The sequence below is a fragment of the Musca domestica genome, unplaced genomic scaffold (genome assembly GCF_030504385.1).
Source record: "Musca domestica strain aabys unplaced genomic scaffold, Musca_domestica.polishedcontigs.V.1.1 131, whole genome shotgun sequence".
In the NCBI taxonomy this organism is placed as follows: Eukaryota; Metazoa; Arthropoda; class Insecta; order Diptera; family Muscidae; genus Musca; species Musca domestica.
The window spans coordinates 1,556,990-1,629,078 of record NW_026712174.1 but is presented as its reverse complement, the minus strand read 5'-3'; the positions used below and the strand labels follow the sequence as shown (position 1 = coordinate 1,629,078).

The 72,089-nt window shown below is 34.6% G+C and overlaps 1 protein-coding gene across 3 annotated transcripts; it reads right to left on the bottom strand.

Annotated features, from left to right (window-relative positions):
* Positions 1-15,601: 15,601 nt before the first annotated feature.
* LOC131800937 (calcyphosin-like protein) lies at positions 15,602-63,097 on the bottom strand. Of its 3 annotated transcripts, none has more exons than XM_059118809.1 (4): positions 63,008-63,097; positions 16,444-16,595; positions 16,213-16,390; positions 15,602-16,087 (listed from the first exon to the last, which is right to left on the bottom strand). In XM_059118809.1, exons 1-4 carry the CDS (start codon positions 63,080-63,082, stop codon positions 15,773-15,775), a joined length of 720 nt encoding a protein of 239 aa, XP_058974792.1. In that variant the 5' UTR covers positions 63,083-63,097; the 3' UTR covers positions 15,602-15,772. The 3 variants fall into 3 exon arrangements, with proteins under 3 accessions (XP_058974792.1, XP_058974793.1, XP_058974794.1); XM_059118810.1 differs by lacking the exon at positions 63,008-63,097 and adding an exon at positions 20,575-20,704; XM_059118811.1 differs by lacking the exon at positions 63,008-63,097 and adding an exon at positions 16,658-16,667.
* Positions 63,098-72,089: the final 8,992 nt, after the last annotated feature.

The following is a 72,089-nucleotide window of genomic DNA, read 5'->3' as shown; positions in this document are numbered from 1 at the left end:
CTTTTAAAATTATTTCGAAATTTGATTGGACCAAAAAAATAATGTAACACCTCGAAATATTGGTTTCCCATATAGGATCTTCCTATCTCGCCGAGCTGAGTCGATCTAGCTATCTATGTCCGTCCGTCTGTCTGTCTGTCCATGTTAATTTCTAATCACTTACAGGGCACAATTATGGCCCGATCTTCACAAAATTTAGAATGGAGGTGGGGCTAGGGCTAAAGTAGAAATCTATTGTTTTTGGAGATGATCGCATAATATTTGGGGGTGGAAATGGACCAGAAACTGAAGATTATTACGAAGTTAATACCGATTTTGTAGAATTTTGTAACATTTTTTAATTTTTTCATATTTTTTATCGCATGCGATTTTTTCAATTTGACTTCTAATATTGAAGTGCATATTTTCTATTTTTTTTTTCACCTTACAACACAGGTTAAGGTCGTCTGATCCCCAAGAAAATTTTCACAAGGGTAGAGTTAGGCTCAGAAAAGCAAGGCCTATTGGTTTAAAAGATATCTAGGGTTGAGAGATGTTTCGAGGTTGAACTGGATCAACAACTAAAAATGTTCCTGATTTTGCAATAAATACCAGCATTACTTACAGGCAATATCCGAAATACACAAAAGGCGAACTTCTGACTTTTTTATGCCGATTTCGTTGACGAATATAGCCAAATATCGTAGACAAGCAATCATATAGATGATATAATATAATATATGAGCAGTGCTATGTAATAACATAATTACGAAAGCGAAATCTTCCAAAATGGATTTGGACATAAGGGCGCTTTTAACATATTATAGTGTTGTAGGGTATCACATGGTCGGCCCCGCACGACTATATCATAGCACGACTTGTTTTAAAGTTGTGCGTTTTATACCCACCTCCACAGTATGAAATCAAAATAGAGTGCATAATTTGTAATAAATATCACTTCTTGTGTAGTTGTGTCAAACTATTATGGTGTATTCTAAAAAGTGGTAACAACTATTGGATTAATAAACAATAAGAACAATCATCAGGTAAAGAAAACATTTATGAGTAGAAGTTTCTAGACTCAATATTCAAACGTGTTTCGTTAGCTGTCAAAACCACTGAGGTCGGCTGAAGAATGCAATTCCAATATGATTGTTATTTATTCGCGTTCTATATAACAAATGTTATTAAAAATGTGGCTAGAAATGTCAAAATACGTAATATCAAGTTATGGAATATTTGGAAGTTCCGTTATTTGGGAATAAGAAAAGAATAAAGAAATGAAAAGTAATACATTTTCGTTCATTGAAATTATTATCATCCAGATAGGAGTGCTGTGAAATGAGGTAGGGGGGATGGAGTAGTTTAAGCCCTGGAGGAGTGTCAAATATAACTCTGGCGTCATAGCCAGGTTAGCAATTTGAAAAATAAAAGTGCCATTATAGGTGTTCAATCATTTCTGCCTCTTCGTCATCTTCGCATACCTGCAGTATTCTATATAGGAGATATTCCATTTGTATCTCCTTGATTGTTAATTCGCAATGCCAATTTGTTTCTACTTAGGAGAATTTGCGTTTTTCGTAGTGAAAAAAAAACTGCAACAAAGTCAAACGCCATAATTTTTACATTTTTTTTTTAATTTTATTGAATGAAAGCAAACTAGTTAAAAAGCAGTAAGTTCGGCCGGGCCGTTCTTTGAGTACCTCCACCATTTGGAACGAATTTGGAAATTTTCAAAAAATAGCTAAAATCATCAAAATATCGTATATAGGGAGGAACCGTAGCATCCATTACCAAGACGACATCTCAAGCAATTTCGGTGGGTATTGTACCTTAACTCCTCAAAATACCGAATATAGGGAGGTACTGATATAGGGAATATACGAAGTCCTGGACCTGCAAAGACAATTTTCTGTCACAGACTGTAGATCCCATTACGAATTGTAAATACTTAATTTGAAAATAATTCCGGTTTTAAATGTCGCTAAAATCATCAGAATACCGAATATTGGGGGGCTACCGTTATATAGGGGCTATACGAAGACGTGAACCTGCAAGGTAAATTTTCTGTCTTAGGCTGTACTATCCCTTTGAAACTTCAAACACCAAATTTGAAACAATTCCGCAGAATAATGTCCCTTATATCATGAAAATATCGAATAAAGGGGGTGCCGTTATATGTAGGGTATACAAAGTCGTGAAATTCCATAGAAAATTTTCAGTCAAAGATTATATTATCCATTACGAACTTCAAATACGAAATTTGAAACAATTCCGGTAAATTATGTCGCTAAAATCATCAAAATACCGAACATCGGGAAGTACCGTTATATAGGGGTTATACGAAGACGTGAACCTGCTCAAAATTTTTTCTGTCTTAAGCTGTACTATCCCTTTGGAACATCAAATATCAAATTTGAAACAATTCCGGTGAATAATGTCGCTCAAATCATTAACCGAATATCGGGATGTACCATTATATGGGGGCCATATGAAGACGTATACCTGCACAGGCAATTTTTTGTCTTAGGCTGTAGTATTCCCTTCGAACTTCAAATGCCAAAATTTGAAACGATTCCGGTTAATAATGTCGTTAAAATCATCAAAATACCGAATATCGGGAAGTACCGTTATATGGGGGCTATACGAAGACGTTGACCTGCACAGACAATTTTATTTTATAGGCTGTAGTATCCATTACGAACTTCAAATATCAAATTTGAAACAATTCCGGTGAATAATGTCGCTAAAATCATAAAAATACCGAATATCGGGAGGTACCGTTATATGGGGGCTATGCGAAGACGTGGACGAAAGATAGCGTGATTAAGAAATATAGACGGGCAGACAGACAGACGGACTTCGCTAAATCGACTTAGAATTTACGCTGATGAAGAATAAATATACTTTGTTTGGTCTAACTTGAGTATTTCGAGGAGTTACAAACGCAATGACAAAGTTAATATAACCTCCATAGTATGGTGGAGGGTACAAAGATGTCGGAAAGAGCATCAAATTTTTCAATAAAGTTTGACTTGTTCGAATTGGTCTCCTTTGGCACGAGTTATGGCCTTCAAACGGCCAATGAACCGTCACACGCTGTCCGAATGTTGCTCTGTGGTAGTTTGGCCTATTCCGGCGAAGCGCTTGCTTGAGGTGATCGACACTTTGGTATTTTTAGTGCCAACCTTGTTTCCAAAATTTAAATGGAATAATAGTAATTTTCAATGTACATTTTATACCCTCCACCATTCTATGGAGGGTATATTTTGTCATTCCGTTTGTTACTCCTCGAAATATTCATAATAGACCCTACAAAGTATATATATTCTGGATTAGCGTAAAAATCTAAGACGATCTTGCGATGTCCGTTGGTCTGCCTGTCTGTTGTAATCACGCTATCTTTCGAACGAATTGAGATAGAAGGCTAAAATTTTGCATGCATGCAGAGTTTACCAGAAGGCAGGTTAAGTTCGTAAACGGGCTATGTCGGTGAACGTTTTCTTATAGCCCCGATATAGCGGTACCTCCGGATATTCGGTTTTTTGATGATTTCAGCAGCATTATTCACCGAAATCGTTTCAAATTTCGTACTGGAAGATCCTAATGGGTACTACAGACAAGTCCAAGTCTTCCTATAACTCCCATATAACGGTACCTCCCGATATTCCGTATTTTCATGATTTCACCGTAATTGTAACAAATCTGGTATTTGAAGTTCGTAATGGGCACTACCATGGTACAATAAGGAGGTAGAACAGCTTCGTAAAACTACATAAATACAGCCCTGAGGCTATGCCCGCTTCCTCTCAGAATAATTCAAAATTATATCCAACAAGTTGTTTTCATTTATTTGATATTTTTTGTTCATTTTTAAAATGAGTCAAATAGCTCGAAAGATAAATACTCTCTCCAAAATATGATCCTAAGTTTTCAATCTTTCAATTCCGTTGCAAATCTGGTTAATATCATTAGTGAGCGCTCCGCAATTTAAGCTTCTTCCATTCATTGATTTTGAAAATATTTTGTTTTTATTTTTCAAAACAATAAATACCTACACAAAATTGGCATAAGTCGGGCACACTTAGAAAAAAAAATTGTAATCAGCTGGTAGCTCTACCTTACCTTTTTATTGTACCATGGGCACTACAACCCATAACAAAAAATTTCGTATACAGGTCTACGTCTTCGTATAGTCCTCTTATAACGGTTTACATTTAAGTGGTAGTTTTCCGATTTTTATACCCAAGGTCAGGGTATTATGTCTTTGTGCATTTGTTTGCAACAGGCAAAAGGAAACGATATAGACCATTAGTTCCTTTTGATGATCTGCATAGAATCACTTTCTGAGTTTCCTTTTTATTGTGCACCAAACGTGTAATATCAGCCCGAATAGTATGAAATTTTACACATGCAACCAAATTAGGCCTGCAAAAAAGTATGCCAAATTTGATCGAAATCGGTTCAGATATAGCTATAGCCCCCATATATATTGTTCATCCGATTTGCTATTTTTGTCCTCCGCAGCCGTAATATGCACTCTTTAACAACAGAATTTGGGGAAATATATCAAATGCAGCTCAGAAATACCTTTGCTAAATTTTATCGAGATCGGTTCAGATTTGAATATAGCTCCCATATATAACTTCGTCCGATTTACTTTTTATTGTGCACCAAACGTCTAATATTTGCCCAAATGGAAATTTGGCACATATGACCAAATTGAGTCTAGAAGGTAGTATGCCAAATTTGGTGAAGATCGGCTCGGATATAGCTATAGCTCCCATAATTATTGTTCATCCGATTTGTGGCATTTGTTACCCACAGCTGTAATATGCGCTCCGTAACAACGATATTCAGGGAAATATATCATATACAGCTCAGAAATATCTTTGCCAAATTTTATCGAGATCGGTTCAGATAGCTCCCATATATATCTTTATCTGATATCAAATTAATTTTACACCAAATGGGCAATACAAGTCCGAATTTAAAAGATACATGCTTCGGCATATTAAGTCCGTAGAAATTTAAATTACAATCATAGAGTGTATGATTGAATTCTCCCAAAAAAACTTTTAATTGTTATGTGGAGCTCAACTAAATTAGCAAAGTGGTGTAGGGTATCATAAAATATGCCCCGCCCGACTTTAGGACTTTCTTTACTGGTTTACTTGTTAAGTCTGCTTTCATATTCTGCTAAGTTTTTCCGATAATTATATCTTCTGTTTCACAGTGTTATTATTATACTCTCTACCATACAAAGTATAGAGGGTATATCACGTTCGTTATTCCGTTTGTAACTCGAAATAATTATTTAAGACCCAAAAGTATATACATTCTTGATCAAGGTAAAATACTAAGACATCCGTCTGTCCGCCTGTTGAAACAACGCTAGAGTCAAAACGAATTATAGGAAGCTAAAATCTTGCACAGATCGGTATCCGCCGATATTCGTCATTTTGATGATTTTAGCCACACAATGAAATTGTTTGAATTCACACAAGTTCCTTCTGAGTACTTAACCCTCTGGATGAGATTTGTCGATAGAGGTCCATATCTTCGTATAGGCCCCAAATTACGGTACCTCCTGATGTATTTTGATGATTTTAGGGAGATTATTTACCGCAATTGTTTCAAATTTCGTATTTGAAACTCGCAATGTTTACTAAAAAATTGTCTACGTAGGACCACGTCTTCATATAGCCCACATATAACAGGACCTCCATTCACCGGTATATTTTCCACTTTGGTGATATTCATGAAATTTTTACTTGAATTGTTTCAAGTTTCATATTTAAAGTTCGTAATAGGTATGGCAGCCTATGACAAAAAATTACTTATGCAGGACCACGTCTTCGTATAGACCCAATAAAACGGTTTTCGTTTGACGACATTTTTGGAAATTTTCAAGTTCCTTCAAAAAAGTTGGATGGTATTAAATGTTCGAGCCGGCCGAACTTAGCTCCTTTTTTCCTTTTTAATTAATTATTTTTCCATGAACTTTCTCTAAATCTCATGAGTAGCCTTAAATTTAGGATATCTAATCAAAGTATTGATTTAATGTTTGGAAACATCACATAATCCAAATTGATAATAAGGGCAACTTATGATTTTTACACATAGATGGAACATACCACCGAATGTAATAGAAATTACATTTTCAAAATTTATTGAAAAAAAAAAAAAAAAAACAAAGATATAATTCCGGCTACGAAAGTGCTTCTGTATAATATCCGTTAAATTTATTGGAAATTGTCAGTAAAAAATATTTACACTAAATATTTGTGCGTGTGTCCGCATGTTTACATTATTGAGATTTGCACAAATATTTTTATAGCAATATTTTCAAAAAATAATTCATATTTGAATTTATTTCCCATCCAACTAATGGTATCTACATGTTTTGCTAATATGTGAGTGTATGTGTGCGTGTGTGTGTGTTTCTGTTTATACATATGGTTAATATTGTAGTTTGTATTGCATGTACAACATGCTACATGTACTCACAAAACACCACGGGCGCGTACGTAGCTCGCCAGTGTGCGCGTATATGAGTTCTGTGTGTGTGTGTGTGTGTGCACCATTATTTGTATGCATGTACAAAAGTTATGCTCCAAATACGTTTGCTAAGTAACGGATATTCTTTAAAATGCTTTTAAAATTGAACATGCAACGGAAGTTAACCATAATACAAGAACGAGTCTTACGAATCCCTTCGCCATACTCATCACAAAATCTACACATACAGACAGACACACGTACATACATAAGAAAAACACACTCGCGAAAACATGGAAACGAATCGTATAAAATATCAGTTACAATATCTGCATTACAGAAGATGGACCCGATGAAGAGCCACATCGATGGTGAGGGGTGAGGTGGGGGGACAACGATGGCCAACAACCTAAAAAAATGAAAACTTCAACAAACTTAAACATAAAACAGAAATAATATAACAACAAAGTGCGCGTATAGAGCAAACAAAGACCAGCAACAACAACATCAACGACAATGCCTTATGTTCCTGCTGCCATTGCTGCGAAGTGAAAAGAATGTTTAGAAACTGCCAAATAATGTAAAGGATGTTGTTGCCATTGCCGCTGGATGTTCCAGTTGTTCAGCAGTTGTAGTTGTGGATGTCGGTCGGGTTGTTTGTTCAAAATTTACTATAAATTCACATAACTGAAATTTTTGTTAGAACCGTTTAAATAACCCCAAACAACATTTACCACATCCGTATCTGCACATTTGCTTTTGGCGTTTTTTTTATTTTCCTTTTCTTAGCTTGCAGTAGTTTTCTGTTTGCAGTTGTATCCATGTGATGTGAACAAACACATGGACTAACCAGCAAAAAGAGAACTTGCATACAAATATTGTAGAGTCCATTGAATTGGATCTTCAGGAAAAACAAAAATAGATCCATAAAATTACATACGCATGGGTTTTTAAAAAATAAAAAATAAAAAGAGGAAAAACTAGGAAATTGACAAAGTTATTGTCTATCAATATTTCATATTTCTTTCCTCTAAAATAGGTAGTCAACTGATTTTTATGAAAACTACCTCAGTTACATCAATCATTTTAATTTTATTGCAATTAGAATATACTTTTTATACCCTACACCACAAGGTGGTCAGGGTATTATGTCTTTGTGCATTTGTTTGTAACAGGCAAAAGGAAACGAGATAGGCCCATAGTTCCTTTTGATGATCTGCATAGAATCACATTCTGAGTCGATTTATGCATGTTCGTCCGTCCGTCGGTCCATGTGTTTTTGTAAACAAAGTACAGTTCGCATTTATTGCTCTATCCAGATGAAATTTTGCACAAATCATTTGTTTGATCCAAGGACGAACCCTATCGAAATTGGAGATAATCGGTCAAAGTTTAGATATAGCTCCCATATATATCTTCGTCCGATTTGCTTTTTATTGTGACCAACGTGTAATATCAGTCCGAATAGTATGGAATTTTGCACGTACGATCAGATTGGACCTAAAAATAGACTTTTTTTCTTTTTTTTTTTTTTGTTTTTCCTACAGGAGCGTAGACAAACAAATCGCTCGGTCTACAAACGCGTGAGCATGCCAGCTACCAAAAGCAGGAACATGCCGAATTTCGTCCGCATACACGAAGAGTTTGTAATTGGGATTTATTAATTGTCGTAGTACATGCAAGTCGTACAGGAAACTGCATTATTTAAAAGTTGAAAGACATCTTTGTTGCTATTAGGGGGATTCGAGGTAGAAATTTGAAATACATAGCGAGTTTGGTGCATCAAGTACACGAATCGGCCGAAAATATGTATGGAAGCTGTATCCAATCCTCAACCGATTTCGATTTAGTTTGGAAAATACATTTTTGTACCGAATTACGTGCCAAATTCCGTAACAGATTTAAAATTTCATTAAAATTCAAATACACGAAATCGGCCCAATATGTATATATATATATATATATATATATATATATATATATATATATATATATATATATAAGCTATATATACAGATTCTACCTTAGAAAGGAGGGTATATTGTAAAACCTCGTCGTAAAGTATATATATATATATATATATATATATATATATATATATATATATATATATATATGTAGTCATGACCAGCATAAAATTTTAAGTCGATTTAACAATTTCCGTTCGTCTGTCTGTGCGTCTTATACAGCCCACATTATTTGACGTAGAGATTTGACATTTATCACAATAGTTTTTATTGTGTCTAGGATGGTTGGTATTAAAAATAAGATTTTTCGGTCAAGTTTGGTACTCCACTCCAAATTTCAATGTAATCAAACACACATATGGTGTTATAATTGGACGAAAATACATGGGAACTATATTCAAATCTGTACCGATTTAAATATATTCTTTTTTAATTAACGTGTTTAATGCATCAACTACACGATATTGGCAAAAATATATATGGAAGCAAATCTGAACCGATTTCAATATAATTTGACAAATTTATTTGCAAACTAAATTCCACATTCCAAATTTCATTGAAATTGCAGATACATAGAGAGTTTGGTCTATGAAATATGTGATATCGGTCGAAAATATATGTAGGAACTATATCAAAATCTGAACCGAATAAAATAAAATTTTGTTCCAAATTCCGTTACACATTCCAAATTTGAAGACTGTATCTGTAATCGATCACTAGATATGTGCATGCAAAATCTAATTTTTTGGAGTTACCTCTGATTTTGATGCTAAATACCAGTTCCAAGTAGAATTTCAAAAATATATAGCCTATGTTACTTTCAGGCAATCCTATAGTATATATTGAAGATCTTTCGACTATCGTCAGCAGTCATCTCCAGCAAGAACGAGTCATACAGGTCGTTTTAGTTTTTGTCGCCAATAGAAAAAACTCTTGACTCAAAAATGAGCTACCTACTCAATTTTTCGTAACTGGAACTTCTCACCAACCTACTAATACATTACTTTATTAAGGGCATATCACTTGAAATTAGTAGTTATTATTTAGCCACTGAATGTCGGCAAATCATAAGAAAAGAAGTAAAACAAGTAAAAAAGCTTTAACATCGGCCGGGCCGATCTTTTACCCTCGACCATTTGGAACGAATTCGGCAATTTTCAAAAAAAAAAAAAAAAATAAATAAATAAATAAATAAAATCCGTTAACCAATCTGTTAAAATCTTAAAAACACCGAATGTAGCCGTTATATTAGGGTCTATACGACGACGTGGACGAACCTCAAATACCAAAATTGAAACAATTCTGTTGAATAAAGTCACTAAATTCATCAAAATACCAAATATTGGGAGGTACCGTTATATGGGGGTTATACGAAGACGTGAACCTGCACAGACAATTTTCTGTCTTAGGCTGTAGTATCTATTACGAACTCTAATGCTAAATTTGAAACGATTTCACCAAAATACTGAATATCGTGCCATGGATCTGCGCAGATACTTTTTTGTGTTAGGTTCTAGAATCCGTTACGAACTTCAAATACCAAATTTGAAACAATTCCGGTGAATAAAGTTGCTAAAATCATCAAAATACCGAATATCGGGAGGTACCGTTATATGGGGGCTATACCAAAACGTGGACCTACATGGCCCATTTTCAATACCAAAAGTCCTGCAGATATAATTTCGTTCGGAAGCTAAAGTGATTTTCACAGACGGACGGACATCGCTAAATCGACATAGAATTTTATGCTGATCAAGAATATTTATACTTTGTGGGGTCTAAAATGTGTATTTCGAGGTGTTACAAACAGAATGACAAACTTTATGTGTATAAAAATAGATAAATCTAAAAAATGAACGTTTGTTTTGTCCGCTGCTGGTATTGAACTCTCGGTCTTCAGATACCCAATGCGCCACTGTTATGAACTCAATGTGTTGTTTCAAGTCTTGCATCTACCCGAACAATTCATCGATCCTCGTACTCACAACCTTCGGTTGTTATTCCATTATTTGGTGATGTGGAAATAGAGTTATTTGGTGTTGTTAGTGTTCTAAGTATAAATCGTTATTTTCATCCTAATTGTAATACAGATAGTAGGTTGTATAAATTACTTTGTAACACATCTTCCAATATTTTGCTTGTTATTCAACATCTCTAGGGTAAAAAGTTTTGTACGTCCGTATTACCCAAATACGCTAAGTCCATATCTTAAAATTTACCATCTAATAAAATTGTAAAAATTTATCATTTTTTAGAATTCACATAACGGTATCTCCCAATATTCTGAATTTTGATGTTTTTGCGACATTATTCACCGGAATTGTTTCTAGTTTCGTATTCGAATATTGTAGTGGCCTATGACAAAAATTGTCTATGCAGGCCCATGTCTTCGTATAGGGCCCAATATAACGGTAACTGTATTATCTGTATTTTTCAAAGGACTTTTTGGACACTTGCACATTACTTCGAAATTGCTTTTGCTTACATCTTTTTTTACTTGTTTTGTTTTATTCACATCTCTTTTCACCATAACAAGGAAGAAATTGTTCAATAGTCAATGTTGAAATTGTTCAACTTTTAAAATTTCGTACGCTCGATGTATTTAGCCTAACATACCAATATGGCTTGAGAATAATATTACAATAAGCTTATAAACATAAGCCTTAAGCTTGGGAAAATGTTGAGAAAACATTGAAAAATGTTTGTGTAACAAGTATAGAATAATCGAAATTGAATCCTTATTTATAAGCTTATGCTTGCAATTGTAGAATAAGCTGACGAAACAAATATTATATAAAGCTTATTTTTGTGATATAATAAAATATTTATTTTAATTTTATTGCAATTAGAATATACTTTTTATACCCTACACCACAAGGTGGTCAGGGTATTATGTCTTTGTGCATTTGTTTGTAACAGGCAAAAGGAAACGAGATAGGCCCATAGTTCCTTTGATGATCTGCATAGAATCACATTCTGAGTCGATTTATGCATGTTCGTCCGTCCGTCGGTCCATGTGTTTTTGTAAACAAAGTACAGTTCGCATTTATTGCTCTATCCAGATGAAATTTTGCACAAATCATTTGTTTGATCCAAGGACGAACCCTATCGAAATTGGAGATAATCGGTCAAAGTTTAGATATAGCTCCCATATATATCTTCGTCCGATTTGCTTTTTATTGTGACCAAACGTGTAATATCAGTCCGAATAGTATGGAATTTTGCACGTACGATCAGATTGGACCTAAAAATAGACTTTTTTTCTTTTTTTTTTTTTTGTTTTTCCTACAGGAGCGTAGACAAACAAATCGCTCGGTCTACAAACGCGTGAGCATGCCAGCTACCAAAAGCAGGAACATGCCGAATTTCGTCCGCATACACGAAGAGTTTGTAATTGGGATTTATTAATTGTCGTAGTACATGCAAGTCGTACAGGAAACTGCATTATTTAAAAGTTGAAAGACATCTTTGTTGCTATTAGGGGGATTCGAGGTAGAAATTTGAAATACATAGCGAGTTTGGTGCATCAAGTACACGAAATCGGCCGAAAATATGTATGGAAGCTGTATCCAATCCTCAACCGATTTCGATTTAGTTTGGAAAATACATTTTTGTACCGAATTACGTGCCAAATTCCGTAACAGATTTAAAATTTCATTAAAATTCAAATACACGAAATCGGCCCAATATGTATATATATATATATATATATATATATATATATATATATATATATATATAAGCTATATATACAGATTCTACCTTAGAAAGGAGGGTATATTGTAAAACCTCGTCGTAAAGTATATATATATATATATATATATATATATATATATATATATATATATATATATATATATATGTAGTCATGACCAGCATAAAATTTTAAGTCGATTTAACAATTTCCGTTCGTCTGTCTGTGCGTCTTATACAGCCCACATTATTTGACGTAGAGATTTGACATTTATCACAATAGTTTTTATTGTGTCTAGGATGGTTGGTATTAAAAATAAGATTTTTCGGTCAAGTTTGGTACTCCACTCCAAATTTCAATGTAATCAAACACACATATGGTGTTATAATTGGACGAAAATACATGGGAACTATATTCAAATCTGTACCGATTTAAATATATTCTTTTTAATTAACGTGTTTAATGCATCAACTACACGATATTGGCAAAAATATATATGGAAGCAAATCTGAACCGATTTCAATATAATTTGACAAATTTATTTGCAAACTAAATTCCACATTCCAAATTTCATTGAAATTGCAGATACATAGAGAGTTTGGTCTATGAAATATGTGATATCGGTCGAAAATATATGTAGGAACTATATCAAAATCTGAACCGAATAAAATAAAATTTTGTTCCAAATTCCGTTACACATTCCAAATTTGAAGACTGTATCTGTAATCGATCACTAGATATGTGCATGCAAAATCTAATTTTTTGGAGTTACCTCTGATTTTGATGCTAAATACCAGTTCCAAGTAGAATTTCAAAAATATATAGCCTATGTTACTTTCAGGCAATCCTATAGTATATATTGAAGATCTTTCGACTATCGTCAGCAGTCATCTCCAGCAAGAACGAGTCATACAGGTCGTTTTAGTTTTTGTCGCCAATAGAAAAAACTCTTGACTCAAAAATGAGCTACCTACTCAATTTTTCGTAACTGGAACTTCTCACCAACCTACTAATACATTACTTTATTAAGGGCATATCACTTGAAATTAGTAGTTATTATTTAGCCACTGAATGTCGGCAAATCATAAGAAAAGAAGTAAAACAAGTAAAAAAGCTTTAACATCGGCCGGGCCGATCTTTTACCCTCGACCATTTGGAACGAATTCGGCAATTTTCAAAAAAAAAAAAAAAAATAAATAAATAAATAAATAAAATCCGTTAACCAATCTGTTAAAATCTTAAAAACACCGAATGTAGCCGTTATATTAGGGTCTATACGACGACGTGGACGAACCTCAAATACCAAAATTGAAACAATTCTGTTGAATAAAGTCACTAAATTCATCAAAATACCAAATATTGGGAGGTACCGTTATATGGGGGTTATACGAAGACGTGAACCTGCACAGACAATTTTCTGTCTTAGGCTGTAGTATCTATTACGAACTCTAATGCTAAATTTGAAACGATTTCACCAAAATACTGAATATCGTGCCATGGATCTGCGCAGATACTTTTTTGTGTTAGGTTCTAGAATCCGTTACGAACTTCAAATACCAAATTTGAAACAATTCCGGTGAATAAAGTTGCTAAAATCATCAAAATACCGAATATCGGGAGGTACCGTTATATGGGGGCTATACCAAAACGTGGACCTACATGGCCCATTTTCAATACCAAAAGTCCTGCAGATATAATTTCGTTCGGAAGCTAAAGTGATTTTCACAGACGGACGGACATCGCTAAATCGACATAGAATTTTATGCTGATCAAGAATATTTATACTTTGTGGGGTCTAAAATGTGTATTTCGAGGTGTTACAAACAGAATGACAAACTTTATGTGTATAAAAATAGATAAATCTAAAAAATGAACGTTTGTTTTGTCCGCTGCTGGTATTGAACTCTCGGTCTTCAGATACCCAATGCGCCACTGTTATGAACTCAATGTGTTGTTTCAAGTCTTGCATCTACCCGAACAATTCATCGATCCTCGTACTCACAACCTTCGGTTGTTATTCCATTATTTGGTGATGTGGAAATAGAGTTATTTGGTGTTGTTAGTGTTCTAAGTATAAATCGTTATTTTCATCCTAATTGTAATACAGATAGTAGGTTGTATAAATTACTTTGTAACACATCTTCCAATATTTTGCTTGTTATTCAACATCTCTAGGGTAAAAAGTTTTGTACGTCCGTATTACCCAAATACGCTAAGTCCATATCTTAAAATTTACCATCTAATAAAATTGTAAAAATTTATCATTTTTAGAATTCACATAACGGTATCTCCCAATATTCTGAATTTTGATGTTTTTGCGACATTATTCACCGGAATTGTTTCTAGTTTCGTATTCGAATATTGTAGTGGCCTATGACAAAAATTGTCTATGCAGGCCCATGTCTTCGTATAGGGCCCAATATAACGGTAACTGTATTATCTGTATTTTTCAAAGGACTTTTTTGGACACTTGCACATTACTTCGAAATTGCTTTTGCTTACATCTTTTTTACTTGTTTTGTTTTATTCACATCTCTTTTCACCATAACAAGGAAGAAATTGTTCAATAGTCAATGTTGAAATTGTTCAACTTTTAAAATTTCGTACGCTCGATGTATTTAGCCTAACATACCAATATGGCTTGAGAATAATATTACAATAAGCTTATAAACATAAGCCTTAAGCTTGGGAAAATGTTGAGAAAACATTGAAAAATGTTTGTGTAACAAGTATAGAATAATCGAAATTGAATCCTTATTTATAAGCTTATGCTTGCAATTGTAGAATAAGCTGACGAAACAAATATTATATAAAGCTTATTTTTGTGATATAATAAAATATTTATTTTTTAATAATTTTACACATTATTTTCATCGATGGACATCCCAGCTGCCTCTGCCACTGCCTCTTGTAACTTTGATACCCTGAAGCTTTCTTCTCCTTTATTTGAGCTCCTGCATCTTTTCCACTAAGACTACACTTCTATTGAATTCCTTCAACTTTTTGAATGTCTTTTATCTGAAATGATATTGAAAACATAATACCACAGATTCCCTGATTTATTATTCATCATTACCTTAAGAATTCGGTCCGGAAATAGGTCCTTAATTCGCGTGATTTTGCTTTTTACCAAAGAAATTAATTTTTACGAGACAATTTTCTTAAAAAACCAAAACAAATTTGTCAAAAAAGGGCAGATTTGGGAAAAGTTTGTGCAACATAAGTATTTCTCAAGCATTGTTGAAAAATTCCTTTGACAAATTATTTTAAAAATATTATTCTCAAGCTGTGTTGTATGTAAATACATGCGTTTTACTTGTCGAATTTTAAAATATCAAAATTTTTCAACCCATATTTTTTTATTTTTCAAGAAAGTTTTCTATTTCTACTTCATTTCGCTCGGAAACTACAGTGTTTTCCACAGACGGATTTAGCCAAATCGACATAAAATATTTGCTGATTGATCAAGAATTTATTATTATTTTTATTTTGTTTTATTAATATTTTTCTGACTTATTGCAAACAAATTGAGTCTATCTTAAGTGTAATAGCATTTTTAAAAATTTGCTGTGCCATATTTTTTATATAATTCAAAAAATGAAACGAACAATTTTTAACATTGTCAAAAAAATTAAAGTTTATAGGCTCGACGCATGACCAAGTCAAAGTAAGCATCGTTATCAATTGAAGCACTGACACCTGCATAGTAATTAAGGAAATCTTCCTTGGGAATTTTTGCATTCAAGTTGCCAGTGTTGCCATCAAAATTACTAAGAAATTCAGAAAGTATTTGTTTTTCCGTCACTTCCCCACTCAGATACTTGGGATGGTCCTTAACATTGTAGAGATTTTTCAAATCGTTTACAGTTATGACTCCGTTGCCGGAGTGATCGGCCTTTGCAAATGCCTTTTCAATTACATCCAAACGAGAACGGATCATAGGAGGCTATTTAAAAAGAATAAAGCTAAGTTAGGTAATTCTTAGATTATATAGTTCAAAATAACAAACAAAGTTCATGATCTTGACATGTGTTCCTGACAAACATTAACAAATCGTCTTCAGGTCCTTACCCTTAATTTTGATACAAACTCCTTAGTGTTGATATGACCACAATTATCACCATCAAAACAAGCGAAGATATCCTTTACTTCGTCATCGGTACAATCTATTCCACTTTGTTTTATTGCCGCTTTAAAATCATCAAAATTGACTGATTTACTTTCACCATTTTCCATATTTCGAAGGGACCTAGTTTCGAAAAATAAAGATGAAATGGAACTGCTCGGATTACAACAAATTACCTGCACAAACTAAGGATACCAGCGGATCCGCGAGTGAAGCACTTCAATCTCAGTTTGTCGATCGGTTGTTTTTCCAGTCCATTGGCCAATTCTCGTCTTGCCCGATTTATAAGCGTTGCTTCCTTTGAATAGAAATCGTCGCGAAAACTCATCTAAAATTACAAGAAAAATATATAAAACAACCAAGAAGATTAGTAAGAATAAACTTATTTACATTTAATAAATTGATATGGATAAAACCACAGCACTCCCCAAGATAATAATCATTACAAATCGGACTACCAACTCATTATTTCATGAAGGAGTATCGCTCGAAAAAAGTGGCCACGAATAATCTTCTTCTTCTATATATATAAAAATCAATTGTTGTTCGTTGGTAATGGAATCAGTTGAAAACGGCTGGACCGATTTGCACAATTTTTTGTACAAACATTCGTCATACCCCGAGTTAGGTTTTTAAAGAAAAAAATATTGACCACGCCTCCTTTTACGCCCACTATTTCGATTTATCTAAAATCATTATATTTCCCAAATAATGAAGATATTGGTTTAAACATTTGTACACGAGATACTGTTGACCTTCCCTCCAACTCTAAGTATTTGTTTGGGGGCTGAGGAACTGACCACGCCTACTTTTTAATCTATCTATACATCTATCTATATATATAAAAGAAAGTTGTGTTAGTTACTACACTTATAACTTAAGAACCGCTAAACTGATTTTAATGATTCATTCAAATTCTGAATTGTCTCCTATCCGAAAAGGATAATATCCAAACAAAACGCGTAAAAATGTGATATATTAACATTTCCATTTTGACTTTTGAAATGTACAATAGTATTGTTTTATTTTGCATAATTTTTTTCCATTTTGACTTACTTTTTTTCTAATGTACATTTGTAGTGTTTTTTATATTTTATTTTTGAATTCGAATATTAATACCAATTTATTTAATTGACTTGATTTCTTGAGAACTGAAATTGATGGCGGGTTACATGGAAGTGTAGTACCGAATTATGTGGTGGCGAAACGGAATAGATGATATCGAAATAATTTAACGCGATCACACCAAAGTTAAAAGATAATTACTTTTTCAAAATCGCTAAAAATCACGAAAAAGAGATCTCATTGAAAAATTCTCAAATCGGGAAAATATTGAAAAAAAATTTCAATGGAATTGAATTTTAAAATAAAAGTACATTCTATTGACAAACTTTGTAAAGATCTTTAAACAGTTGCTGTAAAAAATCAGCGAACAAATGGAAGATTTTTTCAATTTATTTTTCTTCTTTTGTCATTTTTTTCAATTTGTATTATCATATTGAATTCAGTGGATTTTTTTGTGAACAAAATAAAGAATAATTTTTCACACTATGAAATAAGTGCGAAATACGATGTTAACTGACATTTACCTTTCAACTCCAGGACCTACATCGTGGAAAATGCGAACACATTTAAACAAACAAAAATAACCGAAAAAAACTTAATGGGGCTCATTTCAAAGCGTGGACCTACTTCTTTCATGTGACAATAATCCGTCCAATGGGAGCTGAAATTTTTTGGAGTACAATCAGTAAAATACCAAATATAAAGGGTGCAAAATAGTAGAGCGAATGGGACTTTTAGTAAGAAAAGGATTTCTATCCTTCCAGAAATTCTTCCCGAATATTCAAGATGCCTTAAATCGCTTTTGCAGGTCATGATATCGATCATATATAACCATCGTATGATTTAAGCTATATTTGAGGTCTTCGCCACTTTTTCCTATTTTTGGTCCTTATTCGGCATCTTTGTTTCTAAGGGGGTAGAGAACCTCTTCGCATAAAATTTCCGGAGTAGGGCCCATATTGGCCTTGACCACATTCATCAATTGATTTTGCTAAAAAAAAGTTTATTTATGGTACCCTGGGGTAGGGAACCATCATACAGATAATTGCCACATAGGAATTCATTTAAGTAAAGTCCCCACATTGGAGTATCCCCAAGTCCACTTTCACATCTAATGTGTGGTCAGAAAAGAAAATTTTGTATTCTATTGAATTTGTAACCCCCAAGAGAATATTGGTTGGGAACGTAGATTTGGGATGTACATCTATATGAAATAAATTGTGAAATAAATTGAATTATAATATGATGAAAAATATGGACTTTATGGGGTCTCCAATTTACAATTTAAATGACAAATAAAATTAGTTCCCATCTTCCGGTAATGGGTGTAAAATAGTATTTATATTTGACTATTCTGAATCAGTCTGCCCTCAATTATGAGGTGGATAAAACTAATTTTACTTATTTAAGTCACGAGAGAATTTTTTTTTTTTTTCAGTGTGACATGCTATGTTTCCCTGCTATATTTTTGATTTGGCCTCTATTTGTCATCTTGGATTATAAGGGGTGAATAAAGTTTCAATGTAGGTCGATGTTTCGCAGTAGTGGCCATATAGAGGTACTTCCTGATTTTGGATTTTCTTATGACTTATGAGGACTCTAATGCACAATCTGAGGTGCTAATGGGATTAAAAAAGTAATTAACTTTGGCTATTCTTAAATCATTCAGCCTTCAATTATGAGGTGTACAAAATACAGTAAATTCCAAATTACTGCTCATTTGACTTAATATTAAAAATTAATCGACCAGTACTTGAACACTTATAACAGTCATATCTGTGAATTATTATGCTTTGACAAATATGCATAATAGACAAAAACTACGGACCGGCAACGCGGACCGGGCCAGCTAGTATTCAATATATATTGTACTTAGAGATCTGCGCCGTATTTTTGTGCCCATTAAACTTTGCAATAGTTACTGGGAAAATCCAGAAGAGTATGAAAGTACAGAAAAACACTTCTAAATCGTTTATATTTTTAACAGTGTTCAATTAAAAATGTTTACATGGTGAGATGAAAAAACTGCAACCAACTTCAGACTGCTATCATATCTAAGCCACTCGTCCGACAGCTGTTAAAATAATTCCGGTGACAGCTCATTATATTGCATACAAGCGTAAAAATGCATTTCGGTGAGAATTTTCCAGAAAACAATTATTCTTGGTTTAATTCAAGCGTGATAGTGTGATTTCTTTATACTTGGCTGGAAAATCACAAGTATCTATCGTTAGAGCACTCCAGTATTTGAATGTGAATAAATCTTTTGTGTCTCGTACCATCGCTCGCATCGTAAAGAAGCAACTTGATCGAAAAAATGGCTCGTGAGCTGAACATATCGCAATATTCAATTCGACAAATATTGAAAAATGAGCTCGGGGTAAAGCCATTGAAATTCCAAAAAGTGCCAGAACTTACACCGCAACCGAAAGAAGATAGAGTCAAAAGCGCTAAAGACTTGCTTCGCTTGGCCGAAAGTGGTGATCTACCGAATTTGGTTTTCTACGATGAGAAAACATTCATTGTCCAGCAGTTTATAAACAAACAAAATTATCGTGTTTACTTGCCAAAGAGGTCGGCATTCCAACAGGATCAGCACAATCGCACTCAACACGCGCCACCCAAGAATGTTTTCAAAATTAGATTTCTTGCTTCATTTCCAGCGCACAATGGCCACCAAAAACTCCGGATACCAATCCGTTGGACTATTGTGTCCGGAGTATTTTGGAAAGCAAGGTTGGTACTACAAAATAACAATACAACAATATCGATCACCTCAAGCAAACGCTTCTTCGGGAATGGGCCAAAATACTGCAGAGCAACATTCGGATAGCGTGTGACGGTTTCATTGGCCGCTAGAAGGCCACAATTCGTATCAAAGGTGGCCAATTCGAACAAATAAAAAGTTATTCTAAAATTAGATGCTTTTTCCGACATTAGCGCTTGACTTTGTTGTAGTTTTTTTTTTATCTCACCCTATAGATGCACAATTTACTATTTACTTCCTTACTACTCTTCATCTTCTGACAACAAAAGTTTGTAATTCATCCAAAATTTTGGGGTCTACATAATATTTTCTTGCGACCCACATTTACGTTGATATTCCAGTAGAGTCAAATTAGCTTTGCTGCGCTCGTTATAAAGCAAAGCAAAAGAGCATAGATTGTATTGTGTCACAATTTCATATATCCACATTGGGTAGTTCAATATCCTAGATTTCGGAGATAACAAGGATAACTTACTTCTTATAAATTTTAAAAAAATGTTTTATCACAAAATGTTAATTTTATTAAGAATCCGAAAAGAAGATTTGCGTGCAACACTGTCAAATATGATATCGATACTGTTCTTCAAAATCAAATGCTCTTACACATTTTGAACACAAAAGCCTTAGAAGAAGATCTAGTTGCCGAACAAACGAATATAATAATATGGTTCGTAAAGAACCAATAACAATTAAAATTAATGCCATAACATCGACAAATATCCGCTGGCAACGAGCGGCAAGAGCTTGTATGTCAATATTTCCCTTCTGGCAAATAAAGCATGTAACTACGTTTAAGATACTTTTATGGAAGCGGATGTTGTTCTGAGACATCTGCATAATACTTGGAATACTTTAATGGGCGTGGTACTCAAATAAATATAACTCGATGTTATGTGAGATGTTTTTGTTGGGTGCAGTAAATTCACATATATAACGATGGCCCTAATTTGGAAAATATTGAGATTTAAACAAATTTTCCAAATAATATTCCTGAGCATCAATGTAGTTTCCCTCGTTAACAATAGTTGAAACCCCACTTCTTCTTACATTGCCATTGCGTCAAGCTCGAAATTTACTTTGTTTGCCCAAAAGTTGTTGTACCTCACAAAAATCATATCATGTCTCAATTCATAACTCATAAAATATTGGGATTTCATTAAAAATAAGAAACTTGATTATGTTAACCCAACAAATTAAACACTTTCCCCATTGAATGCTGTCTTATAGTTTAACTTGGCTCTTAAAGTGTTAACCTTTACGATTTACTTACTTATACTTTATGACGTGTGCAACAACTACATGAGATTCATTAAAAATGTTCACTTTATTACGGGTAAATGCGACCGGGCTTCACAATGCTTAATCGAGCGTAAAATCAAAACTGAGAAAAAAGTAGACAACATTTATGTTCTTTTGTTTTTATCTTCGGTAATCGTAAATGTTTTCATACTTTTAATTAAGTTGGGCAACGAACACGATATTGTCAACCATAAATGGCAAAACGTGATTGATATCAATTCGAGTTTCTTGTGTGTGCGTGTGTGTTTCTGTCTGTTTTTGTCATTTTTCCACAAATAGTGACTGGCACACAGTAATGGCAGAACCGAACGGAGCAAAGAAGAACATATTGTATTTTCCCCCTAAATCTCGTAATAATTAAAAATCGTATGAACAACAACATTGTGTTTTTCTAAGTACGGGTAAGGTAACGTTTGGTGTATCTACAATTTTAATTTTAGTCTACCAATTCTCTGTGTTGCTCTGTGGCTGCTGCAGTTTTTTTTTTCAATTCGCTAAATGAAAAGATAACCTCATTTAATTATAGGTACCGAAAAAACACTGCGGAATAAATGGATAGTACCACATTTGGGGCTGGTAGAGAAACTCATATATGAGAGACCCTGAACAAATATTTTTTATAACAATAAATTTTCTTTTCGTAAACAATTTTTAAAATTCCAATAGATTCGTAAGAAACGTATTAGCCATTAAAAAAACTGGATTTCGTATAAAAATTGAGAAACCAGTTTTCACTATACTGAGTTCTTGAGGAGTCAAAAGTTATCGATTTAAAATCACAAATAAAGGTAATACATACATGATTGGTACATTGCACTATGGGGCCAAAGGCATGTTTTTGAGGGAAAAAATTACAGGGAATAGGGAGAACTTCTAAATTTCGTTTTTAGGTCCTAGTTAGAATGAGAACAACAAGAACATTAACAAGAATATAGATATAGCTCCAGCGATATTCGGTACGAGGTATGAGATACAGTTAAGAAATACTTTTGACAAATTTGGTCGAAATCGGTTCAGATTTACATATAGCTCCCATATATATTCCCTTCAACATTTTTCGTAAATAATACACCAACCGTGCTATTTTTGTCTAATTAGGTTGTGCCTTGGATCATACGATGAAATTCCGTTAAGATTAAAGTCTGCCATATTTGAACCAAACCAATCCTATTATAACTATAGCACTCATATACAGAGTGAAAAGTAAAAACTGCAACAATTTCAGACTTCTGTCATTTCTAAGCCACTCGTCCTACAACTGTTAAAATTATTCCAGTGACAGCTCATTATTTTGTTTACAAGCGTACAAACGCATTTTGGTGAGAATTTTCCAGAAAAAAAAGTTATTCGTGATAGAATTCAAGCGTGATAGTGTAATTTTTTATATTTGTCAAGTGGCTATCGTTAGAGCACTCTAGCATTTAAATGTGAATAAATCTTTTGTGTCTGGTAGCGTAGCCCGACGTCAAGGAAGAGGACGGAAGCAAACAGCAACGCAAGCAGAAATTCGAAAAGTATAGAAGCAACTTGATCGAAACCCGCGTCGTAGTGGCCGAAGAATGGTTGAACATATCATAATATTCCATTTGGCAAATATTGAAAAATGAGCTGGGGGTAAAACCATTGAAATTCAAAAAAAGTGCAAGAACTTGCGCCACAGCAGAAAGAAAATAAACTTAAATGACTTAAAGTGTTGCTTCGCTTGGCCGAAAGTGGTGAACTACCGAATTTAGTTTTCTCCGATGAGGAAACATTCGTTGTTCAGCAGTTTGTAAACAAACAAAATGATCGTGTTTACTTGACAAAGAGGTCAGTTGAAAATGTGCACCTTCGTTTGGACACTAGAACTCTTGCGCCGGCCATGGTTATGGTTTGGGCCGCCACCCAAGAATGATTACAAAATGAGGTTCCTCGCTTCATTTCCACCGCACAATCGCCACCAAAATCTTCGGATACCAATACATTGGACTATTGTGTCTGGAGTATTTGAAGGGCAAGGTTGGCACTAAAAAGTTCCAAAGTGTTGATCACCTCAAGCAAGCGCTTCGCAGGGAATAGGCCAAAATACCGCAGAGCAACATTCGGGCAGCGTGTGACGGTTTCATTGGCCGTTTGCAGGCCATAATTCGTGCCAAAGGTGACCAATTCTAACAAATCTTAACTTATTCTTAAATTTGATGCTATATTCGCAATTTTTTGAATTCATTCAATAAAATTTAAATAAATTTAAATTTCACAAAATTTTCTGAGGTGAAAAGGCTATTAGTTTTTAGGAATTCAAAGGGCACGTTCTACTTCCCATGCGTCCTTTAAAAAAACGTTTTTTTTATATTTATTCAAGAATTGTTATACGATATTGTGAAACTTTCAGAATCAATCGTATCTTTCATTTTTGCGTGATCCAACCGACCACGCGCAACTACTCAAATATTTAAAGTTTAGAAACTATTGATGATATGGTGTTAAACTTGGTAGGGGCAACATCAAAATAATTTACTAAATATTAATCGGTTTGGCTTATAATAAACAATTGGACATATTGACGGTGTGCGGAGGAGCCGCCATATTCCACTCACATTATTTAGAGTCAGTCTACCATTCATACCACATTTATGTGATTTATTGATTGCTATTTAGAAATCTTTCAAAAGAGCGAATTTTAGACATTTTCTACCAAAACTTTGACTAAAATCATCAAAATAACAATACATGTATTTTCTGTAATAGTAAGTGGTACTCATTTCGAACTCCTTGCAGTCCTATGTAATACCCGACGAACATCTTCATACTTCTATAAATAGGTTGACCATATGAATGTTACCGAAATACGTCGAGCGTAATTTAATTTACCTTGTCAAATTTTACTGTCAAGAAAACAGTTTCCTATCTCTGATATTTATAAATAGAAATTTTGACAAAAATCTTTAACATATGATGACTTTACTTCCCTTATTCCACTTTTACTTCCCTTATTCCGCGATTGCGTTGAAAATTGTGATTTAAACATCAAATTACCAAAAATTCGAACACCCTAACTAGAATATACAATGTTCTTCAAGAGAGGGCGGTATCTAATGTTAAGTCCAAATTCTGTCCAAGAATGTAGCTAAAACTATAAAAAAGCCAAATAGCGGGAGGTACAATTTTATGGGATCTATAATAAAACATGAGACTTACTAGGACATTGCCACTGGAATACATACTGCTGATTTCAAGTAGTTACAAATGAAATAACAACTTTAATATACGCTCCATATCAGAATAGAGGATATAAAACATGTCAGCTACGTAATAAAAACTATTGAAATTGAAAACATTTATTGGAGCCCGGTTGGCTTGTAGATCAAAATCGCAAAAGGATTGTGGGTTCTCAGGACACACTTTTTAAGGCTTTTATATATATTTCGCAATATTTAATACACGTAGAGCTTTGAAAATTTAAGGATAGCTTTTTTACTTTTTGGTATGGACCCGATATAAGGGTAAAATTTGATTTCAAGCATTTTTTATTTTTTTAACTCAAATTTTTCTTTTGATTTCGCAAATTTTTATGTCGCAAATGGGCCGAAAATTAAATACACACCATTAAGTAAAATTTTTTTTAATGAAAGTATTTGGATTCAAACGTATTCCACTTTAATCATCAAATACCATTGAAATAGATTGAAGAATGCAGTTATAGTGGGTGGAACCGTTATATGTAGGTCATACCAAAGCGGGAAATTTTTTCTTCTACAAGAATTGTTATCTATTGCCAGTCTTGAGTACTAAATTGACCGTGGAAAATGTGGATAGAATCATCAAAATGTCGAATACCAACGGGTATTATTATATGAACATGTTGGACCAATATGAACAATGTTTTAACACCTGTTGTAGAACCTATTATGTACTATAAACATTATCTATTTTGAAACAAATAGAAAATGAGGCCTAAGTCGTAAATACACCGAATATCATAAGTTACCATTATATGGAGGCTATATTAAAACCTGGGCCTATACAGACTATGTTTAGCCACCAGAGGCAGAACCTGTTATAAATTCTTAATGACACATTTGAAACTATTCCGTTGAAAATGGGATAATAGTCATCAAAATACCGAATATCCGAAAGTACCTTTTATACAAGGAGTGTAGTACAACGTGGAAATGTACAGACATTGTTCTGCCACCAGATATAAAACCCCTTACGAAGTCTTAATACCGATTTTAAAACTAATCCGACAGAAAATATGAACTAAATTGTCAAAATGCCGCATTTCAGTAGGTTCCGTTTTATGAGGGTTATAGAGGTAGAATCCGTTATAAAATCTTTATACCAAATTTGAAACAATTCTGTTTATAAAGTCATCATAATCAGGCCATACAGGCGAATGTCCTTGTATTTTTGTGAACCAAATGTAGGTCGGTTTTTTATCCGATTGAGATGAAATTTTCCAAACAATATTTGTTTGACCCGAGGACGAACTCTATTGAGACTAGTGAGGATCGTTTCAAATTTAGTTATAGCTCACATATATATCTTCAACCGATTCAAGTGGTCATTGACGAAATAACCACTTGTTAAAAAAAAAACCTTAGATTGCGGACCATATACTAACGTGTTTGGAAGTTCAAGCAACCTTTTTGAAATTAAAACAAATTAGATCGTAACAGACTTGCTCTATGTCCATCCTTTATAGGGAAGGTACCGAAGCAGTACACCATTCAGACCATAAACTTGTTCCATTTTATTTGATTGAAGTGTAAATTTTTTTTTTGGAAAATATGGGGAAGGTAACAGAAAAATTCGTCTACTTCCACACTTTATCTAACACTGATATACCGAAATATTGAAATATACAAATTGTAAACAAAATCAAAAATTATTTTTTTTTTTGGTAATTGTTTATCAGAATTGGTTTTGTCCCATATTCACATTAAATCTACATTTTTACAATGTTATGAGAAATATGATTTAGCATATCTCCCAACTCGATCTAAATTTTGTGTAAATTACAATATACCAAATTTGATATTCTTGTCGACTACTAATATCCTGAAACTGATATCGACCAAATCCCCTTAGTAAATTTTTTTATATTTTATAAAAATAGCATTGTTGTGCAATAAAATAAATGTTCCATGAACGGCTTTGAGCTATTTCACAGAAATTGATTTTAATATTTAAAAAATTATCCGAAAATTTCCAGATTTTAATCAATGATTTAATGTCATGCAATCTTTACTACTTATCTTCCCACATTAACCGACTATGAACCACGTTTAAAAAAGGTAGATAGTTTACCGCCACAAACAAATATTACCCCAAAATGTATTGATGTTCAAAATATTATATTTTTGTGATTTGACGCCTTGTGTCAGGCGCTGTATTTAAAGTCTAAGGTCTAAGCATAAGTCGCAACAAACAAACCAACCTCCATCTGCACAGCCATCTTCTGTAGTATTCACTATTCCAGCCTTTTGCTAAACACATTTTTGCTAAGAAAAAATCCTAAGATACTTATTATTATTGTCGAGAGTATAGCTCAAAGCATGTGAGTACCTTTAACAGATTAAATAACATTGTTGTTATTATACCAGCGTTACAAGAAAAGTATATTTGTATTGTAATGAAGCGGCAAAGCTGCACCTACATTGTTCATACCTTTTTACCGACAAACACACACACATATACACTTAATGCAACTATTATTATAACATGATTAAAAGAAAGCATGACAGATGGCTGCAGTTGTAGCCCTCACACACACAGACATACAAACACAGATGCAACTGAAGAGATAACAGCAACGCGCACAGCAAGGTTGCAGCAGTCCTTTCTTCCATTATTCTTTTGATCATGCACTTCTTATTTCTCTGATACACATAGCCAAACACACCTACATGCATATGCATGTGTATGTATGCCCAAAAGAACGCACATCCGCATAGATCGCCCTAAAGACCGTGATGGAAAATCTGAGCGTACACACACAAGGACTAGCCGAGGTAAATACATTTTCACTCTTTGCCGTGCTTGAAAGACGTCAGAAACACTCGCTATGAAATAATACATTTGGCCCTACTAGTTGTACATTCTTTTCAGATGAATGCATCCATCTCTCAAAAAATAAACAATATACACTTTCGGATGCATGCACGCACACACACACACACTAGCAGGACAAAAGACTTAAGTCCATTCTTAGGAAAATCATTTTCACATGATTATGATTGAATATTTGCTTTTAGAATAGGATGAAATTGTGTTCTATATTGATTTGTGTAGATACACACTAATTAAGAGAGTTAACTAAATACACAATAATAGACTTAAGCATTTTCCAATGTATTTCGGTACAAGCGAATGGGCTACATAAATATAAATATATTAAAGGAATAACTATAAATACTATGTAGTGTCGTCATATTTTAACGCCCACCAATCATTTGGTCAAAACCATTGATTATTTTTTCAATGAAAGTGTTTCTTAACCCTTACTTTTAAGACTACAGAGGCCAAAATGCGGTTCATCGAAATATCGATTTCATACCTAAGGTATCTTTGGGCGAAAATATGTTCAGACATAATGTTTAAATAAAATGGATGGGATCAAGGATCAACCCTATTGGATTAGTTGTAATAGGTCCCGGTTTGGATATAGATGTCATATATATCTTTCTCCGATATCACATTTATTGTGCACCAAATTCATAATGTCCTACAATTTCAAATACGGATATATCTATAGCTCTCATACACGCGTCGTAAAATGCCATCGAAAACACTTATATTTGGTGCAAATTATCACAGTCTTATTATTTTGAAATTAATTTATATAAATATATTGCTGCATTATAAGTTTTCCAAAAAAATAACACTTAATCTTACATAAAATGTTAAATACGAGCCTGATATCAATTATATTTCACCTATAGACATCCTTGTTATATTTGATTCATATCTGTTTAAATGTATATGTATATTACCAGAGATCTAAGCTGTATCACAGCCACAAAACTCGTAGGACAACAAATATGATGACAACTTAATTTAAATTTCTATATCGGCTTAGATTAGGCCATTCCAATGTTTTTTTTTATATTGGATAAGGCGAAAAGAGCTAAGATCAGCCTGGCCAAACTTTTAATACCCTCCACCACTTGAAGGAAAAATTTCCAAAAAATTTCCTCGAAAAATACCTCTCGAAGGAAAAGCTTATATGGGGGTTATACGAAGACGTGGTCCTGCATATACAAGTTTTTTTTTTTTTTGTCATAGACTATACTATCCATTACTAATGTTAAATACGAAATTTGAAACAATTCCCGTGAATAATGCCAAATAGAGGGTGCCGTTATATTTGTGGGCTATATGAAGACGTGCACCTACATAGACAATCCCGTCATAGGATTTGGTACCCACTAGGAGCTTCAAATACGAAATTCGGAATCTGCATACGCAATTTTTTGTCATAGGCTGTGGTACGAAGTTTATGTACGAAATTTGAAACATTTCCGGCAAAAATTTCGCTAAAATCATCAAAATACTGAATATCAGCAGTTGTCGTTTTATAGAAATAAACGATAACGTAGACATATATAGACAATTCCCTTTCTAAAGTACTCAGAAGAAAATCCTTGTGTAGATTTTCAGATAATTCCATTGAAAAATGAAAAATGTGGCTAAAATAATCAAAATACCGAACCGTAACCCCGATGGTTATATGGAAAATATCTAGGCGTACCGTTATATAGGAGGCTATACGATATCATGGACTGATATAGAACATCTTCGAACATGTTCTGCCTACAGGCAACAGAAAAAAAGTTTTAGTTTTTTATCTTAATTCGTTTTGATTCTAGCGTCTTAGAATTTTTCGCCGGTTAAGAATATATATACTTTGTCAGGACTAAAATTATTATTTTGGTCCTACAAATCCCATCTAAACAGGGTGAAATGAAAAAACTGTAGCCAACGTCAGACTGCTGTCATTTCTAAGCCACTCATTATATTGTTTACAAGCGTACACAAGCAATTTGGTGAGAATGTTCCAGTAAAAATGTAATTCGTGATGGAATTCAAGCATGATAGTGTGATTTCTTCATATATGGCTGGAAAACCACAAGTGGCTATCGTTGAGTACTCCAGCACTTAAATGTGTATAAATCTTTTGTGTCGTTCCATCGCTCCTTACCATGATACTGGTAGCATAGCCCGACATCAAGGATGTTGACGTAAGAAAACAGCAATATCAACAGAAATGGTTCGAGAAGTAATGTAGCGACTTGATCGAAACCCGCGTCGCAGTGGCCGAAAAATGGCACGTAAGCCGAACATATCGCAACAGGACTCAGCACCATCGCCCTCAGCACGCGCCACCCACGAATGGTTACAAAATGAGGTTCCTCGCTACATTTCCAGCGCACAATGGCCACCAAAATCTCCGGATACCAATCCGTTGGACTATTGTGTCTGAAGTATTTTGGCAAGCAAGGTTGGCACTAAAAAATACCAAAGTGTCGATCCCATCAAGCAAGCGCTTCGCCGGGAATGGGTCAAAATACCGCAGAGCAGCATTCGGCAGCGTGTGAAGGTTTCATCTTCTTCGGATTAGAAAGAGCCTTACCAGTCGAAATTTTTTCGTATAAACGCTTAATGGTGTTCTTAGAAGGAACACTTCTCACATTTTTTAATGTTTTAAAAGCACGTTGAGTTTTCACAATTGACTTCTTCTGTTGAATATAAATTTCAACTATTTCGCGTGGCATGAATTGGTTCATGGTAAAAATCTGCTTGGACTGACGCTTCAAACGCGGTATGTCATTAAGCGATGTGACATCTCTGTCAAAAGTTATGGCGTTGCCAGATGGGTCCGTCGAATATGGACAACCCTGTATTCAACTGCACTATTATAAAATGTTTTGTACGTTTATATTACCCAAATATGCCAGGTCCATATCTTATAATCTACCAAATAAAACGTTGTAAAAATGTATTCTTTTTAAAATTCACCCAATTCCAATTTAAAATGCACATTTTTCAATTGCAAAAATTCACATTTTTGCATCATTTATTTCTTTTTTCAACACACAAAAAAGGAATTGTTTCAATTGTCAAAGTTGAAAGTGTTAAACTTTGAAATTTTGTATGCTTTACATGTGCGATGAAAAGCGTCGACTTAGTGCGAATTTTAGGTAACGCCGTAGAATTAAAAATACATATAACAAGTAAGCAAAGGCTACAGTCGAGCGGGGCCGACCGTTGAATACCCTACAACACTATAATAAACGATACTATTTATATAGGCGAGATACTCGAAAGAATTCCACAAGATATTGTGACAAATTATAAAAGAAACCATCAGGTTTCGTTCTCTAATTTTCGTATAATAGCAACTTAAACTGATTTCCTCATTTCCAATTTATTGGTAGATGTTGCACTTAAATGGTCTTCCTAGATCTGGAACCAATATTTCCCAAAGACCTATAATCTCTCAGAAGTAGCAAAAGATTAACATTTATTATTGGTTTTTGACTGAAACGCATCTATATGACGTACAGATATTTGACTATATTCTTCCACGAAATCAGCGTTAACGAAATAGTCAGAAGTGCGTCTTTCCCGTATTTGTGAATTCTCCAAAGAGTCCCTGGAATAAACATTTTCGTATTTTTTGGCAAACTATTTCGCACATTGAATATTTTTGGATGGCCATCCAAAACTGCTTGGCTTTTGCAATGTCCGGTAACCCCCATTCAAATGTGCGTGAGGATCGGGCGATAATTACGACCTGCTGACAATTTTACAGTTTTTTGGTCCATTTCAACCCCTAAATATATTGCGATCATCTCCAAAAAGAGTAGGCTTCTATTCTGACCCTCATCTTATACCCATGCAAAATTTCGTAAAGATCGGGCCATAAATGCGATCTGTATATGATATCCTGATATTCTAACTACTTAGTTTTGTTAGCTGTAGAAATATTACCAAATGTTCAAATCAAAATGAAAATATGCCAAAAATATGACAAAATTGAAAAAATATGAGAAAATTTTACAAAATCAATATTTTCATCTTTAGAGAGATATTTTTATGCGATTTTCTTAGACGTTTTTTCTTTCCTGCCAAGAGGCCATTCTGAATTAATGAGAACTGTCGAAATCAGTTCAGCCGTTCTCGACATATAAGAGATCTTTCAAGCAAATGTTCTTTGATAGACATATATATCGCACATATTTTGCTATATATCCGATTTGTTGGATGTTAACATCAATGTAAAGGTCAGGAGTAACCTTGTCAAGGCTTCGTGATTTCGCCGGGATTTAAAATATTCGCGGTTTAACGAAAAATGTTGAATTTTTTCAACACAAAATATATGGTCTATTTTACCCGCTAAATATTATCCGATGACCACCCTAATTGGTAGGCTTCTTCCCCGCCCTAAACTCTAGCTACATGCGAAATTCCACGTCGATTGGTCTATAATTGCGACCTGTATAGCTACTGCAAAATCCGATATTTTTTCAGTATTTGGTCCATTTCGACCCCTAAATATTATGCGATCATCTCCAAAAGAAATAGGGTTCTATTCTGACCCTAGCCCCACCTCCATTTTAAATTTCGTGAAGATCGGACCATAATTGCGACCTGTAGAGTGATTACAAATTAACATGGACAGACGGACAGACTGACAGACGGACGGACGGACATACATAGCTAGATCGACTCAGCTCGGCGAGCTAGGAAGATCCATATATACTTTCCTATATGGGAAACCAATATTTCGAGGTGTTACATAAATTCTGGCCCAATCAAACTTATAATACCCCCAACACATAGTGTTGTAGGGTATAAAAACCAAATTGACATATAAAATTAAAAAATACAAAAAAAAGGTTGAAATTTTATTTTGTTAGTTGAAAATAAAAATATTCTAAGACCATTAATTTCTTGGAAATACCATCTCTATCCATATGATATTGAGAGAAAAGGTGCGATTGGTGATTCTGAGGTCAACATATATACCACTATTCAGCTGGCGGTCAAGAATCATGAGAATGAGAAAAAATGTCTCAAATCAGCGGAACTTCAACATATTTGGGAGTTAAGGAATGCTGTGGACGCCTATTTTAATAGATATGATCTTATGAACCAAAAAGCCGTATTTATTGGAATCCATTAATGTACCATTATAGTGATCAAATTCTAAACTATTGACCTTTTTAACAATTTTCAGGAATGGAGTAGCAGACATGTAAATTTGGCAAAACCCCAGCATAAGATCACAGATATTAAAGATCGTAAGGATGTATCATATAGAGGTAAATTTTATGATTTTCCAAATGCTAAGCTAAGGCTTAAACGGGCGATGCCACCGAATGGATGATGTTCACAATTGTGGTTCTTAATTAACAGGTCTCTCCAAAGAAATCTTACCCGTTCCGAAAAAATTTGCAACATCACAGTAAGTTTAATACAAAAAGTTGTCCTATATTGCGATTTTTACAGGGAAATATTTCAAAACTTCCCATGAAGTTTTAAACTTTAATTTTAATAACTCTGAAAATGTGAAATTGGTGTCAGATTTTCTTTACTAATTTTTCTGTGAAAGATATAGTAAAAATAATAGCATAAAAAGCTTCACTTCCTCAGGTGCCACTCCCGCAATTCAATTGCGAGCCTTATAGATCACGAAGTGGGTGAACAATGCAGTACAAACTTTGCACATACACTTCGCAATATTTCTACCCTTATAATGTGTAGCGTAAAGATGGGATATATCGGTCCAATCCATTTAGTATCTTCCGACTTCTGACTATTAGCTGAGGGAACTAGAAGAATTCCATATTAACCGATACGATAATGAAAAGTACAGTAGAAAAAGTAAAATAATGGCTTATGGGTTGTATATTTTTCATACATCTTGTCATCGGAAACTCGTATTAACAATGTGTAAAAAACCTCTATTTTCATAATAATTTTAGAAAAAAATCTATCACATTTTAAAAGTAGAGCTAAAAACAAAACACATTTATCAGCGTTTTGAAAGATTACATTATAAAGTAACATCAAAAGAGGGGGCAATTTTATCCTCCACAACACTTTTATAATTTATTTGTATCCCTTGGAGTCTGTTAGTTTTAGGCATATAGCGTCTTCTGTATTTTACTGATAACAATACGAGGATTGTTTTCTTTCTTTTCGAATTTTAGAAAACGCTGTTTACGGAGATATTGAGATTTTATTTAGAATATTTCTAAAATTTATGATTTTTACCTAACACGAAATTTAATGTTTTTTATATACTATAGCTTAGCCCGGTGCGCTTCGCACCCGTAATAATCGCATCCTCAATTAAATTGTTGTGGCGTTTTTATACCCTATACCAAACAGTGGTAAGGGTATTATGTCTTTGTGCATTTGTTTGTAACATGGAGAAGGAAGCGAGATAGACACATAATTACTTTTGAGGATCTCCATAGAATCACTTTCTGAGTTGATTTATGTATGTCAGTCCGTCTGTCCGTCCGTCCGTCCATGTATTCTTGTGAACAAAATGCAGGTCGCATTTATTATCCGATTGAGATGAAATTTTCCAAACAACACTTTTTCCCAAGGACGAACCCTATAGAAATTGGAGAAAATCGGTCAACATTTAGATATAGCTCCCATATATATCTTCGTCCGATTTGCCTTTTATTGTGCGCCAAACGTGTAATATCAGCCCGAATAGTATGGAATTTTGCATATACAACCAAATTAGGCCAGAAAATAAGTATGCCAAAATTGATCGAAATCGGTTCAGATATAGCTATAGCTCCATCTATATATTTTTCATCCGATTTGTTATTTTTGTCCTCCGCAGCCGTAATATGCACTCTGTAACAACAATATTTGGGGAAATATATCAAATACAGCTCAGAAATACATTTGGTAAATTTTATCGAGATCGGTTCAGATTTGGATATAGCTCCCATATATAACTTAGTCCAATTTACTTTTGATTGTGCACCAAACGTCTAATATTTGCCCAAATTGGATGAAATTTGGCACTTGCGACCGAATTGAGCCTAGAAGCTAGTATGTCAAATTTGGTGAAGATCGGTTCAGATATAGCTTTAGCTCCCATATATACTGTTCATCCGATTTGTCATATTTGTTACCCACAGCCGTAATATGCACTTCGTAACAACGATATTCATGGAAATATATCAAATACAGCTCAGAAATATCTTTGCAAATTTTATCGAGATCGGTTCCGATTTGGATATACCTCCAATATATTTTTATCCGATTTTAAAATAATTGTGCACCAAATGGAATTTAAAAGATACAAATGCTTCGGCGTATTTAGTCCTTTGAAATTTAAATTGTTATGCGCAGCTCTACTAAATTAGAAAAGTGGTGTAGGGTATCATAAAGTCGGCCCCGCCCGACTTTAAGACTTTCTTTACTGGTTTTATAATAATTTTAGGAAAAAATCCATGACATTTTGAAAGTAGAGCTAAAGACAAAACATTTTATCGGCGTTTTGAAAGATTACATTATAAAGTAACATTAATAGAGAGGGCAATTTATTCCCTCCTCAACACCTTCATAATTAATTTATATTCCATGAAGTCTGTTAGTTTTAGGCATATAGCGTCTTCGGTATGTTACTGATAACAATACGACGTTTGTTTTGGTCAATGTTTCTTTTCGAATTTCAGAAAACGCTGTTAAAAGAGATATTGAAATTTTATTTAGAACATTTCTAAAATTTATGTTTTTAACCTAACGGTGCGCTTCGCACCCGTAATAATCGTATCCTCAATTAAATTGTTTTGGCGTTTTTTACTGTTAGATTAATACCATTGCCAAGCGTTGTGGCTCAATCCTTCTTAATAAAATCATATGCCAATCTGAACCGATTTTAATACAATTTGACAAAATTACTTTTACACCAAATTCCGGCACTTATTCCAAATTTCATTGAAACTGGAGGTACATACCGTGTTTGGTGCACCAAATATGTGAAATCGGTCGAGAATATATATGGGTGCTTTCATCTTTATTGGAATCGGACATATATGTCGCGTTGGGTGCATCAAATATGTAAAATCGCTGAAAATAAATATGGGAGCTATATCTAAATCTGAAACGAGTTGAATATAATTTGACAAACTTATTTTGTACCAAATTTAGTCTCTCATATATGGGAGCTATACCCAAATCTTAACCAATTTCTAATTAATTTGTCGAATTTATTATTGGAACCTAATTCCGCCGCACATTCTGAATTTCACTGGAATCAGACATACGTATCGTGTTTGGCGCATCAAATAAACGAAATCGGTCGAAAATATATATGGGAGCTATATCCAAATCTGAACAGAGTTCAATATAATTTGAAAAATGTATGTCCGTTTAAAATTCCGTTACACATTTCCAATTTCATTGAAATTAGAGATACATAGCGTGTTCTGTGTTTTTTTTTTTAGATTTTTTAGACAAATTCCATCACACATTCCAAATTTCATTGAAATGTGGCATACATCAAATACATGAAATCGGCCGAAAATATATATGGGTGCTATATCCTAATCTGAACCGATTACAATATAATTTGGCAAATTTATTTTTGTTCCAAATTCCGTTATGCATTCCAAATTTGGAGACTCTATCTGTAATCTGTCAAGAGATATGTGGATATAAAATCTAAATTTTTTGAACTTGCCTCCGATTCCGATGTCAGTTTCAAGTGGAATTTCAAAAATTTATATAGCCTATGTTAGTTTCAGTCGATGTTGTAGTATACTTGGAAATTTTCAGGAAAATCTGTTCAAACATAAACACAAACATACAAACATTTTCCTCTTTTATAGATGTAGATTTTTTCTTTGGAAACTTATAGTGACATTTTATGAAGAATAATTTTGTCTTTGATACCATTCTTCTTAAATGATTTTTTGAAGGAGAATTTGTAATATATTTACGTAAGGTACGTCTTAATTCTGTGTAAGATTTAGATTTTATGGGTCTTTGTGACGCGCTTAAAGATTTAAAGTTTCGTCAAAAATAATTCTCACACTCTTGAAACGGAAGTCCAAATTTTTCAAAAATATGTGGAAGAGAGGGATCTCGTCCCCTCTATTTAAATCAATTTGTGATGTACATTTTTTTTAAACGCCGTAATACTTGTCTTCTATTTTAAACTCCAATTTCATAATCTGTTGGATTTTATCCATTATTATTTTTAGAGTTACACAGTGTAATGGTTCACAGTCTATTTGAAATAGATTCGAGTAATTATTCAAATATGAAGACAACTTTGATACTGATATCACTCCTGAGATTTTTCTATTCGCATAGAATCCTCTTTAGAATAATCTTCAAATACAAATATCTATAGTATTCAATTCCAAATGCCAAACTTCAGCATTAGTCAATGTCGGTCGTGCAACCTAGACAAGAGAGCTACCTGTAATTATGCATGAACAGATACATTTGTATGTAAAATAATCTGGAGGACATTCTCGTGTAATGAATAAAACATATGTGCCAGTGTTGCTGTTGCCGTCCATCCGAAATGTCTGTTTAATGTACTACCAATTGGCCTGGTGTTATCGTAAAGTTCATGAAAACTTCAGTAACATGAGGCTTAAGTGACATGACATTAGACAACGTTGAGCAACGCAGCACTCCATGGAGATGGGGGAATTCCCAAACACTAGTCTGCACCGGCACAAGAGCGGGGCAGCCTAACATTGCACAGAACAATGCCGCACAACACTCATTTGCAAACTAATGACATAATGATGTTTACGTGTTAACAGTTGCCCCATTTGACCATTTGGTGCGGACAAAAAGTCAAATGGCCGGCCAATATGAGTGTGTGTGTGTTCACCCCATGTGAGTCTGGGAGTTAACGGACGAGCAGAGACATTAGAAGTCACAGCCCGCATGTTATTTTTGAGGATTAAAAGTTGAATGTTCTCTGACCACATAATGCGGGTATTAAATGATTCCTTTGTAACAAGTGTTATTGTAATAATGTAATAGAGATATTTTTGGCTTTTTCAAACAAAATATTTGCTTTTCATGCAAGTTGTGTTTGCATCGGGCGGAGGCACAAACACGCTCATATGAGTGTGTGCGTACGAACCATCAACATAAATATGGCACACATATTATGTACAGATGTATGTGGGAATGTATTTGCAAGTCTATTCATATTTTCATTCACGTACGATTTCTTAATATCCGTTTGCCAGTTTATAGAAACGTAATAATATAATCAATCAAAAATAAATGGTAAAAAACTGTGATCGACCGATTGTCAATACCTTTTATCAATATGTTACAACAAAATCTATATTTGTGTTGTGCTTATGAGGCATGGATAAAAATATTTTTTTCTAAAATAAAGTTTAAGGAGTTATTATGAAACCAGAACAATAAGGTCAAAAGTCGGGCGGGCCGAATTTATGATACCCTATCTGAACTGAATTTTACAAAAATCTATCCTATTTGAGGTGATATTTCAGTACACAATGAATCTGAAATCGGATGAATATTAATGTTGAAGCTATATCCAAACCGGCTCAGAGGTATATTTTTCTATATCTGATAGCTGGTTTTGTGGAGTGCATTTTACGGGTGTGAGGGACTTAAATACAAAACCGAATGAAACATATATGTGAGACCTATAGTTAAATTTGAACCGATGTTCTCCAAATTTGAATTACTTGCTTTTGGGCTGAATTCGATCTTACTTGCCAAAATCCACTCTATTTGGGCTTATTTTAACGATTTGGGAAACAATAAACTTGAAATCGGTTATATCCACATCTGAACCGATGTAGTTTGGAGAATTTTATTTGTAACATCAATATTCAATTTTATAGAATTTCAATTGAAATTCAATTTTTATAGCTTCCAACATAGTATGGAGGATATATTAAGTTTTTCATTGGTTTGTAACACCTCGAAATAAACATTTTAGACTCAAAAAGTATATTCATATATTCTTGATCAGTATATATCGATTTAACGATGTCCGTCCGTCTGTCTGTCCGTCCTTCTGTGGGAATCACTCTAGCCTCCGAACGATTTAAGGTAGGTTGATAAAATTTTACTCAATGTGTGTTTGGTCTGCTATTGGTACTATTGGTATTGAAAATGGGCTATATAGGTCCGCGTTAAGGTTGAGCCCCCATATAGCTGTACCTCCCTATATTCGGAATTTTTATGATTTTTGCGACATTATTCACCGGAATGGTTTCATTACGTATTTGCAGTTCGTAAAGGCTACTACAGCTTCTTGCAGATAATTGCCTATGCAGGTCCTGCTCTTCGTATAACCTTCATATTCGGTAGTTTGATGATATTTGCGACATTATTCACTGAAATTGTTTCAAATTGCGTATCGGGTACTACAGCCTGTGACAGAAAATTGCCTATGCAGGTCCAGGTATTCGTAAAGTCCTCCCTATTTTCCGGATTTTTATGATTTTAGGGGTATTTTTCAACGTTTTTATTTATTTATTTTAATTGAGCGCGCTAATATAAGAGGAAAGCTAATAAAAGAGGAACCTGATACACAAATATTACAGTTGTATTTGTGAATATTTCCTATTTTCCTCCACTGTTATGCGCTTTGTCTTTTACAACAAATTATTTGTTGGAATGTTGCAGTTATTTTGTTTTTTTTAGAAATTGTCACGTTTTTGTAACTGTTAAAAATCCTAAATACCAATCCAATTTTAAAATGTTTTAATTTCCAAATTTAGGGTGGTACCGCGATATGAAAACTATATCCTAATGTGGCCCTCTACCGAACAATTTGCTACATTGTTAAAAATCAACTGAGAAGTATTAATAGCGCTACAAAGAGGAGCCATACTCCTAAAATATAAACCACATATCTAGGTACAATCATTGACTTTTTTGGGGGAAATGTCAATAAAAGAATTATTCCAGACCTAATTTCATTGTGAGTCTCTGAACAAAACAAATTTGTATATTCAATATATACCACGAAAATATATCATTAATTTTGTTAATAAAAAACCTTGTTTACTTCTAAAAAAAATAGCACAAGATAGACACAGAAGTTCCAAGGAGTTGTAAGGCCAAATTTTGTTAAGCCATTTATATAGTTTTAACCATATACAAAAGGACACGTATAGTATGAGAAATATTTAACATTTAGGATAGAGCCAAAACCTAAACACCAAAGGTAAGAATTAGACTTTTGACGTCTTACCTACGGTAGTAGAATTTTATGACGAATTTATTTATTTATTTATTTTGTTTTTTGTTTGAATATTTTGACTTGCTTCGATGTCGTTTAAAAAGAGTTTTCAACCATATTTTAAAAAAGGACCAAAAAGTGTCTTGGAAATGTGGACAAAAATATTTCTCGTATTTTTATTTGCAATATTGCCGACGACACTATATTCCCAAAATGCACGGATTCGGAGGAGTATAATTGTAAAAATTTTCAAATTTTCTCCTCTATTTAGGTAATTTTGCGATGTAAACTTTTAAAATGCCGTTCAGTTTGTCATTCCGTTTGTAACACCTCGAGATGTATATTTTAGACCCCAAAAAGTACATATACTCTTTATCAGCGTAAAATTCTATGTCGATTTAGAGATGTTCGTCCGTCCGTGGAAATCACTCTAGCTTCCGAACGAAATGAAGTAGGTTGATAAAATTTTAATCAACTAAATATTCTGCCAAAATTAGCTATGTAGGTCCACGTTTTGGTATAACCCCCATATTATAGTACCTCGCTATTTTCGGTATTTTTTTAATTTGGTATTTGTAGTTCAAAATGGATACTACAGGCTATGACAGAAAATTGTCTGTGCAGGTCCACGTCTTCGTATAGCCCCCATATAACAGTACCTCCATTTAATCGGTATTTTGATAATTTTAGCTACATTATGCTCCGAATTTCGCATTTGAATATTGTAATGGCTCATGACAAAAGTTGCCTATGCTACCCAACAACCATTTTTATATATTAAAAAATGAAAAACAGTTCAAAATAATACTTTCTTGTAACCCACCACCTGTGTGTCAATAAATCGTTTCAGTCAAGAGGCGGAAAATCGGATTAGTCATGTTTATATTTTTCTAACATGCCTTACACAAACATCAACCTCCTTGCAAGTAATATATACTTGGCTTTTGTTCAAATCAACAACAAGAAAAGGAAATTGTTGTTGTGAATTTACCATAGGTTATGCTTTTTATATTCGCCACCCCATCAACAAAATACACTTGAAGCTCTTTATTTTGCAAAATGACAACCCCTTTAACTTTAGCCATCTTAAAGCAATTACCGTTCCAATACCGGCAACCACCAGAAACACCACCACAAGCATGTTTATCGGTTGACGTCTTCTAACAGCCTGCTAACAGCTACGTAGCCCCGGAACATCTCGAAGACATCCCAAAATCAAATGTACAATATCTTCAATTATTGAACACTGTATTCCGGAGGAAGTTGTAAAATCAAATGTCTTCCTTAATGTGTGAAATTGAACTCGGAAATAATTTTGCACATTGTTATGGGCCAAGCATCGCACAGATGTACATACATAGAGGAATACATACGTGTGTACAGTGCACAAAGCTATGAAGATGTGAATTGTACGGTAGTTATGCAAACGTATTCATTTAGATGTACGTTCCGTCGGTCTAGTACCGACAAACTGCCAAATTATTACAAGCAAACCAATCTTCCACAAAGCTAAGTACTTTTCGTGTTAACGCGCGCACATACATACATACAAGCAGACAGAGAGACTTGAAGCAATGTTTCTAAAGGTGCAACTGGAAATTACTATACAGGTTAAAATTCGTGATGAATAAGAAATTTGTAAACGGAAAATGTATTGACGACGGCACAGTGTTACCAAAACGCATATTTTTTAATTGGTCATTTCCAATGTTATAAAATGTTTTTATATTGGGAAATATTAGAAAATTTTGGAATTGAAAAAGACAAAACAAAGTAGAACATATCGGTCAGTGCCGCAAACAGCAGCACTACCTTTTGTATTTCTTATCGTTTAATGTTTATACATTGAAATTGATTATTTATGGGAAAGTTAGTTTGCCGACGCCAAGACTCAAACTCAGAACACTCGGTTTCATATTCAGACCACACCCCCTATATCGACGTTATTCAATATTTGCTAATGAGGAAAATGTAAATTTTGTAAATTTTTTGAAATACCGCATTTATATCAAACTAGAGAGAAATATATGTGGGAGCTACATCTAAAACAGAACCGATCTTAAAAAAAAACAGTAAAGTTCGAACCAGAGGGCTGCAATGAGTATGATTGAGTAGGCTTGATCACACACAGTGGAAATACAATCAAACTCAATCAGTCGGTCAGATGCAACATGTTCATTCGAGTTACTCAAGCCAAACGAAAAACTTGTGATCGAACATGTATTGATCGAAGTTTTGTGATCGCAATCAAACAGCTCACATGAGTTATTTGTTTACGAACTTGTGTTGAATTGTTCATAACGGGTCGATCATCTATGAGGAGTCTTGTCGGTTTGATTCATCCCAGTTAAGTGAGTGATTTGATTTGATTAAAACACAAATGTTCGAAACTGAACGAAATCATGATTGTAATTTTACAAAGGATTTCATAACTAAAAGCTGTCCCCATAAAAAAATTGGTGCAAATTATATTTAATAAACAGACAATGTTTTCATTTTATTTGGGTTTTTGGTATGTTAGACTTCAGTGACTTATTTGAAAAAAAAAATAAATTTTTTAGTAAAGAAACACATCAGTGGTATTTAGAAAACTAAAAATGTTTAAATATTTTTTTTTTTATTTTACAATATTGGTCAAGATTTTTCACAAACTTCGACCTTTTCGTTTACCTACACCTGTGTAGTTTCTACTTGCAACAATTTCGGTCGCACTATCACCATATTCTTCCATTTCAAATATCAAAAAAAGTCAAAATAAACTTTCCCAACTTGATTAAATGGTTGAATAAACAATGACGCTGAGCGAACTCGTTTCAAAGAAGACAATCACGGTTGTGATTGCTCATTTACATTCATGTGTTCGATCAACTCATGCTGCTGAACACATCAAACCGTCTCGAACGCTCATGTTTGATTGTGAGTGAAGTGATTCAAACTGAGCGTTCGATTCGATCAGAAGCGAAAACGGTCATTTCATTCAGATCAAACTAAACGACTGCATCAACAAAAATCATGTAAGAAACCGAGTATGCTTGAATTTTTGCATACTCGTTGCAGCCCTCTGAGTTCGAACCGACCGGAGCGGAACTTTTTATACCCTCCACAATTTGGAGAAAATTGAAAATTAAAAAAAACTTCGTCGAAAAATACTGCTCAAAATCGTTACGTGTGTCATAGGCTGTAGTAACTGTTCCGAACTTTATATACGAAATTCAACACAATTCATACCGAATATCTAGGGATACCGTTCTATGTGGGCTATACTAAAACGTGGACCTATTTAAACAATTCTCTTCTAGGGGGTATGCACTCAGAGGGAAACCCTTGCCTGGATTTTAAGACAATTCCATTGAAAAATTTGGCTGAAATCATCAAAATACCGAATATCGGGGGGTATCATTATATGGAGGCTATAGAATATCGTGGACCGATATAGTCCATCTTCGAACTTGACCTGCCTGCTCACAAAAAACTGATCTGTGCAAACTTTTGGCTTCATATCTTAATTCGTGTTGACTGTAGCGTGATTACAACAGACGGACGGAGGAACAGGGCTTAGAATTTTACGTTGACCAAGAATATATATACTTTGTTGTCTAAGCTTGTTATTCCGATGAGTTAGAAATGGAATGACGAATTTAATATACCCTCCATATTATGTATGGTGCAGGGTATAAAAAATGCCAAAGGTATTACTTGACTGCCATCTGATATCTTGTACCGAATATCACAGTTATATTATCAAATCTGATGAATCGTATATATGGGAGCTATTGCAATATCTGAACCGATTTTCATTTCCGGCCATACTCTAAACTTTAAATCGGAAGAAATTTCTTCTTCATTAAAGAACTAATTATCATAAATTTAAATGTTACAAACACATACACAGAGACATAATATCCTGTAACGCCATGCCTTAACTCCGGATTATAATGTATTCAGACCATGGAATAGGCTCAGCACCATACTTACCTACATGTCACCAAGTTCTAAATTGTGATGTCAGATATTCTCACATTTGAAAATTTTCTATTTTCTTTCACGTTACGAAACACTGTTGCAAAAAGAATTTAAAACAAGACAGCTCCCAAGGAAAATTGCAAATGTTATAATAACTATTCCAAGCACGATTCGCTCTCGTTCGTATCATTAAAACGGACGATACGCCGCCGTTAACAGGTGCACTTTAAAATAACTTCAACATCTTTAAGTCCATGCATAATATCTAGGGAATCCATTGAGAAATATATTTAATATTAGTAGTCTACCGGAGGTTTTGGGCGTCTTATGCTGTAGTTGCAGAACATTTGTCATGCCTTTAATACACTAACAAGTATAAATGTTTTTATACTTGTAATTCTGCGCTTGCATATATATATTGTGTGTTTGTGTGCTAAATTCATTATGTTTTATTAGCTTTTGGATTTAACGCCCCCCTTTGGTTTGTAAAGAAAATAAAACCAGAAATAAAAGAATATGTTTTAATATACGCTCGAGAAAAAATTAACGCATTCCTTATATCACGTTTGGAAGAGTGTTCCAAAAATTATATGGTATTACTGAAATCTGTGACTCTGGATTTAAGCTCACTACGTATTGGTCATGGAAATCTTAATGTACCGTAATGATAGGTATATCTCACAAAGGTCAATCATCTAAATGATACGAAATGCTAAGGTGATTGATATTGTTAAATACAACGATTAATGTTCGATGGATTGATCGGCATTCATGTGGAATATCACATCAATACTTAAATCCAGAAATCTGGGAAGGAGTTTATTACCGATAAAGCATAAAACGTTGCATATGTTAGTCCAGATAGTGTCTTCACGTGGTACGACATAGACAACTATATATTACAACGATTGTTATCCAAATTCCACTTGGAAGTGGAGATGTAGCATAAGAATCGGAGGTACCTCCCAAAAATTTAGATTTTGTATGCACATATCTATTGATCGATTACAGATATAGTCTCCAAATTTGGAATGCGTTACGGAATGTGGAACAAAAATAAATTTGCCAAATTTTATTGAAATCGGTTCAGATTTGGATATAGCTCCCATATATATTTTCGGCCGATTTCAAGCATTTGGTGCACCAAACACGCTGTGTATCTCAAATTTCAATGAAATTTGAAACTTGTGATGGATTTTATCTAAAAAATTGATTTACCAAATTATATTGGAATCGGTTCAGATTTGGATATAGCTTCCATATATATTTTCGACCGATTTCGTTCATTTGATGCCTCAAACACGATATGAATGTACGATTCCAATGAAATTAGTAATGTTTAACGGGATTTGATCCGAAAATAAATTTATCAAATTATATTGAAATCGGTTCGGATTTGGATATAGCTCCCATACACATTTTCGGCCGATTTCATGTATTTGGTGCACCAAACACGATATGTATGTCCAATTTTAAAGAAATTTAAAATAAGTAACGAAATTGGGAGCAAAAATGAATTTGTCAAATTATATTGAAATCAAATCAGGTTCAGATTTGGATATAGCTCCCATATATATTTTCAACCGATTTCATGTATTTGATGCACCAAACACGCTATGTATCTCTAATTTCGATTTGGAATGTGTAGCGGAAATTAAAACGAATATACATTTGTCAAATTATATTGAAATCGGCTCAGATTTCGATATAGCTCCCATATATACCTTCAACCGATTTCGTTTAGTTGATGCACCAAACACGATATGTATGTTCGATTCCAATGAAATTGGGAATGTGTGACGGGATTTTGATTAGAAAATAAATTATTCAAATTATATTGAAATCGGTTCAGATTTTAATATAACTCCCATATATATTTTCGACCGATTTCAGGTATTTTATGAACCATATACGAAATGTATATTCGATTCCAAAAAAATTTGGAATATGTGACGGGAAATGTGAAATTCGCCATGAGTGACTAAATTTGGTACGCAAATAAGTTTGTGAAATTATATTCAAATTCGCTCAGATTTGATTATAGCTCCCATATATATTCTCGGCCCATTTCACATATTTAATGAGAAAGAGAAAAATTGCCCAATTATATTGAAATCGGTTGAGGTTTGGCTATGGTTAACATATATATTTCGGCCGACTTCATGCATGTTTCCACCAAACACGATATATATGACCGATTCCAATGAAATTCAGAATGTGTGGCGGAATTAAGTCATAATAATAAATGTGATAAATTAATTGGAAATTAGTTAAGATTTAGATATAGCTCCCATATATATATTCTCGGCCAATTTCACATATTTGACGCACCAATTTCAATGAAATATGAAAGTTGTAGCGGAATTTGGTGTAAAAGAAAAGGTTTTAAAATTATATTTAAATCGGATCAGATTGGGATATGGGTTTAATAAGAACCATTGACCCACAACGCCTTAGGCTAACACTAAAAGACAACACAACAATTGATTTGAAATACGCTTATTACGGGGAAGTATGTTGCTACCTCGAATTCACTAATTGCAATAGAAATGCCACTCAACTTCAAAAAAGTTCAGTTTCCTGCACGCTTGGTATTTGCTACGAAATAAATAAATCCAAAGGACAAACCCTTCGTGTATGCATGTCATGTTACTGCTTTTCTAATGGTTTTGTTTATTAGCGCATTAAAGTAGAGTAATATTTTTTTTAATTTAAAATTTTTTTTTATCCAACATATATTCGTAAATAAAATTTTGAATGCATATAAAATCACAAATATACTATCAATTTTGGTTTATAAAATACCTATTTTATTTCCCAGAATTTTATTACTTCCTCCGAATTTGTTGCATACTTTTTTACAATTACTGTATAATATCCAGCCTAGATTTTGGAAAATACCAATTAGATTTGATAGCTCTAGGTTTGTAGATGAAAACCCCAAACTTTTTAATTCCGTTATGTATATTTCGAAACACTAATATAGGGCTTTGCAAATTTTTAGAGCTCTGGGTTTTTGTTATTGTCCAAAGCAAAATGAAGTAATGAAAAGAGTGGAATATCTTAACTTGGAATATCAATCCGTGTTAATTAAAACAACTCAAACAGCGTAAACAATATTTTACATGATATTTGGTATAAATTCCAATACAGTTGAATGTATAGAAGTCAACCTTGAATAAGTCACAATAAATACGGAAGAAGCACTATAGTTTTCGGAAATAAAATAGGTATTTTATAAACCAAAATTGATAGTATTTCTGTGGAACGTATTAAGTATACAAATTTCTTTTGTTTAGAAACTCACAATTTAATCTATCTTTATTTATATATGACTCAAAATGAAAATGTATTAAATTAGCAGCAAAACACAGTAACAAATACCGAATATCTAGGTGCACGGTGATAAAGGGGACATATGACCTGACCTGGACCTGAATAGACAACTAACTACAAGAAAATGTGGGGCATACTGCAAACTCCAAATACCAACCATGAAAATTCCGTTAAAATTCGGTCTACACTCGTCCAAATACCGAACATGTTATATGTATGCTATACGAAAAGGCGAATTTTGACAGACAAGTATAAGTCAGGAAAAATGGTATTTGTTGAGAGCTCTAAATAACAAATTTTGAGAAAATTCCTTTAAAAGTTGGCTTAAATCGTCTAAATACCAAATATCAGGTGGCGCGTAAGGGGTCTATACCACGTATACGCGCAGTTCTTGCGAGGATGATTTCTGTCCGCTGCGAACACAAACTACGGGTTTATATGCACTTCGGCATGACTAAAACTCCAATAATACTCTAATTCAGGTTGCCCCGACAAAAACTTTAGGGGGCTAAAATACATTTGATTGAAACATTGTTCACCTTCTTTATTCCGGTTGAAGGCTATACAAGGGGCAGACAAAGAGGGACAGACTTACAGAGGGCCAGACGTGGATAAATCGACATAGGATTTTGTACTGATTAAGAATATACATAGATAAATAGGAAGATAAAATAAAGGGATGGCAAAAATAAACCAAAATAGCTTCCATGGTATGGCGAGGGTATAAGGAATAAACTATTTAATTAAATATAAAATGTTTTCCTTATAAAAAAATCGGTATGCTGACAACTAGCACAAAAGCACAATTTTTACTTAATTTGAAATATTGAATTGCAACACTAGGACACTTACCCTTTTCAAATGTGCTTTCTTACCTACTGATCAAGAGAATTTCTTTGAGTGTATTTCTCTGGTAAAACACACAAAATAAATGCTCATATCTTATTATGTCCATGTTAAAAGTTGCACATTTACATTCTTGATTTGGAACGGTAAAACCTTTTTTTCGGCACACAGGAACGAGCAGCTACCAGCACATTACACAAGCTTGTATTCGAAATGAAACGAAATGTAATTGAAGATGTAAGGGCACCAGTTCAGCTTTGATTATGGCTATGTTTATGTTTGGGTTGTTATGTTTTATTTTCAAAGCTTCTTTTACAGCCTTTCTCGTTTTTCTCTTCCCATGTAGCAAATAAAGAAGAGAAAGAAACTCCCCAATACAAAAGAATACTTTAGTTAACATAGAAAACACTGGCTGGTCATATATACAAAAATCCCAAAAAAGCACAAAAAAAAATCGAGAGGAGAATGAGGTATATCATTAACAATTTAGTCAGTTTTATGATTTTGTTAAAGGAGTAAATATTGAATGAATCGAAAACACTTTTTTGAGGACAAAAACGTGTGTGATGCTTTATTGAAACACAGAATTTTCCGTTGATGACCCAATAAAATCGTCTATATTTATCCTTTTTCACAAAGTCGTCCTTCATCTTCAAAGCCGATATAAATTGCGATGAAAAATTATACTCGGTTGTCCGAACATCACATTTGAAATATAATATTTTATTTTTCAACAAACCAACAAACGGACAGCTTGTTCGTGGACCTCATTAATAAATATATAGATTGTAGCAGCATATCAAATCGTGATAAGAATTACAGTATTTGTAATCGCTTAGATTAAACCCTCGACAGCATATTGATTATGAATGTGGTGAAAAGTTGCAAATCATTTGGCTTTATGAATTACAAACAGAAAGGATATATTTTGAGCTTACGATACGCCAACGAAAAGGTAGACCAATTTCGTTTCTTTAATTTGGAATGCGAGACGTAAGATAGGATTCTGAAGAAGTGAAATAGAGACTAGAAAAATTATTGATTCCGGTTGGTTTACTAATTGAAACTAATTATAAATATGTAAAAACGCAGCTAAGTTCAGCCAGGTCGAATATTTAATAAACTCTACTATTTAGAAGGAACTAACAAAATATCAAAAAATTCCACTGAAAACAAATCCACTAAAATTATTATAATACCGAAGATTGCGTGGGCATTATACTGCCATAGTAAGTGGTTTAATTGCGAATTCCAAATACCAATTGTTTAATTTAGAATCATAAGTTCATTAATTTCCTTTGTCGTCTCCACATTCATTGTGTTTGAGATCGAATGCTATACTCGTTACAATCTGCATATTCCTTTTTGTTACAACATTGAACTGTCAAATGCAGATTCTAACGAGTATAAATTTGCCGCCGACGCCTCTTTCGACATTATTAAAAAGTTACTCTTGTTCTCGCTGCCAAACCAACCAACAGGTAATCTGTCCTACACCTTTTCTAATTTATTTATCCCAATAAATCTACCATATTTTTTTGAATTCAAATATAAACGTTCGTGTTTTATTTTTATTTATTTACACGCAATTTCGGCGGTAACATTATTTGGTCCAATCGAGCCGGATACGAGCTACTTGGTATCGTTGTCTAATTGGATTTTTTTGTTTGGTTCTTCCCAACAGCAACAACATCATCATCCCCCATCAACATTATTTACATCATCATCATCATCATCATTTACATCGTCATCAACAAAAGGTAGGTCAGTGCAGTGTTTTTTTTATTGTGAGCTCGCGAAAAAAAATAATAACTATCGAAATTAATAACAAAACAAAAATAAAGTTCGTTAACCTATTTTTTTTTACAACAACAACGGCCGCTTTGCAACGCGTCGCGTATTCCCTTTGTTTGTCCGTCCTTCTATCGTTCTCTTGTTTATTAGTCTCGGACGGACATAGTGATCAGTGGAAAAAAAAAGAATATTTTTGTGTTTGAAAAATAATTATTAACAAGTGAATTTGTTTCAAAAGTGAGTGGATAAAATTTAAATAAATTATTTTAATACTAATTGTGGTGCAATCGGGTTTTAAATGAAAATTTGAATAATTTTAATAAATAAATATAATAAATATTGCAATAGCATCCACTCACTCTAGTGTTCGTTCACATTAAAAAAGAATAACAAAAGAAACAAAAAAAACACCACCAAACTCCAAAAATCACTTGTTCATATTTTCTATTTTTTCACTGATCCATCATACATAATTATATTTACATATTTACGCGTGTGACATATGTACGCTTGCGGTCGATCGTCTGTTTGATGTTTATACATACATACGCCAGTTACATATATATGCTTGGTTAGGCAGCCGTCGCTCGCCTAGTTTTTTATTTCTCTTTTTCTTTCTTCTTTGTTACGTGTGCGCTACACCATTCGGTTCGGTCGATGGTGGTTCGTTAATACGTTGGTACAAAGGTGAAAAAAAATTGTTATATATGTTAATGGTGTATGTGTGAACAAATTGTAATTATTTTGGAAATAATTAAATATCGTGCACTCTACAGTCCGCATTGGTCGATTTATTGGTCGCTTCGTATAAATCATATACTTTTTTGATTATTTTATACGAAAGGGAATATTTTTAAAATAATAATTTATATTTTTGAAAATTTAGTTAAATATACATTTTTTATTTAACATTTTATATATTTTCTATACACAAAAATTTAAATATTTTGTTGTTTTTCGCAATTTTTTTTTTGGATTTTTTTCGTTCAAATTTTTGGAAAAAAAGCTTGTTTTTTGATTTGTTTTCGGACATTTCGGTCACTTTTTGATTGGTTTTTTGGAATTTCATTGCAATTTCAAGAATTTGATTGGGTTTTTGTCGGAAATTTTACAGTTTTTGATCATTTTGGTAATTTTTGTGCCATTATTAAAAAACCTTCGTTGATTTTCTTTAAGAATTTCGGGAAAATTTTAGCATTTGGGAGAGTTTTATTAATTGTTTGGTAAAACTTCATATTAGATCCTGCTGTTGGCATACATCTTTTTAAGAATTCTTGGAAATTTTGGTCGATTTTAATTCTTTTCTAGAAGAAATTGGTTTCTCTCGTGAAGAATTAGGTCGGGTTCGTTTAAAATTGAAGTCGTTGAATATTTTTGCCTAATTTTAAATAAAATTGTTCGATTTTGATTCTTTTCTAGAAGAAATTGGTTTCTCTTGTGAAGAATTAGGTCGCCTTTTTTTTGAAATTTGGAATCTTTTCATCTTTTTGTCGGAATTTGTGCAAAATTTGTTTGATATTTATTCTTTTCCAGAAGAAATTGGTTTCTCTCAAAAATTTGAATATTGAATTGAATATTTCTGATCGCCTACGGAAATTCTTTGTTAACATTTCGAGTTTCTCTTCAACGAAAGTCGTCAAAATTTAAAAAAAAAAAATTCTTGTGAAATATTTGATTGTTGTTCCTTATTTAAATAAAACTTTTAAATATGTCGTATACTCCATTGGACAGCTTCATCCGGGTTTCGGATACCTTCGTCAGGTTCGTGGAACAGGTTCGGGCAATGAAACCAGAGGAAATCAACCTCTGTGCATTAGAAGTTCGTAGCGCCGAGCTAGAAAAATATTGGAAAAAGACCCAGGATGTCTTCGATACATGTATGCTCTTCTTGGAAACGTCTGAGGACTCCACTAAAGAAATGATCGAGTCCGCTGATCATAAATATGAGGCCGTGCACCAGGAATATATGAAATGCTTAACAGATATAAATAATAGGTTGTTAGAATTTCGAGGTTCGAGAAAATCGCTGAACTCCTCTCGTAGTAGTTCAGTAGTCTCACTTTTGCAGCATCCCTGTAATACTCCTCAAGAATTACAGTCTTCTGATGTAGCTTTAGAGATAGCGAATTCTGCTACATATACTTCTCAGGAAGTAGGTAAGACTAGCTCCCCAATGTCGAATATTGGGAATCCTAGTGTTCATCAGAGTTTAATTGATCCTCCGAATAATGACATTATGCACAGTTTAGCGCTTCCTCCGTGTGATATAGATGTTTTCGAAGGAGATTTTCAATCTTGGCCCACGTTTAGAGACCTTTTTAGCACGGTGTACATAAATAATTCGCGTTTAAGCGATATAGAGCGTCTTTGCCATCTTACGCGCAAAACTAGTGGAGAGGCTCGAGAAATTATCTCGAGATTTCCGTTGACTCACCGCAGTTTCGGTCTTGCGTGGAAAGCTTTAAAAGATAATTATGACAATCCTCGGTTACTTGTCCACAACCAATTTAAAATTCTTTTCGCTTTACCAATATTACAAAATGAATCCGCATCGGGATTAAAAACCCTACAACGTGGAATTAATGCTTGTTTGTCGGCGATGTCCATCTATGACATCCGTACTGAAAATTGGGACCCATTTTTGGTTTTCTTGTGTCTTCAGCGGTTACCAAAAATTACGCAAACGTTGTGGGAACAAAGCGTAAAAGACAAATCGGCAATATCACTATGGATAGATTTGGATAGCTTCTTGACTGAAAGGATTCGGACTTTAATGTGCTTGCATGATATGAGGGGAAGAGAACAGGCAACAAAATCTGTTGTAAAAAAGGTACAAACACATATGACAAAATCGAAGTCATCGGATAATTTCAAATCCCCCCAAAATAGCTCTTGTATTCTTTGCCCGCAACATAATCATTTGCTTTTTGAATGTCCTCGTTTCAAAAATATGTCGATCTCCACAAGATTTTCTATCGTTAAGCGTCGTCGCCTATGTGTGAATTGTCTCAGAAATGGTCACGAGGTTAAAAATTGTATTAGCAAACATCGGTGTTCTAAATGTGGTAGAACACATCACTCATTGTTGCATAGAACCGATTCTTCGCCTTCTAAATCATCTTCAGCCCCAACCTCTCCTAATAGAAATAGTAATAACGTTGGAAATCGTGCTCCAAGTTCTTCGGTCGATCCAGCAGTTCCTGCTACATCGACCAATGGTAATTCCCGACAAGTATTTCACGCGGCACAAAATAAATCTGTGCTTTTAGGAACCGCAATGGTGAACTTAATTCATTGTGGAATTTCTTACCCAGCTAGGGCGTTGATAGACCCTGCTTCTGAATCGTCCTTTTTATCTGAGCGGCTCCAGAACCGTCTAAAACTCCCAATTTCTTCAACCAATATTAGTATTTCGGGCGTTAATTGTGCAATTTCGGCACATTCACGCAAAGTTTGTTCGATAAAAATTGGAAGTCCTTGTGATTCATCGGTCTTGTTGGAAACTAATGCTTTAGTATTGCCACTTATTTCTGGAAATTTACCTTCGTTCACCGTCTCATCAGATTTTAGGTCGCATATTCCCAATATTCGTTTGGCTGACATTAATTTATTCGATTCACGTCCAGTAGATCTGCTGCTTGGGGCAGATTTATACCCTAAAATCTTGTTGGAAGGTTGTCGTTCTATTGTGTCCGGATCGTTGTTAGCACAAAATACAGTTTTCGGTTGGCTTGTCACTGGGCCGATTCCATCGTCGGTAATTCAAACCTTTGCTACCACAATAAATGTTGAAGAAGAGGATTCGCTTAACAAAACTTTGCTTCGATTCTGGGAGTTAGAAGAGCTTCCTAAACGAAAAATGTTGTCCCCCTCTGATCGTCTTTGTGAGGAAAACTATGTCCGAACTACGCATAGATTATCTGACGGTAGATACATGGTAACCTTGCCCATACGAACTGACTTAGATGCAGATAGGTATTTAGGAGAATCTCGGGGTAATGTCCTTAAGCAGTTCATTCGGAATGAAGCATCTCTTTTGAAAAAACCGGAGGTTAAAATTACGTACGATCAAGTTTTGACTGAATATTTAGAACTCGATCATATGAAGTCAGTTTCTGCTGACAGCCTTGACAGCCTCTCTTGTTATTTGCCTCATCATCCGGTAATTAACCCCGAAAAGCAGACAACTAAACTTCGTGTTGTCTTCAATGCTTCGAATAAAACTTCTAATGGGAATAGTTTAAACGATATTTTACATGTTGGACCCACTTTACAACTCGATCTTGTTCTTCTGATACTTCGTTGGCGAGTATTCAAATTCGTGTTTAACTCGGATATAACCCAAATGTATCGGCAGATACGAGTAGACCCTCGGCACACTCCGCTTCAAAAAATTCTCTATAGGGACTCGCCAATAAAGCCAATTCAAGATTTTGAATTGCAAACTGTGACTTTCGGCTTGAATTGCGCTCCATACTTAGCTATTAGAACTCTTTTGCAACTCGCGGAGGAAACAGAAAATGAATTCCCTTTAGCAGCGCACATATTGCGAAAATCCATGTACGTGGATGATGTTTTGGCCGGTGCTCATGATCTTGAGACAGCGGTAACAGCTAGGGATCAACTTATTTCGGCACTTTCATCGGCGAAGTTTGAGCTTAGAAAATGGACAGCCACTGATAAAAATATTTTGAACTGTTTCCCCCCAGAACATTTGGTAGATGCGCAATTGCTGTCATTTGTAGAAGCTAGTAGTTCTAAACCTCTTGGTATAAGGTGGAATGCTAGGTTAGATTCATTTTATTTTGATGTCAAGTCTATAGAGAAAAAATCGAGTTTTACAAAGAGGGAAGTTCTTTCGGCAATAGCTAAGTTGTTTGACCCTGTCGGCTGGTTAGGGCCAGTTATTGTCACGGCAAAAATTATTATGCAAAAGGTCTGGTTAGATCAAATCGGTTGGGACGACCCCCTTGTGGAAACTACTTACTCGGAATGGCGTAAATTTGTTGAATCCTACCATGAAGTTAATCGAATACAAATTCCTCGTTGGGTCCAATATACCCCCCAATGTTCCGCGGAACTACACGTGTTTTCAGATGCCTCGATTAAGGCATACGCGGGGGTAGTATATATTCGAGTTGAAGTACCAGGTCAAAATGTGTTCGTGCATTTATTGTCTAGTAAGACCAAAGTGGCCCCAATAAAATCGATTTCACTTCCTCGCTTAGAGCTTTGTGGCGCAGTCTTAGCTTCGGAACTTTTGAAAGTTATAGTGAGGGAGATCGACATAAAATTTCGTCAAGTATATTGTTGGACGGATTCTACTATTGTTTTATCATGGCTTCGAAAAACACCTTCAACTTGGACTACATTTGTTGCCAATAGGGTCGGCAGTATTCAAGAAAATGTTGGCAACCATAATTGGTATCACGTTCGGTCAGAAGATAATCCTGCGGACCTTGGAAGTCGAGGTGTGACCCCTGCAGAGTTAGCTTCTAGCTCTCTTTGGTGACATGGGCCAGATTGGCTCAGCCAAGATAAATCGAGTTGGTCTATTCGAGATTTAACTCCGCTTGAGACTGACATAGAAATGCGTTCGGTGCAGTGTCATTTCTCATTCTTTTCGGCAACCTTTACAGATATTTTGGACAGATATTCGTCATTTGTAAAAGGTATTCGGGCTGTCGCTTACATGCTTAGATTTTTGCGTCAAACACATTCTCGGTACCGAGGTAAATATTATTACTCTCAGAAAAATATTACAACTTCGGAATTTAATGAGGTTCGCTTACGGTTGATAGTCATCACTCAAAAGGTCCACTTCGCGAAAGAGTATAAGGATTTGATGGATAAAAAACCCGTGACACACTCGAGTCATTTAGTTCCACTTAATCCAATGCTTGTGGAAAATGGTGTCATGTGCATGGATGGTCGTTTGGCGCGGTCACCCACACTTTCACCCTCAGAACGTTGTCCCATTATTCTGCCATATAAAAGTAGGTTCGCTAGACTTTTGGTGGAATATATTCACGTCAAGAGTGTTCACGGAGGAACACAGCTGATGCTTCGTATCTTGAGAATGGAATACTGGATTCCCAGAGTAAAAAATTTGATTCGCTCTGTCATTCGTCATTGTAAGGTATGCATTTTAGATAAAAAGAAACATTGTAGTCAAATAATGGCCGCTCTTCCTCCGGAAAGAACAATTATCGATAGGGCGTTTACTACAACTGGCGTGGACTTTGCTGGTCCCTTTGAGATAAAATCGTTTTTGGGTCGGGCTTGCAGAATTACAAAAGGATATGTTTGTGTATTCGTTTGCTTCTCGACCAAGGCTATTCATTTGGAGGCAGTATCGGATTTGTCCACTGCCAATTTTATAGCCGCATTACATCGCTTTATAGCGCGTCGACGTTGTCCAGGTACTATATTTTCGGATAATGGCACAAATTTCGTAGGAGCTTCACGTAAAATTGATCGGAATTATAGACGTTTCATTCGTGAAAGTTGTGATTCAGCTTCAGAGGCTCTTGTTCAGCAGGGTGTCGTATGGAAATTCATTCCAGCTGGTGCACCACATATGGGTGGTCTATGGGAAGCGGGAGTGAAAAGTTTTAAGCAACATTTCCGAAAACACTGTCGAAATCTTCGGTTTACCTTTGAAGAAATGGCGACAGTATTAGCTCGCATAGAGGCTTGTTTGAATTCGCGGCCGCTTTGTCCTATGTCAGACGATCCGGGTGAATTAGCTTCCTTAACACCAGGTCACTTTCTTATTGGCGCGCCTTTACTTGCTCCTCCTGAACCCATGGTTAATGAATCACCGATCTCGCTCGTGAATCGGTTTAGAAAAGTCCAAGCGCTTGCTTATCAATTTTGTGTCAGATGGAAGGAGGAATATCTCAAAAATTTGCATATGCGGTACAAGTGGAAGTACCCTGAAAGGGAAGTAGATAGGGGTGATTTAGTCGTCGTTCGACAAGAAAATCTACCTCCGACCTCATGGAAGTTAGGTCGTGTTATAAATGTTTATCCCGGTGTAGACGGACATGTTCGTGTCGTGGACGTTCGTACGACAAACGGCGTTGTAAAGCGGCCGATAGCTAAGTTGGTCATTCTGACCGACCAATCGACGAATGAAGAAATTTAAAATATTTTTTTTTCCTTAGCATAATGGACGCCACCAATATTTTCGATATTGAACTAATCACGAAAATCGACGATGTGTTAGAGAAGGCGGATACTTTTACTACCGCCAAAAAGCGTACAACATCCGAAGCGGTTGACGATCTGGTAAGGCCCATTGCGGCCGTTAAACTAGTGGAGTCGGAAACAGAGTCCGTAACTGCGGATTCCATGATTTGTCCTATCTCCAAATTATCATCGGGATCCGTAACTGCGGATCCATCTCGCGGAAACTCATCTGAATCCGTAACTGCGGGTTCTTCGGTACTACCGTCTATCGCGGAAAATACCCGACCACGACCTGATCCCATAACTGTGGGTGATCTTCCAACTATGGTCGTTCCATCATCCTCTAGGGCTATTATGTCAGAGTCCGTAACTGCGGGCTCATCCAACTCTTTGAATGAACCCATGCTGAATTCTCGCGGGTGTCGGGTTTGTAATCGTCGGCACCCACTTGCTACATGCAGAAAATTTCTTGTCATGCCTGTAGAAGCTCGCATACAGATGGTTAATGCACATCGGGACTGCACACGATGTTTAACTAAATGGCACCATGCCAAGGAATGCCACAGTCGTAAGGTCTGCTTCAAATGTGGAGGGGTCCATCATTATTTATTGCACGAGGATCCTAGTAAGAGTTCCAAGCTCAGCTATTCATCCCGTCCTCGTCTTAGTCCAAGGTCCCGTCCGTACACAAGTTCTGAGTCTCGTCCGAGTTTTAGATCCGAGATACGTTCGTCCGTAGATGATAGACTGGTCAATCGTTCCACGGGGCCCTCCCTTAGCCTCTTGTCCCTCCAATCGGTGGCGACACTTTCACCAAGTTTGGTAGTGCAAATTCGCTGTGTCGGGTCACCAGTACCTGTTCGGTCCGTATTAGACCCTTGCGCTATACAAAGCCAAATATGTGCGTCGATGGTAGACCACTTGAGACTACCAACGTCGAGCTTGGATGGAGTCCGTTTTTTGCCGATTTTCGGCCACTTCAGTGTATGATCCGACGCAATCGATCATAGTTTCGGCTCGAGTGACAGATCTTCGTCACGTTTTCACGCCGACGGAACCAATTTCCGAAAAACTGAAGGAGTCGTTTCTAGGGCTACCCCTAGCAGATCCATCCTTCTACAGACCGAGTCGTGTTGCTTTAGTCCTCGGTCCCGATGTGTATGCTAAAGTCGTCACCAGTCGAGTGCAAGTCTCCCCAGGATTGCCTATAGCCCATTATACAATATTTGGATGGGTATTATCGGGTGTTTGTTACACGTAATCGTAGTATATGTTATTGAATTTGAAAATATTGAAAATAAAATTGAATTGAAATTAACAGCTCACAACTGCACTGTCCTCCTTTCCTTTGCTATCATCATTTGTTATATATTTATATATCTGTAAAAGGTTATTATGTTGGTTGTGTTACAACATTAATAATGTTGCAAGGGGGTGGCCAATGTTTAATTTAGAATCATAAGTTCATTAATTTCCTTTGTCGTCTCCACATTCATTGTGTTTGAGATCGAATGCTATACTCGTTACAATCTGCATATTCCTTTTTGTTACAACATTGAACTGTCAAATGCAGATTCTAACGAGTATAAATTTGCCGCCGACGCCTCTTTCGACATTATTAAAAAGTTACTCTTGTTCTCGCTGCCAAACCAACCAACAGGTAATCTGTCCTACACCTTTTTCTAATTTATTTATCCCAATAAATCTACCATATTTTTTGAATTCAAATATAAAACGTTCGTGTTTTATTTTTATTTATTTACACGCAATTTCGGCGGTAACACCAATTTTGTGACAAATTAAAGATGTTGCTAAAATCGGCAACATACAGAATACCGGAAGGTACCATTATATACAGGGTTAGATAAAAGCCTGCTACAAAGTCAAACGCCATCATTTTTACATTTTTTTTTTTAATTTTATTGAATGAAAGCAAAAAATGTCGGAAATAATATCAAATATTAGAATAAGTTTAGATTTGTTCGAATTGGTCACCTTTGGCACGAATTATGGCCTTCAAACGGTCAATGAAACCGTCACACGCTGCCCTATTGTTGATCTGCGGTATTTTGGCCCATTCCCGGCGAAGCGCTTGCTTGAGGTGATCGACACTTTGGTATTTTTTAGTGCCAATCTTGCTTTCCAAAATACTCCAGACCCAATAGTCCAACGGATTGGTATCCGAAGATTTTGGAAATGAATCGAGGAACCTCATTTTGTAACCATTCTGCGTGGGGCGTGCTAAGTGCGATGGTGCTGAGTCCTGTTGGAATGTCCAAGGTCTGCGGACAAATGTTTGCGTGCCCAAGGCTTTAATACACCCTCCAGAATATTTTCACGATAATACTCGGCATTTATTCTGTTGCCACGGTCGATTAATACGAGCGGAGAGCGTCCATCGGCTGTTATGGCGGCCCACATCATCACCATGGCCGGCGCTTGAGTTCTGGTGGACAAACGAAGGTGCACATTTTCAGCTGACATTTTTTTTTTGCCCAGATCTCTCTTTTGTCTGCAGGCAGGTCGAGTTCGAAGATGGCCTATATCGGTCCACGATATCGTATATCCCCCATATAACGGTACCCCCCGATATGCGGTATTTTTATGATTTTACCCACATTTTTTATCGGAATTATCTGAAAATCCACACAAGGAGTTCTTTGTGGGTACTTTATACCTCGACAGAGAGTTATCTATATAGGTCCACGATATAGTATAGCCCTTATATAACGGTACTACCGATGTTCAGTATTTTGATGTTTTTACCCATATTTTTTAACGGAATGGTCACAAGGGGTTCTTTGTACACAAGGGGTTCTTTTGGAGCACTTTACCCCCCGACAGAGAATACTCTATATAGGTTAACGATAACGTATAGCCCCCATAGAACGGTACCCCGCGATATTCGGTATTTTGAAGATTTTAGCCACATTTTCCAATCATATTGTCTGAAAGTCCACACACGGAGTTCTTTGTGAGCACTTTATCCCCTGACATAGAGTTCTCTATATAGGTTAACGATATCGTATAGCTCCCATATAACGGTACCCCCGTTATTCGGTATTTTGATGATTTTAACCTTCCGAGATTTTAACAGCATTTTTAATGGATTTTATTTTTATTTTAATTCTAATTCGTTCCAAATGGTAGAGGGTATTCAAAGTTCGGCCCGGCCGAACTTTCTGCTTTTTTACTTGTTTTTGTTTACAAACTGCAGCACAACGAATGTTTCCTCATCGGAGAAAACAAAGTTCGGCAGTTCAACACTTTCGGCCAAGCGAAGCAACTCTTTAGCTCTTTTGAGTATATTTTCTTTCTGTTACGTTGTAAGTTCTTGCACTTTTTAGAATTTCAATGACTTCACTCCGAGCCCATTTTTCAATATTTGCCGATATGTTCAGTTCATGAGCCATTTTTCGGTCACTGCGACGCGGGTTTCGATCAAGTCGCTTCTATACTTTTCGAACCATTTCTGCAGATGTTGCTTTTTTCTCCCATCCACTTCCTTGACGTCGGGGTACGCTACCAGTATCATGGTAACGAGCGATGATACGAGACGCAAATGATTTATTCAAATTTAAATGCTGGAGTGTTCTAACGATAGCCACTTGTTGTTTTCCAGCCAAATATAAAGAAATCTCACTATCACGCTTGAATTCTATCAGGAATAACTTTTTTTTTTTGGAAAATTCTCACCAAAATGCTTTTGTTCACTTGTAAACAATGTAATGAAGAGTGGCTTAAAAATGACAGCAGTCTGAAATTGGTTGCAGTTGTTTTATCTCACTCAGTATATGGAAACATTCATTAAATTCTGTTTAGCAGTTTTCGAGTCCATAAAATAAATAAACAATTAAAAGTACAAACATTTTTTTTCTTTTATAAATATAGTTAAATTAAATTCAATGTTGTAATTTATATCTATACTTTTTAAATAATACACATGCATTGCGAAAGCTTTGGTATGTGCGTCTGTCACTCCGCGTTAAATAGAAGTCACTCTTTAGTTCGCGATTAAAACTGTCTTATCTGATGAAAAGTATTCAGTTCGCCAGTTGGATATAATTAGAATTCATGCCGATATTAAACAATATTTTTTTTTTTTTAATAAAATAGTTTCTCTTTAAAAATGTATGTTTTAAATTATGTTTTTTGTGAGAATTTGAAAAACATTCGACTATTTTCGTAAAATTTTTGTCCATATGACAGTATTTCCAAGACAATAATTTTGTACACTTTTTAAATTCTGCTCTTTACGTATTGTGTTGCTTGTGGCTACGCCAATAAATTACCAATTTACAAAAATTAAATATAAAAATGAACAATTGAAAAAGCTGTAGGCCGGGCCGATCTTTGAGTACCCTCCACAATTTGGAACGAATTTGGCAATTTTCAAAAAATTATAATCCGTTAAAAATTCTGTTAAAATCTTACAATCTGAATGTAGCCGCTATATTAGAGTCTATACGACAACGTGGACCTGCATAGACAACTTTTGTCATGAGCTTGAAAAAAATCGGTGAATTATGTAGCTAAAATTATCAAAACACCGAATATAAGGAAGTACTATTATATGGGGGCTATACCAAAACGTGGACCTGCATAGACAATTTTCTGTCATAAGCTGTAGTGTCCATTACGAACTTCAAATATCAAGTTTGAAATAATTCTGGTGAATAATGTCGCTAAAATCATCGAAATACCGAATATAAGGAGGTACTATTATATACATATACAAAATATATACAAATTTGAAACAATTCCGGTGAATAATGTCCGTTATATGGGAGCTATACGAAGACGTGGGCCTACATGGTCCATTTTATCAAAGTACTGCAGATAAAATATTCTTCATTTCGTTTGGAAGGTAGATTTATTTCCACAGACGGATATGCGGACAGACGGACGGACATCGCTAAATCGACATAGAATTTTATGTTGATCAATATATATACTTTGTGGGGTTTAAAATGTATATTTCGAGGTGTTACAAACAGAATGACAAACTTGATATACCCTCCATACTATGGTGGATGGTGTAAAAAATGCCAAAATATATTTAGATCTAAAAACATTTGTTTGTAAATCAGTTGAATTCTGCACCAACCAGATGCTTCTTATCACTTTTTCTGACACTTACCATCATATTTTTTACAAAAATCAAAAATGCAAACTAAAACAAAGTCCCTCGATTTTCTTGGCACTGAGTGAGAAAAACATTTTCTTCAAAAATACAAAATATGTTTCATTCGTGAAAATAATTCACCAATTGAAAAATAATTCTCACAAAATTGGGATGCTAGTATATTTAAGAAAGATGATTGAATATTTGTTTTAAAAAAGTATTTAATCATTCCTTGGCTATTTATATATTCAACATTTATTGCAGATTTCCACCGAGAATGTGATATGTCAATTTATTGCTAATTTTGTCGGATCTGCAATGAGTATGTTAAAAACTCTCCACAAACTGTTTATGTTATTGGAAAAGTGTTATAACATTGTCATAGCTGAAAATTTAAATTTATACAAACTGTTATACATACAATGTATGGATATAAATACAAATGTAACTAACATGACACCAAATGCCAACTCTCTGTACAAATGGGGTTGTTCCATGTAAATAACATTTTGGATGTCTGTTAAAAACCCATAGAAAAAATTGAGCGTCAATACTGTTCTCTCCCCACACATACACAAGCGAAAGAAAAACGGGATGCTGTAACTGCTGCCTTGCAGACAACTACCAAAATGTCAAATGTTGACTCGTGTTGAGACAGAGATGTGTGCAGACGTTTGCGAGACCAACAAACGACACAAAATCAGGACATGGAACAGCATCTGGATTTATTTGAGAATTTAGTCAGTGCGTTAACTTTCGGTCGAACACAACCTAAAACCAACAGTACAGGAAACCTGGCATTTTCCTTTGGCCAAACAAAGCAGAACAAAAAAACAAATATTACTTTTTCATGATTTTTTTTTTTTTTTGGTCTTCAGATTGGTACTGAATCATTATGCGCATATACCTACATACATACTAACTAGCACGTCGATGAGCATCTGTATTGATGAATAACTTAATAGTGAAAATTCGTGATTGGTGATTGAGTGTTTGTGAGAACATTTCGCAGTAACGAGACAAGTAATGCAGGATAAATACAAAAAGGATAAATTGTTACTAATTAATAAGAAAAAAAGTCAATTAACGGCAATCGATAACACCGTGTGTGCATTATTGCTCACTTACCAGTAATTCGCCATTTACGTACAAGCAACGTACATATGTACATGTGTAGGTATTGTGATTTATATACGACCGCATATGAGCATAAAGTGTGCAACATCAGCTTATATCGTTGAACAACTCATTATCCGTGAAATAACTCCACACACAGAAATACACTGCCTGACACTGAACCAGAACGGATTATGAAGTGAATGAAAACAAATCTAAAAAAACGGAATTAAGTAGAAAAGTAAGCATTACAACAAGCACACGGAACTCGTGGAAACAAACAAACAAACAGTGTGAAAAACAACAAACAAGCAAATAAACTCTCACCACCACAGTGCTGCAGCTGACTCTGACTACATTAACGACGCCATCCCGTCATCGCTGGTTAGGGGACTCGACTCGTCATCATCCATGCCCATGGAAGGAAGACCGTGTGAAAAGGTGGCATTAATCGTCAAGTGCATACAATGAGTAAATGCATTAATGGCATGAGTAGCAGCTAACAAAACGGCAAATAAACGAATTACCACCCCGCCTTCCTTTCTGTACTCCTCCTCTTCCACCACCACCTTCTTATAAGTAGCTAGCCAACCACTCTGTGTAGGTGCATCCGTCACACAGTCAGGTCTGCCGATGCAAATTTTGTCGAGCAACAAGCCACTTAAGTCCAACACTTGCCACACCAGATAATCATGTGAACAGTCAGTCAGTCAGTGAGTCCTCTTTTTTTATATTTTGTCTCAGCCATAAAAAACGGTTTGAATAGCGAGCTAAACACGACGACGACAAACAACGACGAGGACGGGGACAAAGCTCCTTTATGTCGCTACTAAATGAGAAAAGCTAGCAGTATAATCACGTCAAAAGGTCCTTTATCTTGTGTTTAACATTTGAAGAAGAGGGCAAATTAGAGATCTGGTGGAAGGGCAATTGCTACAAAAACAAAACAAAAAACAAATGCAGCAACAAAAAGTGAAAGTGAACATCTAAACAATAACAACATACATTCCTGCATACATACGCACATGTGAAAATGTGTATATTCCATGAATTCATACGAATGTGAAGGTAAATACCAACACATGTATGTATATATTTCGGTATATGTGAACATGTTTACAAGTTTGTGGCTGTGAACACGTTTACCATAGAGATTCTTGGTGTGTTACGTTTATGGGTGTGTGTGCGTCCGTGCGTATTTTTAAAAAAGTTTTTCATTTGTACAACAAAAAATATAAGTCCTTGCTTTTGCTGGATCGAAACAAAATAACACATCATATAAATTAATTAATTAAACATTAAACAAAAGAGGCATCGAACAAACCAACAGCGGCATCAACAACAACAACAGCAATAATAATAAAACATAATACAGCTATAAAAGGTCTCTATGATTTGGAAAAGTTGTGACAGCGGAGAATTGAGTTTGTGTGTGTGTGTGGTGCTTGTGTGTGCCCCGAAGTCTGATGGATAAAAACAATATTATCCTTTAGTGATTCATTCCCATCATTAAATACGAAATTCTACGAAAATAGAAAAGCAAAATCCCATCCAATTTCAAATTAATAAGAATTACTCAAAACACCCCTTTCCACGTACTCTCTTTCGCATGAAATAAAAGGCGTGTATTAATACAGAGTGATTAACTACCTCCTATTCGAGCGAGTCGAAACTTGAAGCAACCCCACAACGTAAGACGTTAATTTACAACAGGCGACTATTCATTATGAAAATTGGCAAAATGGATTACTGGCTGCTGATAATTTCACTAATTTTTGTTGGTAAGTTTTGTAAACAGAAAATATTTGGAAATTACTTTCAACATATATACCCACTCTTGAAATAGCAGGACTTAGGCGAGTATTCTAGGAATAAACGAGTTCACTCGAATAACATCTAAAAATATTTTGTTGCTATTGTTTACGGTTTCGGGGCAAAATAGGAAGGGGAAATATAAGATTTTTTTAAATGAGCTACATTGAAAAACTGTTGTTAAATTTAGATTTTCAAATTTTATTAAAGAGAAGTAAAAAGCGTTAATTTTGGCTTTATGTACCCACTACCATGACACGTTGCATACTATTGTACAAGATTTTAAAGCCCTACGTGAAATAATGTGGCCTGTATCTTGATTTCAACAGACAGAATAGACTTAGAATGTAGTTAAAGTTACAGAAATGTAGTTAAAGTTACAAATGAAATGAGAAATTGGTGTGGGTACAAGTATACTTTTAATTACTTAACTCTAAATAAGTACGAAATTATGAAAGAAATTAACTTCATGATACACATTTATAGAGAACTATTTGAGCCGTTCCGCTTTGCTTGGTCATAGCCTTAGTGAAATATTTGTAAGAACATAATATTGACGATTTTTTTAAAGGGCCACAGTAAATGTATTAAAATTTGCGTATACACATATATCACACTTTCTTTTTCCAATAAAGATAGGAACTTTCGGCCTTTTGGAAACTTTAAAAATGTCAGAATGTTTTGAAGGTCCTGTTCACATTATTCCACTTGACGTTTATTTGATAATTAGATAATAAAGGGGTATTGCCTATTTTTTAATATTATAAAAACCTCCGCATAAAAGATAAGTTTAATTATTACGAAAGGGTTTTGTAAATTTTTCATAATTGTATGTTGATTAAACTATTTCCGTCAGTCCTTCCGTTCTTTGGAATAAATATAGATATTTAAGATATACCTTTGAATCTTTAATCCGTCGGCTACATTATTCCTATTAATGATTGATTGGTACATATAAGTTGCCCATGGATATTCCTGTATAATAATTCCTCCTTACTTTCGTCATTTTGTAAGTTTCTGCATCAATTTCCGGCTGAAATTTATTTGATATTTTTGGTATGATATTTATTTTATACTGCTATTGTCCATAGCAACCATATTATGAAAGCAGCTAATTTATCAATAAAGGTCCACAATTTGGTGTAGTTCCCATGTAGCAGCACTTTTAATTCTATATTTCACCGATTTTGGCTTCTTATTTTCATGGAAATTTGTCGTATATTCCCCCAGGAGTTATTTTTAAATATATCCCCAGACAAATAGCAAGGGAATTGATGATGATTGGTGGCTATTTCCAAAGCCTACTTATTCCCTGCCTTACCCGCTGGTAAACATTACCATTTTTCTCCAATAGTAAACAAACGTTGTTGTTATAAAAACAACAACAATGGGATTAAGCCTAACTATTTTGCAACAACAAAATATTATAGTATCCCGAACAAACATCCCAACACTGTTCTATGACAGACAAGTAAAAAAGCTGTAAGTTCGGCCGGGCCGAACTTTTAATACCCTCCACCATTTAAAACGAATTTGGCAATTTTCAAAAAAATTAAATTTTTTAAAAATTCTGTCAAAATCTTAAAATACAGGATGTAGCCGTCTATTCGGCGAAAATACTGAATATCGGGAGGTACCGTTATATGGGGGATATACGAAGACGTGGACGTGCGCAGACAATTTTCTGTCATAATCTGTTGTATCCATTACAAACTTTATATACTAAATTTGAAACAATTCCGGGGAATAATGGGGGAATAAAATCATCAAAGTACCGAATATCGGGAGGTACCGTTATATGGCGGATATACCAAAACATGGACCTACATGATCCATTTTCAATACCAAAAGTAACGCAGACATAATATACATTTGAGTAAAGTTTTATCCGCCTACTTCATTTCGTTCGGAAGCTAGACGGACAGACGACATAGTATTTTGTGCTGATCAAGAATATATATACTTTGTGTAGTGTAAAATGTATATTTTGAGGTGTTACAAACGCAATGACAAACTTAATATACCCTTCATACTATAGTGAAGGGTATAAAAATGTATATTTTTTCGAATCACTCAAAAATGGATCCTAACCCAAAATAGTTAAACTATTTAGTGGAATAGAACAATAAAAAGTCTTCGCCACAATGTTGAAAAAATACAACAAATACAATACAACACCAACCATATAGAGATTTATTATTCTAATGTAAGTAAAACAATAAAATGTCAATACGTCGAATTTGACAATATTATTGCTTTATAGTCTGATCAGCGATTGGTTTGAAAAGGCCCAAAATACGTTAGGATATTTCATTAAAACTCTTGGAGCTACATAACGTGTTTGGTGCATTCAATACATGAAATTAGCCGAAAAACATATATGAGAGCTATATTCTACCCTTGACCGATTTCAATATAATTAGGCTAATTTATTTTTAGACTTCATTGCGTGTTAAGACCATCAAATGTACGAAATCGGTCGAGAATATATTGGAAGCTTTATCTAAACCTCAAATGGTTAACATATAATTTGACAAATAAATTTCATTGAAATTTGATATACATAGAGTGTTGAGTGCATCAAATACATGAAATCGGCATAAAATATATACGGGAGTTATATAGAAATCTGAATCGATTTCAGTACAATTTGGCAAATTTATTTTTAAACCAAATTCTGTTATACATTCCAAATTTTTAAGACTTTATCTGTAACCAGTCAATTGATATGTTCACACAAAAACTAAATTATTTTGAGATGCTATAGCGCCAGTACCAAGTGGAAATGCAAACATTTATATATACCACTTTTCTTTCAGTAAATACTGCAGTATATACGCTGGATTTTGTTTTTAAGCGTTATTTCTAACATTACGTCGTCTTTGACCAAAATATTTCAAGGGAACTATTTTGTCTATGGAAAAATCACAACTTTGTTCATTGGTCGTAACTTCTTCTCTTTAGACGAAAGTCGATTTTAATTTCTAGAGTTTTGCCTTGTTAAAACCAAGATTATATGCTTACGATTCATCTGATTATTTTTCTTAGGGACTAGCTTAATGATTTGAAATTTCTATTTTTTTTTAATATCTTGACCTTTCGAACTGCTTCTAGAATTTTCGCATATTGTAATATGATATTTTTTGATATTTTAGGTACAATTAAGTAGTTGAATGATTCACTAAATTTTAAACGATTGGGGTACTATGAGTCAATACCGGGAAAAAATTAAAAAAAAAAACAATTTTGCCTTGACGATTTTTATCCTTATGATGAAGAGTTTCCAGATATTTTCTTTATGACAGGTGCTACAACTTTTCTCACGAGAGTAGCTCAACGTTCTTAACTGCTTGGAAGATGCAAAGGGGTCAAAGAAGAATTTAGAATAAACAAAATTTCAAATAAATTCAAATTATTCTCTGACAGAGCTTCTTTTGACATATAATGCAATGAACACGAAATTACAATAATAGTTTTCTATGGGAGACTATCGCTGTGAATTATCTTCTTCGAGACAAAGCCTTTTTATGTAGCCTTTATACAAATGACCTTGGTTGTTAACATATTACTTAAAGCTTTAGATTTTGCCAACATGTGCCGTTAAAGCGTTCTACTCCTTAATTGTTCATTCAAAAAATCTAATTATCGGGAAAGACAGGCGACTACGCAACATAAAGATGTTAAAGAGGGTGTTAAGGATTTGGTTTTGTGAAAAACTTAATTGTTTTGGACATACACGAATAATAGATACAATAACATTTTTAAAAAGACAATGAAAAGGCAAAATAAATTTCGTTTACTAATTTTAATAGCATGCTTCTCAAATTTTTCTTCTTTGATAAGAGGAACAAGTAAGCAAAGGCTACAGTCGAGCGGGGCCGACCGTTGAATACCCTACAACACTATAATAAACCATATAGTTTATATAGGCGAAATACTCGACAGAATTCCACAAGATATCGTGACAAATAATAAAAGAAAACCATCAGGTTTCCTTCTCTAATTTTCGAATAATAGCAACTTAAACTAATTTGCTCATTTCCAATTTATTGGTAGATGTTGCACGTAAATGGTCTTCCTAGATCTGGAACCAATATTTCCCAAAGACCTATAATCTCTCAGAAGTGGCAAAAGATTAACATTTATTATTGGTTTTTGACTGAAACGCATCTATATGAGATACAGACATTTGACTATATTCTTCAACGAAATCAGCGTTAACGAAATAGTCAGAAGTGTGTCTTTCCTGTATTTGTGGATTCTCCAAAAAGTCACTGGAATGGTCATTTTCGTATTTTGTCTACAAAAGTTGGCAAACTATTTCACACATTTAATATTTTTGGATGACCATCCAAAACTTTTTGGCTTTTGCAATGTCCGGTAAACTCCATTCAAATGCGATCGGGCGATAATTACGACTTGCTGACAATTTTGCAGTTTTTGGTCCATTTCAACCCCTAAATATATGGCGATCATCTCCAAAAAGAGTAGGCTTCTATTCTGACCCTCATCTTATCCCCATGGAAAATTTCGTAAGGATCGGGCCATAAATGCGATCTGTATATGATATCCTGATATCCTAACTACTTAGTTTTTTTAGCTGTAGAAATATTACCAAATGTTTAATTCACAATGAAAATATGCCAAAAAAAATATGACAAAATTGAAAAAAAAAATTTACAAAATCAATATTTTCATCTTTAGAGAGATGTTTTTATGCGATTTTTTAGACGTTTTTTGTTTCCTGCCAAGAGGCCATTCTGAATTAATGAGAACTGTCGAAATCAGTTCAGCCGTTCTCGACATATAAGAGATCTTTCAAGCATATCTTCTTTAATAGACATATATATCGCACATATTTTGCTATATATCCGATTTGTTGGATAATAACATCAATGTAAAGGTCATAAGTAAGCTTGTCATGGCTTTGTGATTTCGCCGGGATTTAAAATATTCACGGTTTAATGAAAAATTTTGATTTTTTTCAACACAAAAGATATGGTATATTTTACCCGCTAAATATTATCCGATGACCACCCAAATTAGTAGGCTTCTTCCCCGCCCTAAACTCTAGCTACATGCGAAGTTCTAAATTTCGTGAAGATCGGGCCATAATTGCGACCTGTAGAGTGATTACAAAATAAAATAGACAGACGGACAGGCGGACGGACGGACATACATAGCTAGATCGACTCAGCTCGGCGAGCTAGGAAGATCCATATATACTTTTCTATGTGGGAAACCAATATTTCGAGGTGTAATTTTGGCCCAATCAATACCCCCAACACATAGTGTTGTAGGGTATAAAAATATATTTCCTTAATGAAAATGAAATGAGAATTGAAATTGAAATTTTGGTGTTTATTATTTGTCTTGTTTAAAAGTGTACGCCGCCACTATAGATAATTTTCGACAAAAAAATATATAAATAAATAAAATCAAAAATAAATAAAAACAATTTTATATTGAGTAATAGAAGTATTCGATATATTTGTACCAGACCTACCTCTGGTTATTGGTTACAATATATGTTTACTATTGATACAGACCTTCGAAAAGTGTAAAATTTGTGTCCAATTATCTTCGCACATCCCAATATTTTTGTCAACTTTAGATTTCGGATAAAATGTCGGCAATTTTGTTCCATGGTTTTCCCAGATTTACCTACTGGTAAACATTAACATCTTTTACACTAATAAAAAAACGTTATTAAAGCCTTACAATTTGCAACAATAGACTGTCAAAATTATTTATTGAAAACTTTTTATAAAATTTAGTTTATGAACCACACCCCTTCCAAAACAATAATTTTAGAACCGTTTTTGGCGGACTGGCCAGCAGGGATTGGTTGTCTTTTTTGGTTATCAGACATTAGCCTATTGAAATTTAGATTCCAAAAAATGTCGGAAATAGCATGAAATTTTAGAATATGTTTAGATTTGTTCGAATTGGTCACATTTGGCACGAATTATGGCCTTGAAACGGCCAATGAAACCGTCAAACACAGCCCAATTGTTGCTCTACAGTATTTTGGCCCATTCCCGGTGAAGCGCTTGCTTGAGGTGATTACACTTTGGTATTTTTTAGTGCCAACCTTGCTTTCTAAAATACTCCAGACACCAACGGATTGGTATCCGGAGATTTTGGTGGCCATTGTGCACTGGAAATGAAGACAGGAACCTCATTTTGTAACCATTCTTGGGTGGTGCGTGCTGAGTGCGATGGTGCTGAGTCCTGTTGGAATGTCCAAGGTCTGCGGCCAAAATGTTTGCGTGCCCAAGGCTTTAATGCACCCTCCAGAATATTTTCGCCATAATATTCGGCATTTATTCTGATGCCACGGCCTATTAATACGAGTGGAGAGCGACCATCGGCTGTTATGGCAGCCCACACCATCACCATAGCAGGCGCTTTATTTCTGGTGGCCAACCGAAGGTGCACATTTTCAGCTGACTTCTTCGTCAAGTAACACGATCATTTTGTTTGCTTACAAACTACTGATATATGCTGATATTGTAATATGTTCAGCTCATGAGCCATTTTTCGATCAAGTCTCTTCTTTACCTTTCGAACCATTTCTGCTGATGTTGCTGTTTTCTTCCGTCCACTTCCTTGTCGTCGGGCCACGCTACGAGACACAAAAAATTTGTTCACATTTAAATGCTGGAGTGCTCTAACGATAACCACTTGTGGTTTTCCAGCAAAATATAAATTCCATCAGGAAAAAGTTTTTTTTCTGGAAAATTCTCAAAAAAATGCTTTCGTACGCTTGTACGCAATATAATGAGGTGTCACTGGAATAATTTTAACAGTTGTCGGACGAGTGGCTTAGCGACAGCAGTCTGAAGTTGGTTGCAGCTTTTTCATCTTTCCCTATACATAGACAACAGTTTAGATAGGGTTCTCCAGATATTTGTGATATAAATCAATTCAAATTAATTAAAAAAAAAAAACAAGTAAAAAGATATTAAATTCTGCTGGACTGACTCCTAATATCCTCCACCATTGGGTAAAGAAAACATTTTTATTCAAAAGTGTTCCACTTTAAACTACAAACTCTAGTTAGATAGGTACTAAAACTGGAGCCTATATAGACAATTTCATACTACAACGATTGTAATCTATAGCGAATCTTAAATACCAAATGTTACATAATTTCATGTGTAAATGTGACTAGGATGACTAGGACCAACACCCATTATGAAGTACACATACCAAATTTCGTACAAATCTATTAAAAATCTGGTTTAAATCGTCAAAATGCCGAATATCCGATGGGACC

What these genes read in the sequence shown, in the direction of transcription:
- LOC131800937 (XM_059118809.1), bottom strand. Translation starts at nt 63,082, where the DNA reads ATGCGGTCGTATATAAATCACAATACCTACACATGTACATATGTACGT. An exon ending in ACGTAAATGGCGAATTACTG is followed by an intron (nt 16,596 to 63,007) that starts GTAAGTGAGCAA and finishes TTGTAATTTTAG; the next exon opens with ATGAGTTTTCGCGACGATTT. An exon ending in GGTATCCTTAGTTTGTGCAG is followed by an intron (nt 16,391 to 16,443) that starts GTAATTTGTTGT and finishes TTTCGAAACTAG; the next exon opens with GTCCCTTCGAAATATGGAAA.